Consider the following 67,683-nt stretch of genomic DNA (forward strand, 5'->3'; position numbering starts at 1 on the left):
CTGGGGAGCAGTTGGTAAATGGACCACCAACCCCGATCGGCCCCCGAATGCGATTTCACGTTGGCTGCCCAATGAACGGCCAGGCAGCGTGAAACACGCGCTGAAAAGCTCAGCGCTGCCGGGGTGGGGGTGGGAGGAGGGCGGGAGGAGGGCGGGAGGAGGGTGGGGGATGACATTTCTGTGGGTGTGGGCGAGCACTGGGAGAAAGCTTCCTGAAGGCAGAGAGTTTCCTCGGGGAACTGCAGACCCGAAAACCATCAAATAAAGGATTTAAAAGCTGAAAAAAATGTCCACGAATCACAATCACCTGAAAATGTAACTGATAAAAATGCTGCCCATAAATTTTTATTTTTATTTTATTTAATAATGGAAATTTCATCCCTCCCTTGGATGAGGTTTGATGAAAAATGCAGCGTCCGCCCGGCTGATTCGCCCGTCCACCAACTGTGAGGCTGGACGGGCCACGAAATATCGGAGACAATTGCGTTGTTAGTGAGGACGGCCGACCCCCCACTTCAGCCTGATGGTGGGGTCCTGAGGGAAAAATCCTGCCCTGAATGTGTGTGTGAGTGTCTGTGTGAGAGAGTGTGTACGTATTTATCAGAGTGTGTGTGTGTGAGTCTGTGTGTGTGTGTGTGAGTGTATGTTTGTGTGTGTGTGAGTCTGTGTGTGTGTGTGTGAGTGTGTGTGTCTGTATGTGTGTGTGTGAGAGTGTTTGTGTCTGTATGTGTGTGTATGAGACAGAGTGTATGTGTCTGTGTGTGTGTGTGTGTGGATGAGTGTGAGTGTTTGTGTGAGAGTGTGTGTGCAAGAGTGAGTGTGTGTGAGTGTGTGTGTGTGTGCGCATGTGCGTCTGCGTGTGTGTGTGTGAGTCTGACCGTGTATGAGGGTATGTCTGTCTGTGTGTGTATGTGTGAGAGAGAGTGTATGTGTGTGTGTGAGTGTTTGTGTGAGAGTGTGTGTGCGAGAGTGAGTGTGTGTGAGTGTGTGTGTGTGCGCGTGTGTGCATGTGCGTATGTGTGTGAGAGTGTGAGCGTGTATGAGGGTATGTCTGTCTGTGTGTGTGTGAGTGTGTGCGTGAGTGTGTGTGTGTCTGTTTGAGTGTGTGTGTCTGTGCGAGTGTGTGTGTGTATGTGATTGTGTGAGAGAGTGTGTGTGTGTGCGAGTGTGTGTGTCTATGTGTGAGTGTGTATGTGTGTGTGTCTGTGAGACTATTTGTGTATGTGTGAGAGTGTGTGGGTGCGCGTGTGTGTGTGTGAGTGAGTAAGTGAGTCTCTGTGCATGTGTGAGTGTATTAGTGTGTGTATGCGTGTATGCGTGTGTGAGTGTGAGCATGTATGAGGGGGTGTTTGTGTGTGTGTGTGAGTGGGTTTGAGTGTGTATGTTTGACTGTGTTTCCGTGCGCGTGTGTGTTTGATTGTGTGTGCGTGCACATGTTTGTGTGTATATGGGAGTTTGACTGTGCATATGAGCATGTGTGTGTGTGTGAGAGACAGTGTGTGTGCATGTGTGTGTTTGAGTGTGTGTGTGCATCTGTGTTTGAGTGTGAGTGTGTTTGAATGTGAGAGTGTGTGTGCGTGTGTGTTTGAATATGTGTGTGAGCAAGTGTGTGTGAGAGATTGCATGTGTTTGAGTGCCAGCATTATATATGTATGCATTTCAGTGTGAGTGTGTGTGTTTGAGTGTGTGTTTGAGTATGTGTGTTTTTGTGTGAGTGTGTTTGAGTGTGAGCATGTTTGAATGTGAATGTATGTGTGAATGTATGTTTGAGTGTGAGTGTATGTTTGAGTGTGAGTGTGTTTGAGTGTGAGTGTATGTTTGAGTGTGAGCGTGTTTGAGTGTGAGTGTATGTTTGAGTGTGAGTGTGTGAATGCAAGTTTGAGTTTAGGTAGCTGGAATTTAAAGAAAACTGAAGAGAAAGCATTCTTTTTATAAGCTACGGCCTCTCTGTTTATTCCCTCAACAGCAAATTTTCATTTTCTCCTGGTAGTTTGACAAATGGATGAAAACATTGATTGGACTCCATCTACTGTAACTTTATGTAATGACATGAAATAATCTGAAACATGATGTGAATCGCAGCATGAATCACTCCCTACCCTAAGGGTAAGGGGGGAAATTGGGAGCGAAGATTGTCAGGAGGGTGAATTTTAGTTCCTGTAAATGTTGCTTTTATGTCTGATGAGTCTTTACCAAAGTTTCAATTTTAAAAATGAGAATTCTTACCTTTGGCATCATCCCCACGGTGTGAATTCTTTGTCAGATTTCGATTTGATTTCACTTTAACTGGTTTTGCAAAGAAAATAGAATGTGCTTTCTGGCTGTTGTTCTTTCTTTGCTTCCCCCTCACCGTCTGTGGTGACACTAGGACTTGAGTTGTTTCTGCATCTCCTGTAGACTGGACTCTCCTCTTATCTGACTGGAAATTTATTGGGATCTTCATTTACATTGTATTTACAACACTCCTCCCTCTTCACTTTTGTTTTATTCAATCACGGGATGTGGGCATCGTTGGCTGGGCCCAGCATTTATTGCCTGTCCCTAATTGCTCTTGAGAAGGTGGTGGTGAGCTGCCTTCTTGAACCGCTGCGGTCCATGTGGTGTAGGTACACCCACAGTGCTGTTAGGGAGAGATCTCACCCAATCTTTCTATTATTTTCTCCCTTGTGTATATATATCTCGCTTCATCTTAAATGAATCTTCGTTGCTGAAGATTTCACTACAGAGTGGAATAAGGTCTTGTTAGGCCCCACTGAGGAAGGTCATGAAATCTGGCCCTGTCCTCAAATATCCAAATATGTGCTCTTTAAGGAGTCATTATAGCCCCTACAGAGGCAAATGTGATTGATTATTTTTCCCTATTTTAGCCCAGTGATACTGAGATTCACTGGGACAGCCATCCCGTTGTCCTAGAGAGCAGGAATCCTCTGGCATTCTCTGTTGAGTTCCATACTGGGGAAGGGTACATTCATCAACCAATCCATTGAGAAAACTCACTCATAACTATTGGATATAAGTAGAAAATGAAGGTGTGAGGACATTCTCAGGGTAGCACAGGGTAAATGTAATAAAATCACAAAGCCATCTTTTATTATAAACCTTTACATGTACGTTCTTGTTTTTCTGAATAATTCCAATTTTATTTTTGAAATGAGCTCACTGGCCCCCTCTAGTGATCGTCCAAGGAGTAGTTTACTCTCCTGTACTGTGATTACATCACATGATAAATACTGCTCAATAAAATGGATTTGGTAGTAATCAGATTCTCAGTGGAAGGAGATGCCTGCTGGAAGATCAGCATCCTTCATTGTAAAGGGTGAGGGGATGGAGAGTTTTATTCAGCCAAGCCTGGGTGATAATTACCTTAGCAGGTGAAGGCAAGAGCGCAGAATCACTGACTCCATCTTGGGATAGGATATACTGTTCCACGATAGAAGTGAACAATTGAAAATAATTAGTAGCACATGTACTTGATTATGTAAGTCTTTCATTTTTACATAATTTAATTTAAAATTTAAAAAAACCAGTGTCAATCTCAATAGAAGTTGTAAGATATCTAACCATTTCCATACTCATTCCCGAGCTTTCAAAACGTATTTTTTAATCACGTAATTACCACAGAAAAGAATTTAAGGTTCACGGATGAAAATCAGCTGCTTGGGTGAGATATTGGAGGCATCAGTCGATCAATGTCTGATCAGCAGCAATTACTGCTATGTGGAGCAATACAATGGCGACAGAAGGGAAGCATAAACTGGGAATTTATAAAAGCAGCATTCGGATTACATTGTACTATAATGATCTCTGAGTTATGGCTGTGTGTTTGTGGATATGTCTTGTACAATGTATCTGTGTGCTTGACGTTCGAATGATAATATGTTATGTAAATACTGATGCTTTGTGCTGAAGGTAATTAGAAAATGGTGAAGTTGATGTTTTGACAATGACAGAATTAAAAGTGTTTGTTCAATATTTGATGTGTGCTCTGCTAAATAACCAGGACTATAACTATCTCTACAGAACTATTCCACTCAACTAACATTAAATGGACAAGGTCTGTACACGTAACTGGGAAATTTTCTGATCAATGTGTGTAAATGCTGGGCTGAATTTGATTCCGTTGGCTGTGTTATAAAAAGCCTTTGTTTATCAATTTTTGCTTGAATTGAACCTATGGACCCACCCCTGTCACATCCACTGAGCAACACTGTTATTTGTAAGAGCCGCTAAGAAAGGGACACAGCCTGCAACAACATGGTAACTACCAAAACCATCAGCTGGCCCAGGGCTCCAAGAGGAAGGTGGGGCTTTTAGCAGATAAACCCATCGTCATATTTATATTTTAAAATAAGTTAACTTAGATACGACGCCCCCATCACAAGCAGAATTCAGTGCCTGTGTTTCGAGCCTGGGAGGAGTTTGAATGAACTCGATATAAAGCTCCATTTGTCACCACAAATAATGAAAAACTTCGCCATCAGTCAACGGCTGACTTCGAAAAAGGTTGCCAGGTTTTTGGCTTTGTTAAAAGAGCAAACAGACCATTTTTCATCCAAATGCATAAATCAATTTACTAAAAATAACACCCACAGGAGATTCTAGCTCTAAATTACAATATTTCTTCCAATTTGCTACAAGATGCACAGGATTATTCCGGTCACAGTGCTCACATTGACACTAACTTGTTGGCCCTAATGAGCAGGAGCTGTCACCCTGGAATTACAATGACTTTGTTACTGGTCTTGCTGTGTCCCAGAGATCAGCTCTGCTTTTTCACTTAGACCTACTTAGGAGATGATTTACCTCTTTGCTGTGATTCTTGTGTCTGATCATTTGTTGACTTCTGAAAAAAGAATATTCGTAAAACAATTATTTTCCAATTTTCCCCATATAAAGGCTTAATTTAAAAAATCATTAAAAATCATTAAAATGCCATGTGCCTGCTTTCTGAAGCTTACTTGCATATTCATATTTGCAGATACGGTAAAACAGTTTTCATCTTTGCCATTGTATATTGCATTAAAGGTATGCGGCAGAGAATTCCATTTACCTGTATTCAATACTGCCATTTAATACAGAAAACAATCTCAAGGCAGTTCAGAAGAAACAAGGAACAGGTGGAAACACTTTGAGAGATTGAGGAGGGGTGACCAAAAACTTGGTTGAGGAGATGGTTTGAGAATGTTTTTAAAGGGCTGAGGGAGAGGTTAGGGCTGACATCTTGGTACAGAGAGTTCTGAAAAGTGAGGCTGAGACAGCGAAGAGTTCTATGACCAATTGCTGCTTAGGGTTTGAGACCTGTTGCAGAAATCCCAAGCAACTTGTCTTAATTATCCACACAGTGAGAGTGACAAGGAGCAGGGCTGTTATTAAACTTTTCCCCTTATATATGAGCTCTGAGGCTGTTTGTAGCACAGCATCACTGCCCTGACTGAGATCATCTAAACTCAGCCCAGACTAACAAGGAAACTCTTTCGAGTTATCAACAGTCACAGATTGCAACTCTTTCGAGTACAATCACAGTTCTTGGTTTCCGGGAGTGGGACATGAACCCACAACCCTCTGATTCAAAGGCGAGGGTGCTATGAACTGAGCCACACTGAATTAAGTAGGTCTGCCACAGACCAATGGTTTCACAGATTGAGTTCTTAGAGAAACCAACACCAAGGTTATTTGTGAGGTCTGTGATGGTTGTGATCTCAGAGAGTGTTTTCTCTAATTCGCACAATATGATTGTGACCACCTCTCTTCATATCAAAACATGTTGTGAACCTGGAATAGTTTCCAGTTTATGAACTGTTTGTATTTGTTTCTCTCTCAGTTACCTGCATTTATGGAGCAGAAAAGCTGTATGACAATGGTGTAGTCAGACACAACTTGAAGTGGTGTATCACTTTGACTCAAGCAGCCCATTGTTACACACTGTACACACTGTCCACGGTGTACACACTGTACACACTGTACACGGTGTTGTTTCCCATTGGAGAGGCAGTCTGGAACTACAGAGGTAGTGACACAGCTGCTACAGCCATGGCCCCAAAATCCTAGTCAGTACATTGGCGAGGGATTCACAGAAACTAAACACCTATTCACTGAGGGCTGGGAAAAGAGGAGTATTGTTTCCGGGCTGCTCCTGATGTTTACTAGAAGCTGACACAGAGTATCACTGACAGAAATGGAAGAGCAGAACTTTTCCTGCTGGACTTCCTTAGCTAAGGGATATCAGGGAAAGAAAATACTAAGAACACACTTAGCTACAAGTAAACTCAAGTCAGCTAATGGTGTCTTCATGTTCAATCATTGTTCATGGTCACTGCTTAGCTTATAGCTTCCAGTCATAGGAATCACTCATACTTCACTCATGTCAGTAAGGCCCATTTCAGTTCATTTCCTTTTGCTTCCTGTGTTTCCATTAGATGAGAAGATTGATATCCCCTATGACTATTATACTGTATGTGGTTGAGATTGTGGAATGTCACAATGTTCTAGCATTTCCATAAGGTGGGATAGGTTCAAAGATGTAGTCAGTGTGGCATAATGTAAAGCACAGCTCCAGCAGCTGATGTGTTCAAGGTGTAAACACAAAGGTTTGGTTGAAGCATTATCGATTCATGTAATGTGTAATGTCAGCTCACTCCCTTGATTAGATCAGTCTGGCATCCATTATTCTCTGTTTAGTATCTTAATCTGAACAATGTGATCTGATAGCAGTCCAACACAGGACTGTGGGAATGCAGAGCTTTGTGTGAGCTATGAGAATATAATTTACTTTACAGTCTCAGGAATTATGAGGAAAAACAGATATTCATCCATTTAACAACGTAAGTGGAATTTCAGGCCTAATTAGTCCTTTCAGTGCGATTCTCATCCAAGTGAGAGGGTATTAAGTGGTCGAGTAATATGACAGAACAATACAATTCCCAAGGTTAAAACTGAAATTACCTGCAAGCATTTTGTGATGACATTTTGCAAACGAGAAGTTCAAGGTAAGGAAGGTTTTTGAACTTTTCAGATCCAACAGCTACATAGTACTGTCCACTTCCTAACTGAGCGCCATTGTTTATTAACTGTCCATCCATTGTGCAAAGTCTGAAGAAAATAAGTCACTCTTCATTGAGTCTGAAATGTACCTGAATGATTTATCACTAAAATATATTTTTCAAAACTTAATAATGGGCAATAATGCAGAAGAATATTTAAAGTATTATTAGTCATTCCAATGTTTATTTGAACAAGTTTAAGTGGTTTCAAGGGTTTGTGATTTCTGTTATTGATATTTTACAGGGTCTGGATGATTGCCAATTTTATTGCCTTGTAATGAAATTACATTTTTTAGCTTAGTGGAAAGTAATGAATGAATGACATTTTTAAAAGTTTTTTTTACACATCCTTCCATCACTATAGGATTCATTGGTCATATGCAGTGTATAGTGGGTCATTGGGCATGGAAGTGGCAGAGCTTGGCAATGGGGGTGTGAGGGGCCATAGGGAATGGGTGGCGTGCCATAGCATAGCATAGGGGGCAGGAGGGGCCATGGGAGATGCGTGGGGAGTCATAGTCTGGCACGGGGCATGAGGTGGCATTGATGGGGCATGGGGAGTGTGTGGGGGTGAGTGGGTGTGAGGGATGAGGATTGGAGGGCCATTGTGTTTTTATTTTAACTGGGATGAAGCCCCACAGCCCTTTAAGCATCTTGCCTCCACCTCCAGCAGCACCTACGGCTGCCTCCCAACTTCTGCCTGGGTTGGCTGGCAAGACCCCACCCCACATCCCTCCTCCACCCCAGCAATGAAGATAGTCCCTTTATGGGCACTTTCTCCTGAGGTGGGCGGACTGAGCTGAGAATTCTCCTGCTACCCACCTCGAGGGTAAAAATTAAGGCCAAAGAACTCTGTCAGACCTGTCGAGGGTACAGTTCTATCACTGTGCTAGTGCCAATGCAAATAATACAGAACAATACTGGACAATATAGAATACAGTTAATTATACTCCATCTTGATATATCAGCGCTTTCACAATATATAGGATTTGGAAGGGTACAGGAAGAAAACAAGGTGACAATCATGTATCATTTTTCAATAGCACCCACCTCCGCACAGCTCCAGTTCGCATGTTTGCTTTCTCAGTTATCATTGCAAGAATCTTATCCCAATTTGTCATCACATGCTTGGGAATAATTAATCGAAAAGGTGGGTTCAGCAGATCCCCATTCCTAAAAATACTAGATAAGCAGAATTTTTGTTTAAAGTAACACAAAATAGGGAAGATGTCTCCTCCATGAAAAGTTTTCTTGTAAATGTTATATATATATATAAAGGCCCATCAGATCACCAGACTCCTATGCCATCCGTCACTCCTCCATCTCATTATTCCACAGGATGGTTGACCAATGTAAAATCCCACCAACAGGGATTAATTTAGGTAACCCTGTCTGTCTCCTCAGCCATTCCTTATAGTGTCAACTCTTCAATTCAGCTGGGTCTTTTCGGGCACTAATGATCCATCGAGATTTAACAAAACAATGGGCAGAATTTTCCATTCTGGAGACTAGGTGCTGTGGTGGGCAGGAAGTTCGGTGTAATTCCCGCTAAACGGTGGGGTGGGTGAACACGCGTGATCTTCTGCTTTTCAGCTCATTAATTATGCATGGACAAGGAGCCGGAAAATTTTGTGGTGGGGGTGGCAGGAAGTCACCTGTCCCGCTGTTACTTCATGGGGTCACAGGTCCTGGCGCCATTTTTAACGGTACCTGGACACAAATTCACTCATTGTAGGACAGAACTCCGCATTACTCCTCCAGAGTGCTCATTGCTGCAGCTCATACTGCAGAAGATGGCAGATGTGAGTGAGCACATCCTGGGACATATGAGGGCACCTCCAGCATTGCCTCTCACTCACCGCTAGATAAGAGGCTGGCCAGTGATACACCCATGGTCGGGCCAATGCTCGCTGTTGCAGTGAACCCTGTTCACCAGCCTCTTGACTGTACAGAGGTCCTGCTGTCTCTTGCTGCCCTTGCTCCTCCTGGCCCTGTGCCAACCAGTGATGGGCCCTCTATCTCCTCATCTGGAAGAGAGTCAGTACCACGCCTGGGTTACCTGCAGCCCGCATCTTCAATGTCTCAGTGGATTTGTGAATGAATTGAAGGGATACATTTAGTGAGCATGTCCTTTACAGGTTTCCCTCCATCTCAAAGCCCACAGGCCAGTGCTAAGCCCTTCACCTGGCCTGTGTCTAGACATGGCACCCCCACCCCACCCCTTCCAAGTGAAGGGCATCCTGGAGGACCAGTGTTTGGGTGTTGCTCCCATTCTTACATGACTGCATATAGAGACATTGCTCTTTGACCAGGGTGATGAAGGCCATGTGCAGGAAGCCTCAAACGGACACTTTTCCGATTGTCTCCTTACCCTCGTGACTCTATAGAGAGACCATTACCCTTGGCAGCATTGAGAGACTAACCACATGATCCCTTCTCAGCCATGACCATTCACCTAGGAGGATGGAGGTTTGGAGTCGCAAATTGGCTGCTGTTCACCAACTGTGCCCCTTGGAGACATCCACCTCCTTCTCTCCCTTCATCCCTGCCTCTGGCTGCAGCCAGCGGCAAATGGCACAGAGTGAACAGCAGCTCCACACCGCGCTGGGACCTCGATGTTATGAGACCTGTGAGTCGGGAACAAACCTGCTGCAGCGCGGTCTTCACCATGGAGAGGAAAACAGAAGTGAGCAATCCAGTTGCCTCATAATTATTAGGTTGTCCCTTTAGTCAGGCACTTGGCTGACCTTAGACTCTACAGACCCGAAAATACCCTCCTCCCACTTCAAGGCGTGTCACCAACTAACTACAAGCTCAAGGTCAACTTGGAAAAATGGTGCATATCACATTTCAAACTCATTCCACCATCTTCTTCCCTCTCTCCGTAACCCACCAACATCCCCCATCACCCTAGATCCAACCAATATCACCATTCCTCCCCCTGTCACACTTGAACCTCCCCCCATTAGCCCGAACCCTATCACAATCCACCTCTACATGCCCTTCCTTCCCTCAGAGCTGACTTCTGTTACCATCCCCATGCCCACCCTGACTCTGCCCCCTTCCATCATCAGAGCTACCTGCCTTGTCCCACTTCATGACCAACCCGATGAGACCTTCACCTACCAGACTCACCCTGGACCTGCCAACCTACCGCATCCCACTACCCCCCCTCTGACTGTGACTACTCCCTCCTATCACCTGTATCCTGAACTCCCCCCCGAGGAGCCCACCAACTGCACCCCCCCCTCTAAGACACCTCTCATCCCCCTACTGGACACTTTCCCCCACACTTCCCTGGATACTCTCCCTACCCTTCCCTAATAGGCCTGACTCCCCTGTCCAGCCTTTGCTCCACCCTTCTGCACTAACCACCCCCACCCCAGCCTTTACCTGCCTCCCTTGTCCAGCCTTGCCGCAGTGTTTGCTAACGGCACTCGAGTGAAGTTATACGAGGTCCCCCAGAAGGCGAGAGCAGCAACTACTGACCTCAAAGTCATGGAAGAGGTGAAACTTGCCAGGTGGGGTGCTGCTTATATAACAGTCATAAAACTGAACATTCTAAATTCTCGCTGGTGGGGAGATTAATTTGGAGGACAAACATAATTCCAGTGAGTAGCCTTTTAATGAGCACGCACGAGATGCTAATACACGTGAATGGAGTTTCCGACATCATCCGTCGGGAAGCTCGACCTGCCTTTAACCCACCTTGAAAGTCAGGAGAACAAAATTCCAACAGTTTACCCCGCCATTGGGAAACAGACTTTTTGCCTCCCGCCATATTAAATGGCCCTTCCCAACTCGATTCCCGCTGCTGGTGGGAGCAGAAAATTCCGCCCAATGATTCTGAGTGTGCTCCAATCTCTTGCGGGCTCGCTGCAGTTCTGGTGTCCACGTTTGATGGCTGTGGTGTTGGATTTTTCTGAGATCAAATCTGTGCTCAGCAGTAATGGAAGAGAGACAGGGGGTTGTGGAGCTACATGGAGTAAGGAAGCTGATTAGGATTGGGAGCTTGTGTGAGAAGTTTGGGGCCTGGAAGGAAGAGAAGAACAGTTTGGCATCGTGTGGACAGGGATTAAGTGGGGGGCGGGGGAGTAGGGGGTGCAGGGTGATCAGGTAGGAAGGATATGAAACCAAGGTAGGGAAGGGCTATAGGTTGGTGGATATATATATTGTTGTTAAAAAAAAGCATAGCAATATCCACACAAACTATGTAAGTATGACCTAAACCCTAAAGGCTGTGGGGATGGGCTAAACTATGGGCAGAATCAAATGTTGCAGGGAATGGACATATGGGGAAAGAGTAGGGGGGAATTATCCATTCTTACAAATTCTAATTTAACCACTGCCTCCATCTCAGTGTCCCATTACTGCACTGGGTCATTCCGCTTTCCTATCATCCTGTTACTGAGCTCTGCCTCTGCTGCACCACCATCACGGCTGCATCTCAAGGCTGTGCTTGAGTCAGTTTTACTATTATGGACAGTGATAATTTATAAAACACAGCAATCACAGACAATGTCAAAACATTGTTTCTCCGAGACAGAGTGCTTGTAAAACTTCAGAGCCTATTCTTCTGATTAGAAAATCATTAGCTAATTTTTTATTTCCCCATTTGGGAATCAAACAAGTCTCTGCTGGATTTAAGTACCATTACACTAGCACAGATTGACTGCAGTAGACAAATGTTTGCTTTTGCAACCTGTTTTCCATGTGCAGAATAGATCTTATCTTTGTGTTCCAGTGTGTGGTAATGCGTGTATCTCCCTGGTATTTTATTTGTTGAGGCAAAGTGAGTAATTAATCCAACTATCAAAGCAACATTTTCTGTTCGTCAACTAAGTTTATTGCTAACCTGTTTAGATCTTTCAGCGGTAAACAATTTACATGCCAGAGATCCATTACAGGAAAATACTGAACTGTTTGTTGACTGCATTAGATAGTCTAAATAGGACAGAGTCACCAGGAAACAGTCGCCCAAAGTTACCTGGTAAGCTTGCTAAACCTGTCATGGGAATTTAAGTTAAAGGCTAGAGATTACAAAGCAAAATCCCATTGTGAATATGAAGACTAAATAAAGTAGAAACAAACATTTGGACATCACAAAAGGCTACTTAACAAGATAAGAGCCTGTGGTGTTGGGGGTAGTATATTAGCATGGATAGAGGCTTGACTAACTAATAGAAGACAGAGAGTTGGGATAAGGGGGGCATTTTCAGGATCCCTGTAACTAGTAGAGTGCCAAGGGGATCGGTGCTGGGGCCTCAATTATTTGCAATGTATATTAATGACTTAGATGAGGGAAGTGAATATACTATCACCATGTGAATGACACAAAAATAGATGGGAAGGCAAGTGGTGAGGATGACACAAAGAGTGCACAGAGGGGTAGAGGCAGGTTAAGTGACTGGGAAAAAACTTGGCAGATGGAATATAATGTGAGATTATGCACTTTGGCAGGAAGAATAGAGAAGCTGAATATTATTTAAATGGAGAAAGACTGCAGAAAGCTGCGGCACAGAGGGATTTTGGGATCCTCGTGCATGAATCACAAAAAGTTAACATACAAGTTCAGCAGGTAATAGGGAAGGCAAATGGAATGTTGGCCTTTATTTCAAAGGGAATGGAGTATAAAAATAGGTAAGTCTTGCTAAAACTATGCAAGGCACTAGTTAGACCACAGCTAGAATACTGTGAACAGTTTTGGTCCCCGTATCTAAGGAAAGATATACTGGCATTGGAGGCAGTCCAGAGAAGTTCACTAGGCTGATCCCGGGTATGGAGGGATTTTCTTATGAGGAGAGGTTGAGTAGGTTGGGCCTGTACTCATTGGAGTTTAGAAGAATGAGCGGCGACCTTATTGAAACATATAAGATTCTTAGGGGGCCTGACTGGGTAGATTTTGAGAGGCTGTTTCCTCTTGTGGGAGAGCCTAGGACCAGAGGGCATAATCTCAGAGTAAGGGGTCACCTATTTAAGACAGAGATGAGGAGGAATTTCTTCTCTCAGAGGGTAGTGAATCTGTGGAATTCTTCACCGCAGAGAGCTGTAGAAGCTGGGTCGTTAAGTATAATCAAGGCTGAAGTAGACAGATTTCTAATCAAAAAGGGAATCAAGGGTTATGGGGAAAAGGCAGGAAAGTGGAGTTGAGGATTATCAGATCAGCCATGATCTCATTGAACGGCGGAGCAGACTCGATGGGCCAAATGGTCTACTTCTCCTACGTCCTTGGTCTTATGGTAACTGCACTTTATGCTGCAATTTCCTGAGTATCTGATTTGCTGCAGTAGGGTCGACAATACTCGTTAAAACAAAGCTGGAATTTTAAAAAATGAATTCTGTGATTGATTGTAGCAAACTTGAAATTCTTTCTCAGCTTTCAATTTGATAATATTTTAGATTCCCAGGAGGAGATGATGGTGTAGCGGTATTGGTTGCTGGACTAGTAATTCAGAGACCCAGGCTAATACTCTGGATACCTGGGTTCGAATCCTGCCATGGCAGATGGTGGAATTTGAATTCAATAAAAATTTGGCATTAAATGTCTAATGATGACCATGAAACCATTGTTGATTGTTGTAAAAACCCATCTGGTTAACTAATGCCCTTTAGTGAAGGAAATCTGCTGTCCTTACCTTGTCTGGCCTATATGTGACTCCAGACCCATAGCAATGTGGTTGCCTCTTGAGTGCCCCCCCCATGAACAAGGGCAATGAGTGATGGGTAATAAATGCTGGCCTAGCTAAATGATGCCCACATCCCATGAATGAATAAAAAAAATGACTGAGACATTAATGATAGAAAATACATTAGATGACTGAGTTCCATCATTAATATTCAAAACTGAGCAAGTCATTCAATCACTAGAAATGGAGGGCAGAGAGGATATGATAGGGGGTGAGGAGGGTGTGGGGGCAGAGGGAAATCTGGCAGAACACTACTTACTAAATTGTTAACATGCATCTAGAATGTGGCAGAAAATGGATGGTAAATGCCTAAAGACCAAGTAACCGATGAGAACAGGTTGTAATACTTACTTAACTATACATGGTATTGGAATGTATTTCCTCCATCGAGCAGAGATGTTTACTCTGTTGGAATAAACAGCCCTCACCTGAAAACAAATTTAATGGGAAAAATATATTTTAATAACTGAATTCAGTTGGTTACATTGGTTCATTTATTGCTGAAATGCGTAAGTGTAAGGTCCAGAGAAATATTGCTGGGCCAGCCAAGGTTGTAAAGATAGAAGAGAAGACAAGGTGAAACAGGGATTAGGTGCATGAAGGCTGGGATTTGTATGGGACGAAGATGGAGAGTGAAAAGCACACAGTTTGCAGCTGTTGGGAAAGAATAGGGCTAATTTATATCACTGTAGTGGCAGGGAATACCAAGGAGAGGAAAAGGGGATGGAGACCAACAACACTAAGAGCACTCATGTCCCTCCTGACCCACAAGGCGCCTTTAAAAACATTAAAAAATGGTCACTCACTGTGTTCCTAAGAGTCATATTTGACCAAAATGTTAACTCTGTTTCTCTCTCCACAGAAACTGCCAGACCCACTGAGGTTTTCCAGCACTTGCTGCCTTCCAGCATCTGCAATATTTTGTTTTAACTTTCTGTTTCTAGGTCACAATCCTGGGTCCCATGTGACGAGGAGACTTGCTGCCTTCAGCAGGTTGGAGATGGTACAGGCCTTAGTCAGGCCTGGGTTAAAATAGCATGAACATCCCATGTGGCATTACCAGGACGTGCCTCTGCTGCTGAAATGAAGCCTGCATTCATCAGGGACATACAGCTCTCCTCTCCCACAACTCAGATCACAGTGAAAGTTCAGTGATCACAGAAAGTCACAGTGTTGTGTGGCACTATCATCATGCATTTCGAACAGATCTAACAACTCAAGACTGGGCATCCATGAGGCGCTGTGGGCCATCAGCAGCTGCAGAATTATACTCAACCACCATCTGTAACCTCATGGCCTGATGTTTCCCCCATTCTACCATTACCATCAAGCCTGGGGATCAACCCTGGTTCAATGAAGAGTGCAGGAGGGCATGACAGAAGCAGCACCAGGCAAACCTAAAAATGAGGTGTCAACCTGGGAAAGCTATAACACAGGATTACTTGTATGCCAAACAGCATAAGCAGCAAGTGATAGACAGGGCTAAGCAATCCCACAACCAACAGATCAGGCCTAAGTTCTGCAATCCTCCCACATCCAGTCGTGAATGGCGGTGGGCAATTAAACAACTCACTGGAGGAGGAGGCTTCTCAGTGATGGGGGAGCCCAGCACATCAGTGCAAAAGATAAGGTTGAAGCATTTGCTACAATCTTCAGCCAGAAGAGCCAAGTAGATGATCCATCTCGGCCTCCTCCGGAGGTCCCCAGCATCTTCAGCCAATTCAATTCACTCCACATGGTATCAAGAAATGACTGAAGGCACTGGATACTGCAAAGGCTATGGGCCCTGACAATATTCGGCAATAGTACTGAAAACTTGCCGCGCTCCTAGCCAAGCTGTTCCAGTACAGCTACAACACTGGCATTTATCCGGCAATGTGGAAAATTGCCCAGGTATGTCCTGTACACAAAGAGCAGGACAAATCCAACCCGGCCAATTACCGTCCCATTAGTCTACTCTCGATCATCAGTAAAGTAATGGAAGGGGTCATCAACAGTGCTATCAAGCAGCACTTGCTTAGCAATAATCTGCTCACTGATGCCCAGTTTGGGTTCTGCCAGGGCCACTCAGCTCCTGACCTCATTACAGCTTTGGTTCAAACAGGGACAAAAGAAGTGAACTCCTGGTGTGAGGGGAGAGTGACTCCCCTTGATATAAGAACATAAGTGCATAAGAAATAGGAACAGGAGTAGACCATTCGGCCCCTCGAGCCTGCTCTGTCATTCAATAAGATCATGGCTGATCTTCTTGTGTTTGGATTTCCATATTCCCATCTGACCTCGATAACCTTTGATTCCCTTGCCTAATAAGAATCTATCTACCTCTGCCTTAAAATAAATTCAATGACCCCGCCTCCACCACCTTCTGAGGCAGAGAATTCCAAAGTTCCACAACCCTCTGAGAGAAAAACATTCTCCTCATCTCTGTCCTAAAAGGGCGACCCCTAATTTTAAAACAGTGCCCCCTAGTTCCGGACTCACCCACAAGCGGAAACATCCTTTCCACATCCACCTTGTCAAGGTCGTTCAGGATCTTGTACACTTCAATCAAGTCACCCCTCACTCTTCTAAACTCCAGTGGAAATAAGCCCAGTCTGTCCAACCTTTCCTCACAAGACAACCCCACTCATTCCAGGTATCAATCTAGTAAACCTCCTCTGAACCGCCTCCAATGCATTTACATCCTTCCTCAAATAAGGAGACCAAAACTGCACACAGTACTCGAGATGCGGTCTCACCAATGCCCTGTATAACTCAAGCATAACATCCTTACTTTTATGTTCAATCCTTCTCATGTACTGGAACACCTAGATCCCTCTGCACCTCCGAATTATTCGGCCGTTCTCCATTTACTCTGCTTTTTTGTTCTTCCACATTTTTCCACATTAAACGCCATTTGCCAGATCTTTGCCCACTCACTCAATCTATCCATATCCATCTGCAACCTCCTCATGTCCTCTTCACAAGATACTTTCCTACCTATCTTGGTGTCATCTGCAAATTGAGCTACCATGTCTTCACTCCCCTCATCTAAGTCATTGATGTAAAACATAAAACGTTGAGGCCCCAGTACAGACCCCTGTGGGACTCTACTCGTCACATCCTATCAGTCCGAAGAAGACCCATTTACGCATACTCTCTGCTTTCTGCCAACTAGCTAATCTTCTATCCATGCTAATATGTTATCCCCTACACCATGCGCTTTTATTTTCCATAATAACCTTTGATGTGGCACCTTATCAAATGCCTTCTGGAAATCCAAGTACAGTACATCTACAGGCTCCCCTTTATCCACTGCGCATGTTACTCTTTCAAAAAACTCCAATAAATTGGTTAAACATGATTTTCCTTTTACAAAACCATGCTGACTCTTCCTGATTCTCCTGAACTCTTCTAAGTGCTCAGCTATAACCTCCTTAATGTTCGATTCTAACAACTTCCCACGACAGACAACAAGTTAGTTTCCTGTTTTCTGCCTCTCTCCCTTCTTGAATAGAGGTGTTATATTTGCTACTTTCCAGTCTGATGGAACCTTTTCAGAATCTAGCAAATTTTGGAAAATTAACACCAATGCATCTACTACCTCATTAGGCACCTCTTTTAAGACCCTAGGATGTGATCCATCGGGACCCAGAGACCTGTCAGCCTGCAGCTCCATCAGTTTGCTCAGTACCAGTTTCCTAGTGATTTCAATTTCACCAAGTTCCTCTCTCCCTTTCACTTCCTGATTTGCAGCTATTACTGGAAAGTTTTTTGTACCCTTTGTAGTTAACACTGATGCAAAATATTTGTTCATTTCTCCAGCCATTTCCTTATTATCTACTATTAACTCCCCACTGTCACCCTCTAGAGGACAAACGCTCACTTTACTTACTCTTTTCCTTTTTAAGTACCTGTAGAAACTCTTGCTATCTGTTTTTACATTTCTAGCTAGCTTCCTTTCATACTCTAATTTCTTTCTCCTGGTTAACCTTTTAGTCATTTTCTGCTTTATATTCTGACCAATCATCTGTCCTGCCACTCATCTTTGCAGAGTTGTGTGCTTTTTCCTTAAGTTTGATGCTTTCCTTAACATCTTTAGTTAATCATGGATGATGGGTCCTCACCTTAGAATTTTTCTTTATAGTAGGAATGTACTTATTCTGAATATTCTGAAATATCCGCTTAAATGTCTGCCACTGCTTCTCTGTTGATCTATCTGCTAGCCTAATTTCCCAGTTCACTTCAGCAACTCAGCTTTCATCCCCACATAGTTGCCGTTATTTAAGTTTAAGATACTAGTTTTAGACGCACTCTTCTCCCTTTCAAACTGGATGTAAAATTCAATCATATTGTAGTCGCTGCTACCTAGGGGCACCTTCACTCTGAGGTCATTAATTCATCCTGTCACATTACACAATATCAAGTCTAATATAACCTGCTCTCTGGTTGGTTCCAGAACATGCTGCTCTAAGAAATTATCTCGAAAGGATTCTAAGAACTCCTCATCCAGGTTACTACTGCCAATCTGATTTTTCCAGTTTATATGTAGATTAAAATCACCCATGATCATTGCCGTCCCTTTATCTCAAGTACACAATATATTCTCTTGAATACTTTGTCCTACACTGTGGTTACTGTTAGGGGGCCTGTAGACCACTCCCACTAATGGCTTTTTCCCCTACCATTCCTCATCTCCACCCAAACCGATTCTACATCCTGATCTCCTGAACCAAGGTCATCTCTAACTATTGCACCAATGCCCTCTTTGATTAACAGTGCTACCCCTCCACCTTTACCTAGCTTCCTATCCTTCTTGAATGTCATGTATTCTTCAATATTAAGGACCCAATCTTTGTCGTCCTGCAGCCACATCTCTGTAATTGCTATCAGATCATATTTATTTACTTCAGTGTGGGCCATCAATTCATTTACTTTGTTATGAATGCTATGTGCATTCAGATAGAGAGCCTTCAGTTTTGTCTTTTTGTTACCTTTGTAACATCTAGTCTTGACTGTTGATGTATTCTTAGGTTTTTTCTCTCTGTCCCTTCCTGCCATTCTCTGACCCCCATTTCTCATATTACTATTTTGCTCTCCCTGCCTTGACTCTACACCTTGAATTGCCACCTCTACCCAAACTTGATCCCTCACCCTTCTTGTTTAGTTTAAAGCCATCTCTACTTCCCCAGTTATGCAATTTGCAAAGACACTCATCCCAGCACAGTTCAGGTGTAGACCGTCCCAAAGGTACAGCCTCCACTTTCCCCAGTACTGATGCCAGTGCCCCACAAACCAAAAGCCACTTCTCCCACACCAGTCTTTGAGCCACACATTTGCCTCTGTACTCATATTTGCCATGCCAATTTGCACATGGCTCAGGTAATAATCCAGAGATTACCTTTGAGATAGCTCCTCATACTGACTTTCCCAGTTCTACCTGTGTCATTGGTACCTACATGGACCAGGACAATTGGATCCTCTCTCTCCCACTACAAGTTCCTCTCCAGTCCTGAGCAGATGTCCCGAACCCTGGCACTGGGCAGGCACCATAGGCGTCTAGACCAAAAACAAAAATAACTGGAAAAACTCAGCAGGTCTGACAGCATCTGTGGAGAGGAAGACAGTTAACATTTCGAGTCCGTATGACTCTTCATCAGAACAGAACAGGCAACATAGGCGTCTAGACTCTCGCTCTTTGCTGAAGAGAATGGTGTCAATCCCTCTCACTATACTATCCCCAACATTCCGTTTTTCTCCCCCCACTTGAACGGCTTCCTGTAACAGTGCCATGCCCAGTCAGCTCATCCATCTTGCAGACCTCGCTTTCATTGACACAGGTTGTGAGCACCTCAAACCTGTTTGACAATTGCCAAATCTGAGGATCCTCCACTACTGTCTGCTCGGTCCCATTACCTGCCTCACTGACAGTCACATCAAGGCTGCATTTGACAGTGTGGCATCAAGGAGCCCTGTCAAAACTGGAGTCAATGAGAATCAGGGGAAAAGTCTCCACTGATTGAAGTCATACCTAGCACAAAGGAAGATGGTTGTGATTGTTGGAGATCAAGCATCTCAGCTCCAGAAGAAGCTCTTGTGTTGGTCATTTAATTCCTTAAATTAATGCAGCGTTTAATGAAGCTCTTTTCTAACAAGTTCTAGTCAGTAGCGCATTCGTTTTTCATGTGACAGTCCATTTCATACTTCCACTTTTCTGCGAGGAATAAAAGCTTCTTTCTAATCTCAATCCTTGCCAGAGGCTTGATAATTTTATTCATATATCCTGTAGCTCAGCGCTGACAGTGCAAGTTAAAAGTAACCTGATTACATCTGTAATGTCGCTTCTACTCAAAATTTTGTAAATCTGAATTTCTTTTCTCATTCTTTCTTCTATGATAAAAATAAATTCAGTTCCGACTCTTTCTTCATAACTCAGAGCCTGAAATTCTGAAATTAGCTCGATCACTGCTCTGAATAATGACCAAAGCTTCAATATACTGCTGAAGTTTTGAAACTGCATACTAAAGCAAAACAACTTATGGGGTTGTGCGAACATCTGAGGCACCCCCCTCACCCCCGCCCCTGCCCCCACCCCTGCCCCTGCCCCCACCCCTGCCCCTGCCCCCGCCCCTGCCCCCGCCCCCCCACTTCCCAAAGTGGCTGGAAAGTCCAGCAAATGTCTGGGGATGGACCTGTCCAACATCCCCACCAACCGCTCCATACCCCAGTTCGCAGAGCTCCGGAAGAGGCTGCATCCATTGGGTCTCTGTGGCAGGATGGCAATCGCATTATTTGCTGAAAGATTTGCTTCTCACCTCCAGTGGAGGTGGGGGGGACCCCAAGTCAGGCCTGAGACCTCAGGTGGCCCCACAGTTACCCCTTGGTGAGTTGCACGTGTTGAGCCCAGGTTTATAGAATCACAGAATTGTTACGGTGTCGAAGGAAGCCATTCGGCCCCACGTTCTCACCGCCTATCTGAGTATTTTAACTTAGTGCCAACCTCCTGCCTTTTCCCTGTAACCCTGCACATTGTTTCTATTTAAATAATCATCCAATGCCCTCTTGAATGCCTCGATTGAACCAGCCTCTACCACACTTCCAGACAGTGCATTCCAAATCCTAACTACTCGCGGTATGAAAAAGTTTTTTCTCACCTCGCATTTACTTCTTTTGCAAAACATTTTAAAACTGTGTCCTCTGGTTCTCAATCCATTTTCAAATGGGAACAGTTTCTCCCTATCTACACTCTCCAGATCCCTTATGATTTTGAACACCTCTATCAAGTCTCCTCTTAGCCTTCTTCTCTCCAAGGAAAACAGTCCCAACTTCTCCAATCTTTCCTCATAATTTAAGTGTCTCGTCCCTGGAACCATTCTCGTAAACCTCTTCTGCACTCTCTCCAATGCGTCCACATTCATCGCATAGTGTGGCACACAGAACTGAACACAATACTCCAGCTGAGGTCTAACCAGTGTCTTATATAAGTTCATCATAACATCCCTGCTCTTGTACTCTATGCCCCTATTAATGAAACTTAGAATACTGTATGCTTTAGAAACAGTTCTCTCTGCCTGTCCAGCCACCTTTAATTACTTATATACATATGCACGCAGGTCTCTCTGCTCCTGCACACCCTTTAAAATAGTATATTTTATGTCTCTCCCTGTCCTTTGTACCAAAGTGTTCCAAGCGTACACTTGATGGTGGCTGTGCCACTACATGAAACCCTGATCATTTCTTAAATCTACATGAAGGAACTTGAGGAAAATTCAGAATTTTTAAAATTGAATGTTTACACTCAAAGATTGCTCACTTGAACATTTCCTCCTTTATAATTATGTGCATTGTTAGCTGCTTGAGAAGTGTTGAAGGCTGTCACATCTGGTGGGTGCAGAAACTGTGGGGACTGTGTTGAATTAACCTGAAAAGCTATGCCACAGAATACTCTACAAGGAGTGAGGATATAATAACAGGGGAACATGAAGAGGAGCTTGCTGACTAAAGGACCTAAGAACCATATTTATAATTCAATTCAAGAAAGCAGAGATTAATTGAGTCACTACTAAAATCAGGAAAATGAAGGAAAATCATTTTAATTATAGTTAACTGAGCAAAATAGTTTGTTGTTTTCGACAATGTGACATGGTTCACATTACGAGGAAACATGTCTGAACATGTTGTAGTTAACAGGATAACAATCAAGTTCAAGATTACTTAAGAGAGCAGTTATATATTTCTCCCAACTTGTGCTAAAGGTGTTTCTGGGTGTTGGGCGAGCATCATTTTTTCATTAGTAAAGACAGTGGGTATTTCTTGCCTCCATCTCCCTGTTTTTCAGTGTAACCAGGGTGATTGTGAGAGACAAATAGTAAAAATAAATTTACTGACATCTTCCCAGCCAAGGCCCAGCCAATGTCATTTTTGAACAGAGGCCAGCTCTCCTGCTGAAACATGAAGGTGTCTGAGGTCTTATCTATGGAATTCAATCTATGGAATTCATTGCCACAGAAGGCTGTGGAGGCCAGGTCATTGAGTGTATTTAAGACCGAGATAGATAGGTTCTTGATTGGTAAGGGGATCAAAGGTTACGGGGAGAAGGCGGGAGAATGGGGTTGAGAAACTTATCAGCCATGATTGAATGGCAGAGCAGACTCGATGGGCCGATTGGCCTCATTTCTGCTCCTATGTCTTATGGTCTTATGATGTACAGCAACAACTTCGTGTATTTATATAGCACCTTTAACATGCTAAAACATCCCAGTGTGCTTCACAGGTGAGGTTTAAAGAGGAATTTCAAGAGCTTGCAGCTGAGGCAGCTGAAGGCACAGCTGCCAATAGTGGAGCGAGGGAAGTCAGGATGGGCAAGAGGCCAGATTCAGAGGAAGGCAGAACTCTCAGAGGGTTTTAGTGCCAGAGAAGTTTGCAGAGAAAGGTAGGGGTGAGGCCATGGAGAGATCTGTAAACAAGGATGGCAATCTTGAGGCATTGCTAGACTAGGAACTAGTCAGTGAGTACATGGGGTGATGGGTGAATGGTATTTGGTGCAAGTTAAGATACAGACAGCAGAGTTTTGGGTAAGATTAAGTTTATGTAGGGTTGAAGATGAAGGGCAACCAGAAGACCACTGGAATACTTAAGTCTGGATCTAGCAAGCGAGTGGATGAAGGTTACCACAAGTAGCCTGCTTTAATTGGAGACAGTAGCCAGGGTGGGTGAATGGAATTTCTGGCTGGGAACTGGAGTTTGTGAAGGATGAATACAGTGGTTTCAATCTTCCCAATGTCACAGCAATTAAAATTTCAGCTCGGTGGGTGGGCACAATCAGCGGGCCCAGGGGGTGGTCAGGAAACGGACCCCCAACCTTGACCGCAATTAACGGCCAGCCGGCGTGAAATGCGCGCTGGAATGTTCAGCGCTGCCGGGGTGGGGGCGGGAGGAGGGTAGGCGATGATATTTCCCTGGGCGAGCGCTGAGAGAAAGCTCCCTGAAGGCAGAGAGCCACCTCAGGGAGCTGCAGACCCAAAAGCCATGAAATGAAGTTTTGAAAATCGGGATAAAAATGTCCAAGTGTCACAATCAGGCACCTGAACATATAAATGATAAAAATGCCGTCCACAGATTTTTATTTTTATTTTATTTAATAATCCTGTCCTTGGATGAGGTTTGATGATAAATGTAAAGGCCGCCTGGCTGATTCACCCGTCCGCCAACCGTAAGATTCGACAGACCACAAAAAATCAGAGTCAGTGGCTCCGGAATTTAACATTCCCACACAACTCTTATCGAAATGTAATCATGAAATTACTGTATTAAGATAATTGTAGAAACACTTGGAAGGTTTGTTTGCAATTTCTTGTTTTTTTATTCATTCGCGGGATGTGGGCATCGCTGGCTGGGCCAGCATTTATTGCCCATCCCTAATTGCCCTTGAGAAGGTGGTGGTGAGTTGCCTTCTTGAACCGCTACAGTCCATGTGGTATAGGTACACCCACAGTGCTGTTAGGAGGTGGGGGAGTTCCAGGATTTTGACAGCAACAGTGAAGGAACGGTGATATATTTCCAGTCAGGATGGTGAGTGGCTTGGAGGGGAAGTTCCAGGTGGTGGTGTTCCCATCTATCTGCTGCCCTTGTCCTTCTAGATGGTAGTGGTCATGGGTTTGGAAGGTGCTGTCTGAGGAGATTTGGTAAGTTCCTGCTGTGCATCTTGTAGATGGTACACACTGCTGCTACTGTGCATCGGTGGTGGAGGGAGTGAATGTTTGTGGATGGGGTGCCAATCAAGCGGGCTGCTTTACCCTGGATGGTGTCAAGTTTCTTGAGTGTTGTTGGAGCTGCACTCATCCAGGCAAATGGGGAGTATTCCATCACACTCCTGACTTGTGCCTTGTAGATGGTGGGTAGGCTTTGGGGAGCCAGGAGGTGAGTTACTCGTTGCAGGATTCCTAGCCTCTGACCTGCTTTTGTAGCCACAGTATTAATATGGCTAGTCCAGTTCAGTTTCTGGTCAAAGGTAACCCCCCAAGATTTTAATAGTGGGGGACTCAGTGATGGTAATGCCATTGAATGTCAAGGTGCAATGGTTAGGTTCTCTCTGATGGAGGTGGTCATTGCCTGGCGCTTGTGTGGTGCAAGTGTTACTTGCCATTTATCAGCCTAAACCTGAATATTGTCCAGGGGCAGGATTTTTGGGTCATCGGGCGTCAGGAAGTGATCCACTGCCCATGATTGGTCCCCAACTAAAGGCCAGCCAGCGCTGCCGGGGTGGGGGTGGGAGGAGGGCGAGCGCTGAAGTCTGCGCGTGGGCGGGTGGGGGGCACGCAATGAAACACCCCTGAAGGCACAGAGCTGCCTCAGGGAGCTGAAGAATTTTCAACCAATGAAAAAGTTTTTAAAATTCCGGAAAAAATGTCCATACAGCGGATTCACTCACCTTAACACGTACATTTGAAAAATTCTGCCCAAGCATTTTTATTTTTTTATTTAATTACCTCATCCCGTGGATGAGGTTTCCCCAAAAATCCAAAGGCCGCCTGGCAGATTTGCCCACCCGCCAACTGTAACGTTGGACAGGCAGCTAAAAATCCAGGTTAATTAATACATTAATGGCTTTAATAGGCATCTTAATTGTCAGTGGGCATGCTGCCAACTCTCGCGCGTGCCCGCTGACTGAGATATCACACAAGTGTGTAATGATGTCAGACGGTCACCCAATGTCATCGCTCCCTATTTCAACTCAAGCGTGTTGGGTGTGTGCCTGCATGCCAAGAGGAAAGTCCTGCCCCAGGTCTGGCTGCAATTGAACATGGGCTGCTTCAGTATCTGAGGAGTCGCGAATGGTGCTGAACATTGTGCAATCATCAGCGAACATCCCCACTTCTGAGCTTATGATGGAAGGAAGATCATTGATGAAGTAGCTGAAGATGGTTGGGCTGAGGACACTACCCTGAGGAACTCCTGCAGTGATGTCCTGGGACTCAGATGACTGACCTCCAACAACCACAACCAGCGGAGAGTTTTCCCCCGATTCCCATTGACTCCAGTTTTGCTAGGGCTCCTTGATGCCACACTCGATCAAATGCTGCCTTGATGTCAAGGGAAGTCACTCTCACTTCACCTCAGGGGCAGAATTTTCTGCCTGTCGGGTGGGCGGGCCCGACCCAATCTCCGGCGGGCAGGGAGCCGATCCCCGCCGGAGAAGCGGGACCTGCTTCCATTATACGTGGGCGGGCCAATTAAGGGCCGCCCAGCGTGACGTCCGGCGGGAAGCGCTATGCACTCCCTGTGCGGGCGGGGAGGGAATTCCTCAAAAGCGAGAGCGTGCTCTTTTGCGAAATGCGCACGACAGAGCACACATCTCCCTGAGGCTAAGTGCAGCCTCAGGGAGATCGCTTACACTTTGAAAAATATTAAAAATAGAAAAAAAAATTCCCTAACGTGTCCCCCTCATGTGACAATGTCACATGAGATGGGACATGTTCTTATTTTACAGAATAACTTTATTAAAATTTTTAAAACCCTGCATGAAACCTCATCCCGCCGCTGGATGAGGTTTCATGTTTTCTCTATTTGCCGCCGGGGCTCCTGGCCGACCCGCCAACCTTAAGGTTGGACGGGCAGGTCCTTTAATTGTTTTAATGATCCTGTCAATGGCCTCAATTGGCCATTGACAGGTCGGCGGGCCCACAGCTGATTTTGCTGCGCCCCCGCCTTCCTAAAAATTTAAATGGGACGGGATGCGTCAGGGGTTCCACCTGACATCATCCCGCCCCCTGCTCGCCGACGGCAAAATTCTGCCCCAGGAGTTCAGCTCTTTTGTCCATGTTTGAACAAGGGCTGCAATGAGGTCAGGAGCTGAGTGGCCCTGGCGGAACCCAAACTGGGCGTCAGTGAGCAGGTTATTGCTAATCAAGTATCACTTGACAGCACTGTTAATGACCCCTTCCATTACTTTACTGATGTTTGAGAGTGGACTGGTGGGGCAGTAATTGGCCGGGTTGGATTTGTCCTGCTTTTTATGTACAGGACATACTGTGGCAATGTTTCACATTGCTGGATAAATGCCAGTGTTATAGCTGGACTGGAACAGCTTGGCTAAGGGTGTGGCAAGTTCTGGAATACAAGTTCTGTGTTGCTTTTTTATCAAACATGCTAATTTATTTAAAATTAATTATTGAATGTCTCTGTAAAAGTAATGCAGAAAGGAAATGAATAAAAATGCATTAAGAATTCAAAACCTATATTTGCACAGTATAATTTCAAGGACTCATCAGTGAACAGGAATATAAATTTACTGAGGTCTGCAAATCACAGTGTCCAATCTCACAAGGAGCGTTCCACCAGATACACACTGCACCAGGAGTAACAATGTGGAACAAAGTGTGCTTCTTAGTGCCTCATTTTAAGACCTTTATCTAAAGACCATAGGAAGGTAATATTCCCACTGCATATTATAATATACTTCATGATATAGGTTCTCTCAATATGCTTCACTACCTAACTTAATCCAGTACTACCAAGTTACGCACCTACAACTTGTCGTCTTTTACAGTAAAAGAGCAGCATCCCCTCAGGACTAAGGATTTTCAGTAATTTTTTTGACCTGGCCAAGCCAATTTCCATGAAATGCATTTCAAATATCTCTCCTACAGATACATCAAGTAATTGATCCTTAGGCTAAACAACATTTCCAACGAAAGTCTGTTCTGTGATACATCCAGATTTTGACACTGACCAAACTATAAAGTGACAATCCATCACAGTTATTTAATCCTAAATATGATGTATGGTGCTGAGTTATCAAATAGAACCAGTTTGAACAGAGGCCAATCACACGGTGGCATAGTCATTACTATTGGAGTTATTAATGGATTAGCACTTTAACTCATTGCTAGGACATCCCTTTATCAACCCTTTTAGCTCAATTACAATAAAAGGCAGGGGAATGAGCTCTAAATGCATTAACTTTTTGACACTAATTCCACCACCAACAATTTCTATGCTTAACTGTATTACCCAATAATATATACAGTTCTCAGCAGAAGGGTTTTTAAGAATGAACACAATATAATAACATTCTGTGTGTTACTTAAAGGAACTCACCATTATGCCAATTTTACTTCTGTTTCCATTAGGTTTTTGGATTCCATTCTGCAAATAGCTAATAAAAGAAAAAGCAGTGGATGAGAGAAGAGACCCGAGAAACCACATTTGACCAAAAAGGAAATGCATTAACAAAGGATTTGTGTGATGCAACATTTAATATTGCCTCTAAATCTGTTCTCAATTTCAAATTAAGTTTCTTCAATATCAGTACGTGAAACAAACTAAATCATGAGAAATAAGAGCAGTAGACCATTCAGCCCATCAAGCCAGATCTGCCATTCAATAAGATTATGGCTGATCTGATTGTGGTCTTAACTCCACTTTCCTCCCTGCCCCACCACCATCCCCTCCAATACCCTTAACTCCTTTGATGAACAAAAATCTATCTAACTCAGCCTTGAAAAGATTCAATGACTCAGTTTCCACTGGTCTCTGGGGAAAGAATTCCAAACATTAGCGACCCTCTAATAGAAGAAATTCCTCCTCATTTCCACCTTAGATGGGAGACCCCTTATTTTGAAACTGCTCCCCCTGGTTCTAGATTCCCCCAGTAGGGGAAACATCCTCTCAGTATCGACCCTGTCAAACCTCCTCAGAATCTTATATGTTTCAATAAGATCACACCTCATTCTTCTAAACGCCATTGTATATAGGCCCAACCTGCCCTCCTTTTGTAAGGAAACCAAAACTGTACATAGTATGCCAGCTGCTACAGAGAGACCCGCCCCTCACTCCCCCACAAAAAAAATCATTTGATTTAATATCATTTTAAGAAGTGATATCACCAGGTAGTGTTCTCTGGTTTTACTAAGTTAAAAACCACTAATGCAGCATTTATTATATTAACAATTGATTACATATTACAAATGTTGTAAATAAAGTATCATAGCTAAAGTTAAATGGAGTGATAATGTTGCTTTGTGAGGCTGACCTTAATTCACTTGTGACTTTAATATCACAATCACTGATTCAGCATTATGATTCTCCGTATCATATATCATTGTCAGCTATGACATGTCTCTATAGCTCTTGTTAAATATTAGTTTAGCAATAAAGCCAACTTCCCCCAAAGTTGAGAAAACAATATCACAACTTGTTGATGTTGTTAAAATGGTGGGTATGGGAAATTGTGATGAAGATTATGAAAGGTCAAAATGAGAGAATGAAAGACTTGCATTTATATAGCACCTTTCACAATCAGGACATCCTAAAGCACCTTACGACCAATTAACCGCCAAAGGATCACCTTACTTTTCCTGTGCATTTGGAACCACTCCCCTGTCTCAAGAGGGTACAAAAGGAATCCTCCAGACTGATGTTGCCTCTATTCCCATTTCCTGAAACTAATTCATAAATATATTATCAGTTGAATGGTTCTTTCAAATACAAAGACTCTAGCTGTCTCAAACGCTCAAGTTGTGAAATCCACAGGATGTATAATCAACCAAACCACTCACCCTATTGGAAGATGAAGAAGCCATTTTGTAGTCTGCTTTTAAAACAAACAGCAAGAAGCTGATCTGCAGACAAAACTCCATTAGAAAGCTAGCAACTAGCTGCAAGTCATCCAAGCAGCCAAGGTAATAAACAGCAATACCTTGAAAGTGGAAGAAGGACATGTTCCAACTTGTTCCAACTTTGCGTTCACCTGAGAAACAACCTCCTGGAAATTTGAATACAAGAAGCCTTGCAGTTTACTAACAATCCACTACTTTACAAGACCTTCACTTCAAAAAAAGCATCAACACATCTAAGAAACTACAGGCCTGCCACAAACGAGACTGAGATAATTATAAATTGTAACCGTTTTTATCTACCTTTATCTGTATCTAATCTTTGTGTATGTCATAGTGTGGGTGAGACGAGTGAGTGAGGCATTGCATTCTAAACATCTGGGACAAGTGTGTGCTAATAAATAACCTTCTTTATTTTAAAATTCACAAATAGATTCCTGCTGGAATTACTTAGTTGGGACAATCACTCTGAGGGTAAGAAAGCCTCCTTACAGACACACAAATTCATGCCCATGTAGGAAACATTAAACGTGGGAGGAAATAGGTGATAGATGCAGTTCTGTGCAGAAAAATGGAATGTAATACATTTTAGAAGTAAGAATTAGAATTTATTAAAGGAACAGAGGGGCAAAACCCAAACAAAACCTGTGTTTCAATTTCTACAGGTATAAAATATAAAAACAAAGAGAGGTAATGTTGAGCTTTTAAAAGAGTCATAACCTGGCTGCAGTTGGAATATGGGGTATTTTTCACAAATAGTTGCAGTAAGGATGTAAAAACATTGGAAAAGATCATAAGAAAAGGTAACGATAGATTTTTTTCCACAGGTTAGGAAGGTGATCGCAAGTAGTCACAAATTTAATATCATCATAAAAAGAATTAAAGTAAATTTAGAAAAATATTCTTTACATAAAATGAGTCTAGCATGTGGAATTCACTGCCATAAATCATTGCTCAAAGTGTTTGCTAGTAGAATTAGATATAAACAAGAATAAAATAATGAATCAAAATGCCATAAATATCTTAATTCAAAATACTTTAAAACTCTTTGAGTTAGACAAACAAAATATTTTCAGTTTATTTTAATGTGATCATTTTAAAATTGTGCCCTCACAAAACTGTCATAAAAACCAGTGGGAACAATGACTGATACCAATTTGGGGCTGGGGTGGGTGAGGGGGAGGCAAGAGGTCAAAATTGGCCAAGAATGCCTGCAAGGCCAGGAACATGGAGGCCCTGCCGATCTTAACATTCTCATTAAAATATTTTACAGCTACCCTGCCCAGCAGCCGGCCAAATTGACAGCTCAGCTGGTGGACAAGGGGAGGCTAGTAGCAGGAGGCCACATCTGGGGACCCAACGGGACAATTGGAGGGGCTGTGGGGAGGTTGGATAGCTCGGTGGAGGTCAGCAATCAGGGTTGGAGATGCTGAAAGCATTCTTGAAAGGCCTGAGGGGAGGACTCTTGCACTCTTTATGATCAATCAAGAATCTATCTAACTCAGCCTTAAAAATATTCAATGATTCAGCCTTCACTGCTCTCTGGGGAAGAGAATTTCACAGAACAATGACTCTCTGAGAGAAGAAAAAATCTCTTCATCTCCATCTTAAATGGGAGACTCCTTGTTTTTAAACAGTGTTCCCTGGTTCTAGTGTCTCCCACATGGGGAAACATCCTCCCAGCATTCACCCTGTCAATTCCCCTCAGGATCTTATATGTAGCTGTATATACAGGTTACATATAGCTATAGCTGACTTGACTCATCTGAGTTTCAGCTAGCTTATTAGCAGGGCTCTCATTGCAGCTTGTAAATGGAGTGTGGCTTTGACAGAGCGAGTAGCTGGGTGTTTTGTGAGTGAGGGAGTTCGCTGAAGAGGGGAAGGAGGTGTTCTTTTCTTTTTCTACCTTTTTAAGCCTCCAGTATTCTTACTTCAGTATAGAGGAAGAAGCTGATTGGTGAGTAACTGGTAAGCTATTCTATTTATTCTCCTTATAATAAATAATTTGTGAAGTTAAGGTATGGCAGGACAGCTCGGCCAAGTAGAATGTACATCCTGTGACATGTGGGAAATCATGAATACACCATGTGTCCTAGACAAATACATCTGCAGGAAGCATCACCAGCAACAGAAGCTTGAGCCCTGGGTTTCAGAACTCAATCAATGGCTGGAGTCACTATTGTGCATCCACGAGGCAGAGGGCTATGGGTAGTACGTTTAGGAAGGTGGTCACCTTGCAGGTGAGGAGTATGAGGCATGGAGGGCATGAGTGCCCTCCAGGCAGTCTGAAAGAACCAGGCAGATACTGCAGGAGTCCCTGAGTCGATCTTGCTTGATAACCGGTTTTCATTTTAGATAGTGGTGAGGGTGATGGTTCCTCGGAGGAGTGCAGCCAGAGCCAAGTCTATGGCACCACAGGTGTCTGAGCTGCACAGGAGTTGAGGAAGAAGAGTGAAAGAGCAATAGTGATAGGGGAGTCATTAGTTAGGGGAACAGACAGGTGATCCTGTGGCCACAGATGTGACTCTGGGATGGTATGTTGCCTCTCTCGTGCCAGGGTCAAGGATGTCACAGGACAGCTTCAGGATATTCTTCTGGGGAAGAGTGAACAGCCAGAGGTCATGGTCCACATAGTACCAATGATGTAGGTAGGAAAAGGGATGAGGTGCTGAAAGCATATCTTAGGGAGTTAGGGAGGAGATTGAAAAGCAGGACCTCTAAAGTAGTAATCGCAGGGTTACTCCCAGTGCCACGTGCTAGTGAGCATAGGATTAGGAGGATTATCACATCCTTTATAATAGATTCTAACAGCATAAGATTAGGAGGATTGAGTTACTAAACATGTGGCTTGAGAACTGGTGTAGGAGGGAAGACATCAGATTTCTGAGGCATTGGAACTAGTTCAGGGACAAGTGGACCTGTACAAGCTGGATGGGCTGCACTTTAGCAGGACTGGGACTAACGTCTTTGGAAGGGAGATTTGCTAGCATTGTTGGGGTGGGTTTAAACTAGATTGTCAGGGGAATGGGAACCTGAGAAGGAGATCAGTTTGGAGGGAAGCAAAACTGGTAACAGGAAGTAGAAAATTGTAGGTGAAATTAGAAGGCAGACAAAGCGAAGGGAAACATCAAATAGGATCAGAATGCAGAATAATGTTAAAAAGATAAAGTGAAGGGCACCCTATCTGAATTCATGCAGCATTCACAACAAGGTAGATGATTTGCAGTGACTAATAGGGGTAGCTGGTTATGATTTAATTTCCGCTACGGAGATGTGGGAACTGAATATTCAAAGATATTTGTCATTTAGGAAGGATAGACAAAAGGAAAAGGATGTGGAGTGGCGCTGCTAAAAAATGATAAGATCAGTACATTAGTGAGAGAAGATCTTTGATTGAAGGATCAAGGTGTAGAAGCAGTTGTAGAATCAGTTTGGGTGAAGCTACGAAACAGCAAGGAGCAGCAAATATTGGTGGGAATTGTTGATAGGCCCCCAAACTGTAGCAGTAACGATGGGCACAGTATAAATCAGGAAATTAGAGCTGTATGTAACATGAGTAATACAGCTTCCGGAACAGCTTGTTGAAGAGCCAACTGGAGGTCCGGCTATTTTTGGTTTAGTATTATTTAACGAGAAAGGGCTAATTAATATCCAGGCTGTAAAGGAATCTTTAGGAAATAGCGTAAAATTCTATCATATTATGGTCACTAAGTTTGAAAATGATATAGTTCATTCTGAAACTAGGGTCTTAAATCTGAACAAAGGAAACTGTGAAGATCTGAGGTGCAAGTTGGCTATGCTGGATTAGGAAACTACACTAAAAAATTTGATGGTAGACAGACAATAGCTAGTATTTAAAGAAGTATGACATAGTCTACAACAAACATACATTCTTCAAAGACACAAAAACCCAACAGGAAAGGTGAATCAAACATAGCTAACAGAAGAAATTAAAGATTGCATTAAGTCAAAGGAAGCAGCTTATAAGGTTGCCAGAAAAAGTAGTAAGCCTGAGGGTTGTGGGAAATATGGAATCCAGCAAAGGAGGACCAGGAAAGCGATAAAGAAAGGGAAAAGAGAATATGAATGCAAGCCAGGAGGAAACACAAAGGCGGACTTGTACAAGCTTCCTTAGGTATGTGAAAAGTAAAAGATTAGCAAAGACAAATGTGGGCCCATAACAGGCGGAGACAGGGGAATTTCTAATGGAGAATAGAGAAATGGGAAATGGTAGAGAAACTAAATAATTACTTTGTGTCTGTCTTCACGGAGGAAGATACAGAAAATCTCCCAGAAATACTAGTGAACCAAGGGGCTTGTGAAAGAAATTAGTATTATTGAAGAGGTAGTACTCAAAAAATTAATTGGATTGAAGGTCGATCAATCCCCTGGACCTGATGAGCTACATTCCAGAGTGTTTAAAGGGATAGTGGATACATATCATTCAGGATTATATAGATTCTGGAAAGGTTCCTGCAGACTGGAAAGGAGCAAATGTAGCCTACTATTTAAGAAGGGAGGGAGAGAGAAAACAGAGAACTACAGACTTCTTATTTTGACATCAGTAGGAGGGAAAATGTTATAATCTAATGTAAAGAATTTGATAACTAGACACTTGGAAAATAATAATATGATTGGGCAGAGTCAACATGGATTTATGAAGGGGAAATCATGTTTGACAAACCTGTTGAAGTTTTTTGAGGATGTTACTTTTAGCATAGATAAAGGAGACCCAGTAGATGTGGTGGATTTGGATTTTCAGAAGGTTTCTGATAAGGTCTCAAACAGGAAGTTAGTAAACAGAATTAGAGCACATGGGATTAGGGGTAATATACTGGTATGAATTGAGATTGGTTAACAGACAGAAAACAGAGAGTAGGAATAAATGGGTCATTCTCAGCGTGACAGGCTGTTACTAGTAGGGTACCACAAGGATCAGTGCTGGGGGCCACAGCTGTTCATGGTCTATATAAATGATCTGGATGTGGGGTCCAAATTTAATATCTCCAAATTTGTTGATGACACAAAGCTAGCTGGGAATGTAAGTTGTGAGGGGGTGGGGAGGTGCAAGGAGGCTTCAAGGGGACTTGGACAGACTAAGCAAATGGCAAGAACAAAGCAGATGGAATATAATGTAAGTGTGAAGTTATCCACTTTGGTAGAAAAAACAGAAAGGCAGAATTTACTTTCCTACCTGTCTTTCTGTTTCTGGGTCGTCAACAAATTTAGCAACCATACCTTCCGTCCCCACATCCAAGTTATTTTTATATTGTTAGGAAACCCAAAAATACCTAAGTTGGGAGTTTGGTGTTCAGGAGCTACAGTTCCCAGGGGGCCTTGGGCTTCCTGCACATGCATTGGCCGGGAAAGGGCCGGACATACGCAGTTCATTTCTTGTACGTCTCCAGGCCGGGAACCGGCTCCATGCACATGCACAATAGATAAAGAAGAAAAGTGAAATGGAGGTCAGGTGACCTGAAGAGGAACGCCATTCGAGAGAAGGCGTCCCAGGGAGCAGGACATGAGGAGGGGAATAGGGAGAGGTCCCAAACAAAGAAGAAGATCCCAAATCAGGGAGTGGGACAGAAACAGGGCTCAGAAGAAGGTCCCAAGGGAAGGACAAGGACAGAGATCAGAAACAGATCCTGCTAAGTAAAGTTGAGAGAAAGGAGCAGAGCAATAGGTTCTGAATTAGAGAGAGAGAGCAGCAGGGAGCAGACTTGAAGAAAAGTGGGCTTGAGAGAATCCCTGAAGATCTGAGCAGGCAGCCAAAGATTGGTGACTTCTTGCTCCGGGTCCTAAAGGCACAGGTACCCTTTTGGAGCAGTGGTGTTCCGCTTGACACAGCCAAAGATCTGAAAGTGCGCTTAGGAAGGTGAAGCTTTAGTGCGCGGAGATCCAGGGGAAAGGAATCTCAGCAGACGAGATTAAAACCCTGAGGTGGATTCTCGTTGAAGCTGTCTGAGTGGGAGTGACATTTGGAGAGAATTCCAAGGCGAGTTCTTCAAATGTGGAGATTGGAAACCCTCCTGAGAAAGGCAGAGTTTTAGTGAGCCCAGTTGGCTCTCAGTGTGACAATCGTCTCTGGGCGGGTTGTTGAGAAAGACATAGGATCTGCTTTGGTCACATCTGTTATTTACTTTAGAGTGTGGTGTGTCTGACCACAGTTCACCAGTTGGTTCACATATGCCGCATACTTACCCTGAATATTACAGTATAAGATAGATGTGGTAAATTGTTTTATCTTTCTGAATTTGTATGTGTCTGTAAATATATAGCTGGGGTGAGGGAATAGTGAATATTTGAATCATTTCATTGTGTTTGTATTGAGATCTTTCCAACCTTTTTGTCTGGTGTAATATAATTCATTTTTCTTGTTTAATAAATATTTTATTCCTTGTGTTAAATGTTCATCACAGACTCCTGTGAATTTGTTCAGTAACTTATCTCCACAGTTTCTAAAAAAAAAGTTAGGATCAAGCCAGCTTTCACTGAGGGACCTAACCTTTCCAGTAATAACATCAGCTGGGATCGTAACAATATGGATGGTAAATAGTTGAGGCCCCAAAACTGATCCCTGTGGAACTCCACTGGTTACATATCGCCAATCCAAAAATGACCCATTTATCTCTACTTTCTGCTTCCTGTTAGCCGACCAATCCTCTATCCATGATAATATGTTACCCCATGAGCTCTTATAGTGTGTAATAACCTTTGATGTGGTACCTTATCAAACACTTTTTGGAAATTTAAGTACACCACAATTATAGGCTCTCCTTTATCCACGTTACTTGCTACTTCCTCAAAAAGCTTGAATAAATTAGTCAAACAAGATTTCCCTTTCACAAAACCATGTTGACTCTTCCTGAGTGCATTAAGGTTTAATAAGTTGCCTGCTATAGCCTCCATAATAATAGATTCCAGCATTTTCACTATGACAAATGTTAAACTAACTAACCTGTAGTTACCCGCTTTCTGTCTCCCCCCTTTCTTGAAAAGAGTTATATTCACTAATTTCCAATATGATGGGACCTTTCCAGAATCTAAGGAATTTTGGAAAATTAAACCAATGCATCTACTATCTCCGCAGCTGCTTCCTTTAGGACGCTAGGATGAAGTCCATCAGATCTTGCTGACTTATCAGCCTTTAACCCTAATAGTTTTCTCAAATGCCCTGTCCCTGGTGATTGTAATTGTTTTAAGTTCCTTCCTCGCTTTCACTTTTTGATTTACAAGTAGTTCTGGGTTGTTATTTGTGTCTTCTACAGTGAAGACAAACACACAGGGCTGAATTTTCATCCTCGAGCCAAGTAGTGGGAGTCGGGAAAATTCCTGATTCATCCCGCCCACCTCAGAAACAGTGCCCGCAAGGATGGAACCTTTCATTGTGGGGGGGGTGGTGGGTGTGCACTGGAGTCAGGCCAGTTGACCTGGGAAAAGGTTTGGAGGCAGCCCCTGTGTTGAGGCAGGCTGTTTAAAAGACCCACCTCTGTGCTGTGGGACTTTGTCCCTGTCAAAATAAAAACAGAAAGGTCCTCACCCTCAGCCCTCACCCTCCCATACCCTCTCCCCCTGAGACACTCACCATGCCTCATCCATGCCACCTCATGCCCCCCACCCACCCTCTATGGCCCCTGATTCCTCCATGCCAAGGTATGCCCCTCCATCTACCTCCTATGGTCCCTCATGTACCCTATGACAAGCTATGTCACTCCACCCACCCCCATGGCCCCTTATGCCCTCTGCCAATCTGTGGCACTTCCATGCCAATTGACCCAGTATACAATTACACAATATAGAACCAATAAACCCTATAGTGACAATGGTATATATTTTTTAAAAGCTTTTTAAAATATCATTCATTCATAACTTTCCACTATGTTAAAAAATGTTATTTTACTATAGGGCAATAAAAGTGTCAACCAAATCGACCTTTTAAAATTCCAATAGCTGAAATTGCAAGCATTTGAAACATTTTAAACTTGTTTAAATAAGCATTGCGCAATTGACAGCAGAGATCAGAGAGCCATGTTTTCCATCAAGCAACGTTTGCCCTGGATCTCAGGTGTTTCGACAGACTAATAGATTTCTGGGCTCTCAGCCAAGCCTCATTATGTATTCTTGGCTGACAGCCCAGATATCCATCACAGTACTAAAACACTTGAGACCCAGAGACAACATTGTTTGATTGACAGCTCTGGTTCTTTGATCTCTGCTGTCAATTTTAAATCATTCTATTATTTGTGCATGTCAGCTTGATAACATTCTTTCTTCTAAGCCGATTTTATGGGGTCAAGTCACAGTCCATGAAAAGAGTGCACAATGTACATCTGAGAAAGTTCTGCATCACCAGAGTTGTTTACTGGCTGTCCACTCACATGGTCCAGGGGTGGAGATGAATGATCCCACTGTGCTATTTAAATAAGAATAAAGAATTCTCCCCGAGTCTTAGCCGACATTTCTCCTTCAACTAACGTGAGCAAAAACAGATTAACTGGTCATTTATCCAATTCACTATTTGTGGTATCTTACTTGGTTGTCATGTTTGGCTATTTAAAAACTGACTACAATCCTGAGAATATATGATGTTATATAAACATATTTATACCTAAATCATTTGACACAAATTATGTAAACTTCTGCCACTCAAAGAAAAAACTTTGCCAGGCAGTTTAATGAAGACCGATTAACCTTTGTATTATGGTTGTGATTTGAGAGATATAATGGGCAGAATTTTGCCCTTGGATGGTGTGCGGGCCCCACCGGCTCGACGGCGGGTGGACAGCCGACTCCCGCCACCGAAACAGGGCCCGCCGCCATTTTGAGTGGGCGGGCCAATTAAGGCCTACCCAGCGGGCTGCCCGATGAGAAGCGCCAAGCGCTATGCGCTTCTTGTGCGGTTGGGGGGGGGGATGGGGAGGGAATCCCCAGCTGTCAAAGTGCGCTTTTTCACACATGCGCGCAAAACAGCGCACTGCTCCCTGAGGCAAAGTCCTGTCTCAGGGAGATTCATGACAGGTAAGAAAAGTCAAAAAATAGAAAAATTAATAAATCATTAACATGTCCCCCTCATGTGACAATGTCACACGAGATGGGACATGTTAATAGAAAATGACATAAACTTTATTAGACTTTTTAAAAACGGACACGAAACCTCATCCCGCCAGGGCTCCTGACCTGCCCACCAACCTTAAGGTTGGACAGGCAGGGTCTTTAATTATCTTAATTACTCTGTCAATGGCCTCAATTGGCCACTGACAGGTTGGCGGGTGGACAGCTGATTTCGCTGTCCGCCCGCCTTCCTGAAAATTTAAAGGGACCGGGATGATGTTGGGGGTTCCTCCCGACGTCATCCTGCATCACTTTCCCGTCGGCGAGCAGGCCCCGCCCCCAAATCGCCGAGGGGAAAATTCAGGCCAATGCTTCTGTCTGATCTCATTGTCATGCACAGTGAAAGCTGTTGTAACTGTGAAACTTTAACAAGTGTAAGCTGAAGCACAGAATCTAGTTCCCACTGCGCAATTTCCCTTTTATTTAACTATCAAAATGCAGCACAGCTACATCTGAGCAAAAAAAATTTCCATCTTTTCTCGCATGTTTCAAAACAAAGATTTGTGCTCCATTAGTCCATGATTTTCCTCGATTAACAACTTGGTTAACAAGTTTCCTTGCACAATTGAGAAGTAGTCTGTGCAAGGTACAGGTACCTGGTCAATTCACTAATTCATAGTCAATTGATTGTTACATCAATGAATGAACAGTTATTCTGTTATCAACAAGGTTCTTTCTAACATTGGTCAGGTTTCCTCTTTTCTGGTTTAGAACAATGGTGATGGTCCAAGCAGAAAGCTTTTGCCATTCCAGTTGCAATTTACAATTTTGTAGTTGGGGTTTAAGATCCTGTTTAATCTATTTGAACTATTACATGGGATATTGTATTAACTTTAATTTTTTAACTAAATTTACCTTTAAGCGGCGTGATACCATGGGGCAGAATCTTCTGTTTGGCGTGCGGGGCTGGGCCCGTGTAAAACGATGCGCGTTGACGTCAGGCGTGCGTCCTGACATCTCCGCGCGTCATTCCAATCTTTAGTTTGACGGGCACGCAGCTGACTCTAGTGCGTGCCCGCTGAACTGTCAAAGGCCTATTAAGACCATTAATAAACTAATTAAAGTAATTGTCAGGGCTGCCCATGTGACCTTAAGCTTGGCGGGGGGCAGGCGGAGAGCCCAGGCGGCCTTTACATTTTTCATGAAGCCTTATCCACGGGCGGGATGAGGTTTCATGAAGAGTTTATTACATTAATAAAAATTTTTTTGAACATTTGATAAACATGTCCCAGCTCATGAGGGGACACGTGTAAATGATTCTTAACTTTTTTTTATTTTCAGCTGTCAAATTCAACTTAATCATCTTGTGCGCGCATGCGCGAAAGAGCGCAGGTCCCAACTCTCCCTCCTCCCGCCGACTGCACAGGGGGCGCTGAGCGCTACCGGGCACGTGTCACGCTGGGTGGGCCTTAATTGGCCCGCCCATGTAAAATGGCAGCGTGCAGCCGATCGGGGGGGGTGGTGATTGGCTCCACGCCCACCCACGTCCGCTCCCAACCGACCCACCCGACGGGGAGAAAATTCTCCCCCATGACTTAAAAACCAAAACTGTCATTGGCTGTTGATCCTTATTTTATCCGTATTATTTTTCTGCAGTGTAACTACAGGATTAAATACATTCACAGCCTGGCCTGTGTAATCGTGCTCATTAAGTGTCACTTCATAAACAACTATTATTCTAGCTGATTATTAGAGGTTGAAAATTCCAAATCCTTTGTTAACTTTTACCATGTCTGGTTTTATAACCAAGCTTTGGTTATAAAGGTCAAGATTCTGATGGAATAACTGAGGTCAGCATTAAAATGGCATAAACTTCAATGAGGTGTGTGAACTTTAAGTGCTGGTAACCGAACTTTGCCAAGTAGAATTCCTACTTTACCACATTTTTAGAAATAATAACACGAAGCTGCTTTAGGTAGTTGTGGTTAGTTGGGTTCCTTGAACTAAACCATAATCTATCATACAAATTGAATATTCCGAATTCCTCTCTTCAAAAACAGTTATAATTAATTACAGTTTACTTTCTGGAACACTGATTGTTGCTGTGTAAATTTGTTTGATCTGTGATCCTCCAGGTCTTCAGAACTCTCCTGATTGATAGCAGGTACCACACAGGTTCAACTAAAAATTTAACTGTTAACAAACTGCATTCTCACCTCTGAGTTGGGTGACACTGCAACTGCAGAGGCTGCACTGCAACATCCTAAACAGCTGGCAGAATGAAAGATGGCGCAGGTTCCATCAAACTCAGCCATTAGGAAAAGGCTAAACAGTCACCAAATTCAGGGCGGGGTGGGTGGGAGGGGGTGTTGTGGGGGGGTTAGTGGTTCGTGGGTTCATCCTGGCTGGAAAGCAGGGTGCAAGGGGCAAACTCCAAGAGCAACAGCAAGTGCAGAGAACTCTCAGGAAGCATCGATAGATGGAGATGAAATAGGGATTGCTGCTCAGGAGAGGGGTGGCAACAGTTTGGGAGGGGGAGCGAGCGAGAGGCTGCGGGGAGAAAGGGGCATTGATGGAAAGGACAGGTCTTTGAACTGCAGGCAGCAAGGCGCAAACCAGTACTGGCACCAATCAATGGGCACACACCAACGACATCAGCAGCAGACGCATTGCGAGCCAAAGGTACACCTGTAAAGACCCCTGGCCAATTGGCATCAGGAGTTACAGTGTTTCACCTCAATTTAGGGACAGGACAAACTAGTGAAATACAATAAAATCTCTCTCTGTTTCCCAATATGCTCAAGAATGGTTGGCGCCAGATAATGAAAAATGCCAGTTAATGGGGGGTTACATTACTCTGGTCACAAGGCATAGCGCTGCTCTGTCTTTGAGGGGTCGAGGAAGAGCAGCTGTGCAGTCAAGGGCCCAAGCACATCAGGGCAGCACAGTAAAACCACCACAACAGAGGAAGCAGACACCACTCTGAGTGGTATATCTTTGTTCAGGTAGTACTAACAAAACAAACCCAATCATTTAATAATTTCAATGTAAAGCCTAAAAACAACTTTTGCAGATTTACAATCTATTGTTATTATTATTAGTTATCAAAAAAAGAATTTGGAACACTGAAAGTGAGCGGCATATAAAAAAAATAATTAAGCTGTCAGAGAATTCTGGTTAGCAGAGTGCTGGGTAACACAAATTGAAATTACTTTTAACTAGAAACAACATGAAAATAAAATATTGATTTATTTTACTATTATTGATCAAAAAGTAATTGCCTAACAAATAAATGGTTTGTTATAATAGGTGTTTTTAAATACTTGTTAACGCTCCTGACTTATTATGAAGTATAACAAAAATAGACCAAAGGAAAAAGATTAAATTGACAACAATGAGATTTCAAAAGGTGTTTGATAAAGTTCCAAATGTGAGGCTTTTAAAGAGAATGTTGACATATATGGAACTAAGGATAGATTTTCTAATCGGACTGAATATTATCTTGGCAATAGAGAGCAGGAGGAAATATGCAAGACTCTACCTGGGTGGCAACTAATGAGTGAAACTCAACAAGAATCTGTTCTGTGTCTCTTTGCTATTTACACTGTCCATAAATGATATGCCAGAGGAAACTTTTAATGATGATATATTACAAAGTTTTCAGATAGCACTACAGCTTGTGGTTAGGTGAATACAATGAAGAAGATTGATAACATTTAAAGGAACCTAGACAAACTTAGCAGATGGATTAAGGAACAGAAGATGAATTTAAATTTGAATGATATAAAGTAATACACATTGAAACAGGAAACAAATCAAGTAGGCACATTATATGTGTGTCAGTTGTCAAGAAAAATAAAATGTATGGATGTGATTATCTGTATTCTTTGAATAACCAGTGGTCAATATTGGGAAGACTGAAGCCATTGTCTTTGATCCCCTCTCCAAACCACATTCCCTTGCTACTGATTCCATCATTCTCCTTGGCAACTGTCTGAGACTAAATGAGACTGTTCACAATTGGTGTGATATTTGAACTTGAGATGACCTTCCGCCCTCATACCTGTGCAATTACAAAGACCATCTATTTCCACCTCAATAACATCGCCCAACTTTACCCCAGCCTCGATTGATCTGCTGCTGAAACACTCACTCATGTCAATGTTACCTTGAGACTTGACTATTCCAATGCAGTCCTAGTTGACCTTCTACATTCTACCCTCCATAAACATCAGATCATCCAAAATTTTGCTGCCTGTGTCCTTACTCACACCAAATCCTGTTCACCTATCACCCCTGTGCTCATTGACCTACACTGGCTTATGGTAAAGCTGTGCCTTGGTTTTAAAATTCTCATCCACATTTTCAAATTCCTCCATGACTTCATCCCACCCTATTTCTGTAATCTCTTCCAGACCCAGACTGGTGGCAGCCTTCCACCTCATAAGATGATGGTTTGAATCTTGGTGGTCAAGTCCATGTTAAGTCTGGCCTGCTAAGACTCAGGAGTCGCACTTTGACATGGCAGTCTCTGCTGTGTTTGCTGAAGAGGAAGACAGTGGGCGGAGAAGATGCATCATTCGTTAGCCTCTGTTTTCTCTGGGCCCTCTTCTCGGCCAGATGAGCTTTCTGTTTCCGCTCACCTCTTCTAACACCCTTCCAAACAGTCAGCCTCCAGAGGTCACGACCATTAGCAGCTGTCTCCCAGTTATCAATGTCAATGTTCATCATCTTCATATCTCGCTTGCAGGTGTCCTTGTAGCAGAGGTATGGATGCCAAGGGGGTTGTGACCCAGTAGCCAATTCACTGTGCAGAAGGTCTTTGGTTACACTGTTGTCATCCATCCAATGAACATGGCTGAGCCAGTGCAGAAATTGTTGGCTTAGCAATGAGTGTATGCTGATGGAATTAGCATATTCCAGGGCCTCTGAGTTGGTGAGCTTGTCCTGCAAAGGGATGTCGAGGATATATTTTTTTTATTCTTTCAAGTCATGTGAGCTTCGCTGGCTGGGCCAGCATTTATTGCCCATCCCTATTTACCCTTGAGAAGGTGGTGTTGAGCTGCCTTCTGTAACCTCTGCAGTCCACCCACAGTGCTGTTAGGAAGGAAGTTCCAGGATTTTGATGCAGTGACAGTGAAGGAACGGCGATATATTTCCAAGTCAGGATGGTGAGTGACTTGGAGGGGAAATTCCAGGTGGTGGTGTTCCCATCTATCTGCTGCCCTTGTCCTTCTAGGTGGTAGTGGTCGTGGGTTTGGAAGGTGCTGTCCATGGAGCCTTGGTGAATTCTTGCACTGCATCTGGTAGATGGTGCACACTGCTGCTACTGTGCGTCAGTGGTGGAGGGAGTGAATGTTTGTGGATGTGGTGCCACATCCTGGATGCCCTGGACAGTGTCAAGCTTCTTAAGTGTTGTGGGAGCTGCACTCATCCAGACAAGTGGGGAGTATTCCCTCACACTCCTGACTTGTGCCTTGAAGAAGGTGGACAGGCTTTGGGGAGTCAGGAGGTGAGTTACTCATCACAGGCTTCCCAGTCTCTGACCTGCTGTTGTAAGCACAGTACTTATATGGCACGCCCAGCTCAGTTTCTGGTCAATGGTAACCCCCAGGATGTTGATAGTGGGGGATTCAATGATGGTAATGCCATTGAACGTCAAGGGGCGACAGTTAGATACTCTCTTGTTGGAGATGGTCATTGCCTGACACTTGTGTGGCGTGAATGTTACTTGCCACTTGTCAGCCCAAGGCTGGATATTGTCCAGGACTTGCTGCATTTAGTCATGGACTGCTTCAGTATCTGAGGAGTTGCGAATGGTGCTGAACATTGTGCAATCATCAGCGAACATCCTCACTTCCGACCTTATGATGGAAGGAAGGTCATTGATGAAGCAGCTGAAGATGGTTGGGCCGAGGACACTAACCTGAGGAACTCCTGCAGTGATACATCTGAGACAGCAAAGGTGGAAACTGTTCAGCCTTTTCTCCCTCCAAGCAGACGTTGTCCTGGTCTCCCCACTGTAGAGGAGTGTGCTGAGGACACAGGCTTGGTGGGCTCACAATTCGGTGTTCTCATTCAGGTTGCTGTTGTTCCACACTCTTACTCAGCTTGGACAGAACAGCTGCAGCTTTTAGAGTGTGTGACTTGACTGATGAAGTGACAGATTGCTGGTGATTGAGGAGCCTAGATATGTGAAGCTCTCAACAATATCCAGCACCACATTGTCAATGCTGATAGATGGAGGTTTGGCAACATCCTGGACCATGACATTTATCTTCCTGATGTTGATGGTTAAACCAAACTCTTTACAGGAGTGAGAGAATCTGTCCATTTGTCTCTGAAGGTGCTCCTCAGTATGGAATGTTAGTGCAGCATTGTCAGTGTAGAGCAACTCTCTGATGAGGACTTGGTGCACCTTTGCCTAGGATATCAGACTGGCAAGACTGAACAGCTTTCTGTCAGTGGACATCCTCTGTAGGCAACCTGAAGGCATATGACAGCAGCAAAGAGAAGAATATGCCAAAGAGAGTCTGTGCCAGAACACAACCCTGTTTGACCTCAATACGGATGTAAAAGAGTTCGATGTTGCCCCATCATAGCTGACCTTCCCCATCACGTTGTCATGGAAAGAGCAGCTTCAGTGGGCGGCCAACTTTCTCCAGCAGCTTAAATAAACCTCCTCTGCTCACATGGTCGAATGCCTTGGTGAGATCAATGAAGGCGATACATAGTGGTCTTCTTTGTTCACAGCATTTCTCCTGCAGCTGCTGGACTGAGAAGATCATGTCAGTTGTAGATCTCCCAGTTAGAACATAAGAACATAAGAACTAGGAGCAGGAGTAGGCAATTCAGCCCCTCGAGCCTGCCCCGCCATTCATTACGATCATGGCTAATCTCATTTCGGCCTCAACTCCAATTTCCCGCCCTCTCCCCACAACCTTTCAACCTGTTACTAATTAAAAATCTGTCTATCTCCTCCTTAAATTTATTCAGCGTCCCGGCATCCACTGCACTCTGAGGTAGTGAATTCCACAGATTCACGACCCTTTGAGAAAAGTAATTCCTCCTCATCTCTGATTTAAATCTACCACCCCTTAGCCTAAAACTCTGGCCTCTCGTTCTAGAATGCCCCACAAGGGGAAACATCCGCTCCACGTCTACTTTGTCTATCCCCTTTAGCATCTTATATACCTCAATTAGGTCTCCTCTCATCCTTCTAAACTGCTCAATCTCTCCTCATAAGACAAGCCCCGCATCTCTGGAATCAATCTAGTGAACCTCCTCTGAACCGCCTCCACTGCAATTACATCCTTCCTCAAGTAAGGGGACCAAAACTGTGCACAGTACTCCAGGTGCAGTCTCACCAATGCCTTGTACAGCTCCAACAACACTTCCCTATTTTTATACTCTATTCCTTTAGCAATAAATGCCAAAATTCCATTTGCCTTCCTTATTCCCTGCTGTACCTGCATACTAGCTTTCAGTGATTCATGCACGAGGACACACAGATCCCTCTGCACTGAAGCATTCTGAAGTTTCTCTCCATTTAAATAATAAGTCGCCTTTTTATTCTCCGACCAAAATGGATAACCTCATACTTATCCACGTTAAACTCCATCTGCCACATTTTGGCCCATTCACCTAACCTGTCCATATCCATTTGTAAATTTCTTATTTCTTCATTGCAGCTTATTTTCCCATCTATTTTGGTGTCATCTGCAAATTTAGCTATAGTACCTTCTATCCCTGAATCCAAGTCATTAATATAGATTGTAAATAGTTGGGGCCCAAGGACCGAACCCTGTGGCACCCCACTAGTTACAGCTTGCCATCCAGAGAAAGACCCATTTATCCCAACTCTCTGCTTTCTGTTGGTTGGCCAATCCTATATCCAAGCTAATATATTACCCCTGAAACCAGACCGGGACTCGGGACAGCTGCATTCGGCTGTGATCTGCAGTCTGACAAGGGCAACACGGGTAAATATTTTCCCCGCGATGCTGAGCTGGGAGATGCCTTGATAGTTGTTGCAGTTGCTGTGGTCGCCCTTGCTCTTGTACAGAGCCACCATCTTTACATCACGCACATCTTGGGCCACTGCCCCCCTCCCTCCAGCCGAGACAGAGATAAGGTTGTGCAGATGCTGCAAGAGTTGCTGGTTTCCAGTGCTTGGGGAGTTCAGGCACCATAAAAACCCACAACCCTCGGAGATATTTTCATTCTTCTAATTCTGGACTCTTGAGCATTCCCAATTATAATCACTCTACCATCGGTGGCTGAGCCTTCAGCTACTTAGGCCAAAGCTCTGGAATACTGCCCCTAAACCTCTCCACCTCTGTATCTCTCTCTCTTCTAAGACATTCCTTAAAACCCATCCCTTTGACCAAGCTTTTGGTTATCTGCCCTAATATCACCTTATGTGGTTCAGTGTCTAATTTTGCTTTATACTGCTTCTGCAACTTGGGATGTTTTATTACATTAAAGGTGCTATATAAATATAGATTGTTTTTGAACATTCCCACTAATTATCGTGACAATGATATCTATTGAAAGCAATTGAACTGGCAGTCCTGGTAATTCGACTTGGTTCTAAATAAACCTGGTAAATCACTTCTCTCAAATCTGGAACACGGTGTTTACATGTATTGGTACTGGTTTCGCTGACGGCACACATTGTGCCGGTTACTATATAAAAGGCCCAGGTCTTTTCTGACAGTCACTTCTCATTCCTCTTTTCATCTTTTTGTGTATTTATTTATTTTTTTATGCAGTATTTTGGTAGGAAAAAAACAAACTTGTTATGGACTTGATCTTTCAGACAGGTTTCTCATACGAAACAGTGAACTTTATTTGCAAGGCTTCAGCAGCAGTTACATACTTCCATCAAGATCCACAACTAGACACAAACTCCACCCCTAAGGTTCCCCGCACTTAGGGCTGATTCGTTCACACTGTCACTTGATAGTACATGATACAATAAGTCTTAAAGCTACAGTCACTACATTCCTTAAAGCTACAGTTACTACAAAACTGTACACTAAGAAAACATGGAATAGGATGAAAATTAATACAATACAGCCTGGGAGAGTGGCAAGAGGTGATTGGCTCTTTGCACTGTTTGCTGGAAAATCACCAGAGCTTTCATTATATGCACACATTTATGTGTATGTAGTGTAAGGGCCTGGCACAGAAAGGGTTAATATGGGGCTGGGTACAGTACTGCCCACACTGTGAACACATGACCCAAGTCTAGAGGGCAGTCATGTACTGGACAGAGCTGTGTGTAGGGGGAAGTATGGAGACAGCTCCCAGCTTAGTCAATCTATGGAATTCTTTACTGCAGAGGGCTGTAGCGGCTGGGTCATTAAGCATATTCAAAGTTGAGGTAGACAGATTTTTGATCAGTAAGGGAATCAAGGAGTATGGGGAAAAGGCAGGAAAGTGGAGTCAAGGATGATCAGATCAGCCATGATCTCATTGAATGGCAGAGCAGACTCGGTGGGCCGAATGGCCTACTTCTGCTCCTACAACTTATGGTCTTAGACATTATACAGTATATATGTACATAGTTATGTATAGTTAATAAACACTTACTATTAAATTATACAAGATTCATAACCTCTTCATAAGACCTACACACATCTTACAGCATATTGACATATACATGCATCTACATACATATACATTTATAACTTCCTTACAAATAGAGAACCCAGAAAATCTTCCTCAGCATATAAAATAAAACATTTTCTTCATTTCTAGTCACCCTTCATAAATAAAATTCAGGACCTCAGTGGTGAAGGAACAGCACTTACTCACTCACAACTGCCTGCAGGCTGTGCGGCAGCCTGGCAGTGAAGATTTCCTCTAATTCAGCATCTCTTTCAGTCCTCTGCCCCCTACAGGGAACCTGTCATGACTGTGAACGGGGCAAGCAATAGTGAGGCTCATATTCAATCAATTGAATAATCGTTGCTGAGACGTATAGCGCAGGATTTTCCTGATGGGCTTTGGGACCCTGACTTCAGGGTTAAATGGGGGTCAGAACCCAACCCCGTGGGTTTGATTTTCAGGCCCCACTGTGGTTGGAACCGGAGGCAGGCGAATGCTAAAATTAGCATCATCAGCCCGTGTGCCAGCTCCTTGACTCCAACCCGCTCTTGGCCCATTCTCGTGGAAGCCGGATGGGGGTGGGGGCACACGTAGAGGGTAGCAAACCCAGGACATTTAAAGGAGAGCAACTGGGATTTTCCAGTTGCTTCCCAGGTCCCCCAGACCACGGGGCCAGTAACCTAGACAGGCCCTCCTCACCTGCCTAGGTGCTGCAGCACACAAAAGCTGCACTATAAAGAGGCTTCCCAACCGATATCACCCCCTCACAAGGTGGTGTGGCAGCAAAAACCATTCCTTAATTTAAATTTTAAGAAGCTGGTGAGAGGACACGTCCATCTCGAGGCACCCTCTCTCTCTCTTACCGGAAAAGACAGCCTGCTGCCCATTCCTTACAAGCTGAAAGGGTAACAGGTTCATTTGAGGCCTCCATAAATCCATAAGACCATAAGACATAGGAGCAGAAAATAGGCCATTCGGCCCATCGAGTCTGCTCCGCCATTCAATCATGGCTGATAAGTTTCTCAACCCCATTCTCCCGCCTTCTCCCCATAACCTTTGATCCCCTTACCAATCAAGAACCTATCTATCTCGGTCTTAAATACATTCAATGACCTGGCCTCCATAGCCTTCTGTGGCAATGAATTCCATAGATTCACCACTCTCTGGCTAAAGAAGTTTCTCTTCATCTCTGTTCTAAAAGATCTTCCCTTTACTCTGAGGCTGTGCCCTCGGGTCCTAGTCTCTCCTACTAATGGAAACATCTTGTAAATGTGGTCTGACCAGAGCCTTATAAAGCCTCAGCAGCACATCCCTGCTTTTATATTCTAGTCCTTTCGAAAAAGGGTGGTCATCCCTGCCTTTTTTTTTGTGAGTCACCCCAGGCCTAGGTAAGGTTCCCATGCTCAGGGTTATGAGTCATGGCCAACAGCGGAGCTAGCGAATTTACAGTGATGATGGTGGAAGAGCTGGAACCTCTAGGGAAAACGACTGCTTCCAGGTGGAGAACCCCTCAGGATGAGGACTTGTGTTTCCTTTAAGTGTACATGAGGATTTCAATGAGAAACTAACTCATTTCCCGAGTCATATTGCAGATTGAAATTGAAAATAGGAAGCAACTCTGAGCAACTGAAAAGGAAAGTATGAGAGCACGAGGTGTGATGAAATGTTCACAGTCTGTGCCCTTAGGCCTACCTGTCCTTAGACAGATCACTACTGGTGCTTTGAGACCCGCCCGCCTTCCCTAATTGGCCAAGTCAAGGAAAATCACAAAGCGTGACTGTTTCCCTGTTGTGAACAGTCTCTTGAAGCTTGAGGGCTAATCAGAGGCCTTCCAGCATGGAAGCAGCAGCAGGCTGCCTTTTCAGATAAGAGACAGAGAGAGGGTACCTCAAGATGGCCTCCAATAGGCAGCCTGTAGCTGTGATTGCAACTGAAGCCAGGCAGGCAGAGAGGGCCTCAAAGTCCATGTGGAGTGCTGGCCATCCCAGGTCTGCCATCAGGAGGTCACCTCAAGGCAGCTTCACTGTTCCCTGATGCCCCCAGAGTCTGACTGGAAAATCCCATTCGCTGCTGATAATAGGCCTAACAAGCTGAATGGCGAGGAGATAGCTCTGCCCCCATACGGCCCTCACCCCTGACTCTCTCCACCACCCCCCAATCCTGCCTCCTGCCGCTGAGAAAGAGGCTTGGGGTGGGGGGGAGGTGCATAAGCTTTAGCGCCTGACCACCTACATACTCAATCACATCGGCAGCTAACAACCCTGCCTGCAGAGTCCAAACCAGGAATTAGAAAACAGGAAATATAAATTATATTTAAGGATTGGGAAATGTAGGGGGGATTTTAAAGAAGAGAGAAAAAGACAGAAAAGTTAAAAAGAAATTTAGATTGAACCTGCAACGATCTGGCTAATTTACAGCTAGAATTTAAAGGAATTTCAGTGAATTGGGTTAAAGTGATTATATCCTTGTCTTTCATAGACTGTCACATGGATTTCAAATGAACACTTAAGATCAAATTATGTCTAATATCTTTTTACTTATGCTGAAAAAAACCAGAAGTTTCTCAAACTGTGAAAAGACCACAGGAACTTTAGTTCATGGACAGGTTGAGACTGAATAGCATAAATGTACTTACTCTATTTTTTTAAACCTTTCAAATCCTGCGGCCACATAATGGCATCCATTCTGTAGGTCATTTAATTGAAGGACCCGGTGTCCCCCACTCGGTGTGTAAATATTTCTCACAGCCACAGGAGCATTGATGTTGTTTGTTACTTCATTTAAAAAAGATTCAAAAGTTAGAATCTGCCTCTGGTTGACCACAAGCTTTCTTCCAGTAAAGAAAGGATCTCCATTCTTAAAGACTACCACATTCTTTGCCTGGGGGACAAGAGAAATACCCGTTGAGGCCATTTTCCTTCAGGCCAGCTTTTCTCCCCTTTATTGCATACTTCAATCACTACTAAAGTTATTGAGTGCCGTGAGTGACTGTGCTATGCAAAGCTACCTTGGTTTCCATGGTGCTGTTTTCATCAATGGTTGCTTTGTGTGTTGTGCTGCCAGTAGAACCTAACTCAAATCAATAAGATAAATTTACACCTATTGTTTGGTTGCAAGCTCCTAAATCAAAGAGTGTTGCTGTTCTGAACCATTCCCAAGCAGGGTTATTAAATGGGGGTTGGAATTCTGCCCCAACACATGTCCAAACTGAGTACATTGTCTTTCAATTTCTATGCAGGGCTGCTTAGTTTCAGTGTGTAGGCAAGTATTACACAAGCGCTATGTTTTAATTTTGTGCAGAAATGCACAAGAGAACCCACATCAGGAATTTATATCAGATCATCATAAGGCAATGATCTGACATTCTGCTAATGGCATCCATCTAGTGGTCTAGTATCCTCAGGTGATCTGAGAAAGAGGTGAAGCTTTGTTGTTGCAGGCTTCCAAGATGATAGTTGCCATGGAGATATGGGGTCGTTAGTGATCAAACCAAACAAATTATCTCATGGCAGTTCTGTTTGGTTGAGTGTCTGATTAGGGAGTGTCTCTTCAGTTTTACTCAAAGCTTTTGCTTTGGGGAAAATAAGTGTGATACACATTGAAATTTAGCCAAATCACTCTCTTTGGAATATTCACAGAATGTAACAGCTCCAGATCTTACATTCTGCTGGCATTGTGTTGTTTGGTTCATATAAAAAAATAAATCAGCGAAAGACTACATGGGGCATATTTGTACAAAAAGATTACTGTCAGAAATTTTCAATTTGTCTGATAACACACTGATTTTGATTCCCACTACAAAATGTAATTCATCTAAAATTTGAAGGGATCTTTAGAACCTGTGTTCTGATTAATAGATTGCACTGTTGTACCACAGCAGCTCTTGTATTTATTTCAGAAATATATTCATGTATTCTCAGCCAATTGGATTACAGAATTTAAATGTTTTACTTCCTTTTTTTTAGCTGAAATATCATGTCCTTTTAAGGTGATGGAAATTGTTGCAAGGGAGTGAAAGGTCATGATAACAATCTGCCCAGTGGGAGTAGAGTTGGATGCCATTTTGCAATTCATTTGATTTCTGCTCTGTTTCAAGTGTAAAGCTGAGCACCTGCATCTGCTGGACAGGTCTTGGTACAACTATCCCTTGTCAGCGAAATCTCTTCCTTCGGTAAAGTATAATAATGCTTGAATGTGGAGTAAAGCTCCCTCCCCCCAATAATATACATTCGCCCCATCCGGGGTCATTTTAACTTATAAAACTTTGGGCAAAGTTACACCTTGGAGCAGCAATTGGCGGAATCTAAATTCAGAATGCCAAAATTAATTTCAATTAAGACTTTTACAGTGAACAGATTGAAGATATTGGGCTGGATCCAAGTCCATGCCCAGAGGTGAAAGTCTATAAGCCATCAAGTGCTCTTGTTTCCAAGCTTTTTTTGCAGTAATATTTTATTTTACTAGTATTAGTATCATAGATAAGTATACCTATTGCACTTCACTATTAATTCTCCACATTAACATAGAAACTTTTCAAATATAAGCTTTGACAGAGCTTATTCTGGCCACTCAGAAATTTTGCAATATTTTTACAGATAAACCAACAAGGGCTCAGATAATAATTCTGTGTGCATTTTCCCTTATATATAAGTTCACTTTATATAAGTTCACTTATATAAAGTCAGCAGAAACAGGCTGAAAAGCTCCTCGAGCCAGCAATGTTCAGTCATTCTCCTGCAGTCTATTAGGTTCCCTCTATACCTCACTCTGAACAGTCAATTGTTCTTTCAGTTTAATTGTTATTTTTGTAGACAAACAAAATAACATCAAAGTGGATGACTGTGCTATCTCAGTGCGCTACCTGGTGTGGCAACATATTTCCATATGCATTTCAGTTTCATATTCTTCCTCCTGTAAAATAACCTCGAGATATTTTTCTGTGAGAAAGACATCAAACTAATACAGGTTGTTGTGCTAGTGAATCATAAACACCAGGAAGGTCTGGGTTGGATTATTTTGCAGAGTTGACAGATTTCAATAATGGAGCACTAAATTTCAAGCCAATCATGGAAATTTCAGCTTCTACTAGGGGTATTCAGAGGGGCGATATCAGATTGGCCACCCATGTTACATTATGTTCAATTTCCTTTCCATTGAGGTCAACACAAAGGAAGATTCGGCAGGATGTTTCACAGTTGGTCAATTGATAATGCCCATCGTCCGTTGTCTCTGTGCTTGGCCCATTCCTGATAGCTATTCAGCCACCCCTGCCTGGAAAGTAAACTGTACCAGGTGAATACAATATCTGACCAGAATGTGAGCGACCCCATGGTTCAATAGCCTGCTGACTCTCAATGTCCAGATTTCCAATTAGCCTTTTGAGTGAGGCACTCGAGAGTTGATTGTACTGGTGCAACCATCATGAATAAAGGGAAGAAAAGAAGAAAGAACAAAAGTTGGGGGTGGGGTGGTGGGCTGGAATGAGAAATGATGGCACTTTGGTACTTTGGTGATATTCATAAGCTATTTATAAAATAAAGACTTTTGTTTATATTATTCCTTCTTTCCCAACTTCATGCTTAGCCCAAATTCTATTAGTGTCATTCATTTATCAACCTGTTTTTGTCTGCTTTGCTTATCAAACATGGACACATTATTTTCAGAACAGCATAGCTGCAGCTACCTGTACATTTTGTATGAAAATTAACCTGATTGACTGTAAAGATGCATCAGAAAAGGTAGGGTAGGTGTGTCAGAGCCTTTCACAACCAGTGTACGACACTATTGTGCTGGTTCATGTTTTGGGGAAAAACATGTATCTTATCTTGGGGTGATGGTCCCTTTAAGAAGTAGGTTTTTCTAGGATCTGATTTCTGAGTGAGAGAGAGAGAGAATGTCGAATGGGGAGCTTGCAACCTTAGGACAGTTGGGGACATTTGAAGGGACAGCCTTGCTGGAAGTAAAAAGAAGACCCCCAAGAAATCTCAGTCCATTGACACAATTCTCAGACCAAGTGGTTAATCTTCCAATTTTTGATAAGTAACTGACCTGAGGGTTTTGGCATGTAAGTAAAATGGGTGGAGGTGGAAAGTGGAGTTAATATGAATATAAGTAATTGTGTTCAGTGTATTTATATTATCTTTAAAGTAACTGACTTTTTAAGGTAATGTGTAGTTATTATAGTTCATGTCCTTTGATTTTTATGTTATGAAATTCTTTTGTTTAAACTGTGAACATTGTGGCTTCATTCGTTTAGTAAATACCTGGGTTTTCAAATTCTAAACGAAAACTAAAAACATTACTGTCTCTACTGAAATCATAACGCTATGAAAAAAGATTTCACAAGAGATTTAAAAAAAACTGCTTTGATATTTGTCAAAAATTAATAGTTTAGAAATAAGAATTTTGCAGATGTGTACCTCTAACAAACAATAATCAGAGAATATGATGAACTTTTAATTTCCACCACTCCTTAAAGCAGACTGCAAGTAAAAGCTTGACTATTACAGCGGAATATCTTGTTGGAGATTTCCAATTTGTAAATTGCTGTAAGATTTAACACACCACGGTGTTTCTAACACTTTCCGTGTCACAGATGAATGTAGAAGCTTTTCATTTGTTTTCCCTGTGGAAAGAAATAGAAAAATATAAAATATCAAATGATGCAACTATAGATTTATTTGCTACCATATTCTAGGCCATTTCGTAGTTTCAAAAGGATCGATCTCTGATCCTTCTGTCTGTTTTTATAATGACAGTTATCAAATGGATTACTGATCCTTTTGTCTGCTTTTATAATGACAGTTATCAAATGGATTACTGATCCTTTTGTCTGCTTTTATAATGACAGTTATCAAATGGATTACTACTATCAAATGTGATTTTGTTTAAAAAAAATAAATTGTTTAAAGAGTACTGCAACTTTTCCAGAGATTATTGTAGGCTACACATAACAATGTAAAGGAATACGACAATGAAACAGAATACGGCAATGCTAACAGCAGTCTCTTCTTTATTAAACATTATAATGCTATTGCCTTCTCTTTCATAAAGCTCTTTATCAAAATGCTACATGTGCACTTAATTATAAGCTGACCTCCTGTGCCATTGTCACATGGTAGTGCCGCTCAGCTGCAGTGCTTAGTGAAGGAAATTAAACTTTTTATTTAAATTTTTGCATTGTTTCATTTTATGAATATTCTGATTGGTTGAATCTCTTTCATTCATATTCATCAGAGACAACAGAGTAAAGGTTGAACTATTTAATCATCATTTGAATAAACACAAAGCCTAAGCAAAAAAGTTTTGCATTAAACATGATCAGGAAGAATTTCCCCTTGAGCTACACAGGGGAGTTTTCTGCTGTAGCTTGGATGGGTTAGTGGTAGAACATTGGGCATCCTATTATATATCTGTCCTTTTCTAGCCCAGGAGCAATTTTCTGGTGTAATTTCCAGTGATGTGAAAGGATGTGTTATGCCCAGGAAAGGCGTATCCTATTAATAACTTCAAACATGGACTGTGTTCCTGTGGGAGCTTCTAGAACTGTCTTTTCTCTTTTAAAATGGACTCTCAGAAGGTAGCCAAGATGGTTACCGAGGGGTGAAGTGACCTTTGCTTATTCAACACAGCTTCTGGAAAGTTCTGGGGCCTTCTCCTGGAATGAGCATACCTAGACAGCACCCCTTTGTGGAATTCACACCTGAGAGCTGATGAGACCAGTTATCTAAAAGTTAGAGTCATAGACATCTACAGCACAGAAAAAGGCCCTTCGGCCCATTGAGTCTGCGCCAGTCAAACAAATACCTAACTATTCTAATCTCATTTTCTAGCACTAGGCCCATAACCTTGTATGCCATGGCATCGCAAGTGCACATCCAAATACTTCTTAAATGTTATGAGGGTTTATGCCTCTACCACCCTTTCAGGCAGTGAGTTCCAGTTCCCATCACCCTCTGGGTTAAAAAAAATTCTTCCTCACATCCCCTCTAAACCTCCTGCCCCTTACCTTAAATCTATGCCCCCTGGTTACTGATCCCTCCACCAAGGGGAAAAGTTCCTTCCTGTCTACCCTATATATACGCCGCTCATAATTTTATACACCTCAATCATGTCCCCCCTCAATCTCCTCTGCTCCAGGGAAAATAACCCCAGTATATCCAATCTCTCCTCATAACGAAAACTCTCCAGCCCAGGCAACATCCTGGTAAATCTCCTCTGCAATCTCTCTAGTGCAATCACATCCTTCCTATAATGCGGATTCCAGAACTGCACGCAATACTCTAGCAGTGGCCCAACCAGCATTTTATACAGTTCCAGCATAACCTCCCTGCTCTTATATTTTATGCCTCGGCTAATAAAGGCAAGTATCCTATATGCTTTCTTAACCACCTTATCTACCTGTCCCGCTACCTTAAGGGACCGGTGGACATGCACACCAAGGTCCCTCTGATCCTCGGTACTTCCCAGGGTCCTACCATTCATTGTGTACTCCCGTGCCTTGTTTGTCCTGCCCAAGTGCATCACCTCACACTTATCAGGAATATCAGTTAACGTTTCGAGTCCGAATGACTCTTCATCAGACCTGGTTCAGCCCATCTGACCAGCCAGTCTATATCCTCCTGTAATCTAAGGCTATCCTCCTCACTATTTACCACCCCATCAATTTTTGTGTCATCCATGAACTTACTGATCAACCCTCCTACATTCAAGTCTAAATCGTTTACATATACCACAATTAGCACTGTACCCTGTGGAATTTCACTGGACACAGGCAACCAGTCACAAAAACACCCCTCGACCATCACCCTCTGCTTCCTGCCACTCAGCCAATTCTGGATCCAATCTGCCAAATTGCCTTGGATCCCAAGAGTTCTTACCCTCGTTATCAGTCTCCCATAGCCTTGCTGAAGTCCAAGTAGACTACGTCAAATGCATTGCTCTCATCTACACACCTGGTCACCTCTTCGAAAAATTCAATCAAATTGGTCAGACATGACCTCCCCTTAACAAAACCATGCTGACTGTCCTTGATTAATCCCTGCCTCTCCAAGTGTAGGTTAATTCTGTCCCTCAGAACTGCTTCCAATAGTTTCCCCACCACTGAGGTTAGACTGAATGGCCTGTAGTTCCCTGGTTTATCCCTTCCTCCCTTCTTGAATAACGGTACCACATTGGCTGTCCTCCAGTCCTCTGGCACCTCTCCTGTGACCAGAGAGGTATTGAAAATTATTGCCAGTGCCCCTGCTATCTCCTCCTTTGCCTCACTCAACAGCCTGGGATACATTTCATCCAGGCCTGGAGATTTATCTACTTTTAAGCCTGCCAGACCACTTAGAACCTCCCCCCTTTCTATGCTCATTTCATTAATTATATCTCAGTCCTTCTGCCTGATTTCCATACCCACGTTGTCCCTCTCACTTGTGAACACCGACACAAAGTATTCATTTAGAACCCTACCTACGTCTTCCAGCTCCACACAAATATTACCACTATGGTCCTTAATGGGCCCTACTCTTTCCCTAGTTATGCTTTTAGTCTTAATGTACTTGTAAAATAACTTTGGATTTTCCTTTATTTTACCTACCAATGTTTTTTCATGCCCCCTTTTTGCTCTCCTAATCTCCTTTTTAAGTTCCCCCCTACACATTCTATACTCCTCTAGGGCTTCCGCTGTTTTGAGCCTTCGGTATCTGCCATAAGCCTTCCTTTTTCTCTTTATCCAATCCTGTATATCCCTCGACATCCAGGATTCCCTGGATTTGTTGGTCCCACTCTTTGTCTTTACTGGAATATGGTCACCCTATACTCTCCCTATTTTCTTCTTGAATGAGTCCCACTGCTCTGACACAGATTTACCTAAAAGTAGCTGCTCCCAGTCCACTCTGGCCAAATCATATCTGATCTTATTAAAATCGGCCTTCCCCCAATTTAGAATTCTGATTTCTGGTTCATCTTTGCCCTCTTCCTTAACAACCTTGAATCTAACGGAGTTATGATCACTATCTGCAAAATGCTCCCCCACTGATACTTCTACCACTTGCCTGGCTTCATTCCCTAAAATTAAGTCCAGGACCTTCCTCTCTCTTGTAGGACCTTCCAATGTATTGGCTTAAAAAGCTCTCCAGGATGCATTTTAAGAATTCCGTTCCTTTTAAACCTATCACACTACGACTAACCCAGTTAATGTTGGGGAAGTTGAAATCCCCCACTATTACTACCCTATTATTTTTATACTTCTCTGAAATTTGCCTACGTATCTGCTCTTCTATTTCTCTCTGACTGTTTGGGGGCTTATAGTGCACTCCCAGCAATGTGATTGCTCCTTTTTTGTTTTTAAGTTCTACCCATATGGCTTCATTTGAGGAGCCTTCTAAGATACCATCCCTCCTTACTGCTGTAATTGATTCCTTGATCAATATCGTGATACCCCCTCCTCTGTTACCTCCTTCCCTGTCTCAACTGAAGACCCTATATCCTGCCAATCCTGCCGCTCTCTCAACTATGTCTCTGTGACAGCAATGACATTATACTTCCATGTGTTAATTTGTGCCCTCAACTCATCTGCCTTATTTGTCAGACTCCTTGCATTAAAATAAATACCATCCAACCTTGCCAACCTCCCTTGTGCCTTAACTGGCCTATAATTTCTATGCCTTCCAGACTCATTTGCTCTCTCTTCTAATTTTGGCTGTGCATCTCCCCCTGCTGAACCTCCCATCAGGATCCCATCCCCCTGCCAAGTTAGTTTAAACCTTCCCAAACAGCACTAGCAAACCTCCCTGCAAGGGTGTTGGTCCCATTCCAGTTCAGGTGCAACCCATCCACCTTGTACAGGTCCCACCGCTCCCAGAAACGGTCCCAATGTCCCAGAAATCTAAAGCCCTCCCTCCTGCACTGTCTCTCCAGCCACGCATTCACCTGGACTAACCTCCTATTTCGATAGTCACTAGCACGTGGCACCGGAAGTAATCCAGAGATTACTTCCCTTGAGGTCCTGTTTTTTAATCTGCATCCTACCTCCCTAAATTCTTCTTGCAGGACCTCATCCCTCTTTCCATCTATGTCGTTGGTACCAATATGTACCAGGATCTCTGTTTGCTCTCCCTCTTTAGAATGCCCTGCAGCCGTTCAGTGACATCCTTGACCCTGGCACCAGGGAGGCAACATACCATCCTGGAGTCACATCTACGGCCGCAGAAACGGCTGTCTGTTCCCCTTACTATCGAGTCTCCTAACACTATTTCTCTTCCCCTCTTTTTCCTCCCCCCCCGCCCCGTGCAGCTGAGCCACTCTCAGTGCCATGAGCGTGGCTGCACTCCCCAGAGGAACCGTCACTCTCACCATTTTCCAACACAGAAAAACAGTTCTCGAGAAAGGTGCATCCTGGGGATTTCCTGACTACCTTCCTGGCACTTCCTGCACATGTGGTCGGTCAGAGTGCAAGGAGTATCTAGGACTTCCCACATGTTGCAGGCGGTACATAATGCAGGGCTGAGTTGCCCTGCCATGCCTCTATTTGAAAAAAAAACCCTTACTTTAAGTTAAATACAGTAAAAAAAAATTAAATTATTTATATACTTTAAATGAAAACTAGTACTCTTACCTCTCCTTAGCTTAACCTATTTTAAACTGGAGAAAAACACTTACTTGCTACTCACCAATCAGCTCTCACCTTTGTGCTGACATCACTTTTTGAAGCTTCCCCGCACTTGCGCTGGTTCTGATCTCTCCGCCTCTCCCTTGCTCTGTCTTGTGCTATCACTCTTGTTATTTTCAACAAGCACTGACTGCAGGACACTCTTCCCAGACTGCTTCACAGCAATGCTGACTGCAGGACACTCTTCCCAGACTGCTTCACAGCAATGCTGACTGCAGGACACTCTTCCCAGACTGCTTCATAGCAATGCTGACTGCAGGACACTCTTCCCAGACTGCTTCACAGCAATGCTGACTGCAGGGCACTCTTACCAGACTGCTTCATAGCAATGCTGACTGCAGGACACTCTTCCCAGACTGCTTCATAGCAATGCTGACTGCAGGACACTCTTCCCAGACTGCTTCACAGCAATGCTGACTGCAGGACACTCTTCCCAGACTGCTTCACCGCGATGCTGACTGCAGGACACTCTTCCCAGGCTGAAGTTAAGTGTGAAAGACCACCATTTGCCTCCTATCACGTAGTGCTGGCTTTGGACTTCCAAACCATTCTGGTTGGACAATACCAGTATTGGTCATGTGACCGAAACTAGCTTGAATTCATGAGTTTTATGTAAAGACCCAGACAGAGCCCTGGGTAGTCTGCTGAAGACTCTGAAAGAGACAGCAGTTGCAGAAAAGGCAGTGCCACCTTTGCCTTTTAAGAACCCGGAGGCTGTAGGGTATTTAAAAAGCCTCTCAGCATGATTCCTAATTCTGAGTCCACCTGTAAAGAAATTAGACCTCCAGATGCGAAAGTTTATCATGAAAGTATAATTTACATAATATTTTTCTGGTTTATTGTAAAGTAGGTTTATGGGGGTAAGTATAGTTGGGTCTGTCTGTTTGTGATTTAATGACATTTGGAGTCAAGTAGACTGCAATCTTTAACACATCAAAAGAAGCTAGGTTCTTGACATGCTAATGAGTAAAGATAGATACTGGCTTAGCAAGTGAAGGGAATTTGCATTTTTAGGTAGATGAACAGAGATTTGGATTTCAAAGGGATTTTAGTCTGTTTACAACTAGTCAGACAAGCAAGGCTAAAGAATGTGTTTATTTTTCCCAAAGGATACTGACAAATAGTAGCAACATGAAAGTTTTGATATTGTGAGGCAGATACAGTTTCAAAGACATATGGGGCAGAATTTTCCGGTCGGCGTGCAGGGTTGGGCCCGACACGCCGATGCATTAAAATGACGCCTGATGACATCAGGCGCATGTCCCAATGTCATCGCACACCACCATAATATTTCATTCAGCGGGCGTGCGCTGGAGTCAGCTGTGTGCCCACCAAAATGTTAAGGGCCTATTAAGGCCGTTAAGAAATTAATTAAACTAATTAAGAACACTGCCCATCCAACCTTAAAGTTGGCGGCAGGCAAAGAGCCCAAGTGGACTTCACATTTTTCAGGAAACCTCCTCCACGGGCGGGATGAGGTTTCCTGAAGCTTTTATAAAATAAATAAATAAATTTTCCCACCTTTACAAACAAATTTGTTTAAACAAATTTTCACATTGTTTATTGAACTGTTTCATTATCCATTCAATCTCCCCGAGGCAGCTCTGTGCCTCAGGGAGATTGCTGCAGTCTTACGCACGCATGCGCGAAAGATCGCAAGCCCCGACTCTCCCTCCTCCCCCCGCCCGCACAGGTAGCGCTGAACGTTACCTGCCGTATCTTATGCTGGGCAGGCCTTAATTGCCCCGCCCATGTAAAATGGTGACATGCAGTCGATCGCAGGTGGTGATTGGCTCCATGCCCGCCCCCTCTCCCTCCCGCCGAACCCGCCCACCATAGGAAAAATCCAGGCTATGAAAAAATAGAATTTACATATTAAAAAGAGAGAAACGTATATGAAGGAAAATGAGGCTATGTGTCAGGAGAAAGCCCTGTGAGATCTAACAGAAGTGTGTGAAATAGCCTTAATGAAGCCTCCAGTATCAATGGATAAGTCTGCTGTCTACCGAAACTGAAGCTGGAGAAAAACCATTTGGAATTCCACTGTCCCGGATCTTGTTTTAATTTGCTGGGTCTGTTTAAAAGCTAAAATCTATTTTTGGAACATTGCCTTAAAGGGGGTATAACTGGGAGTTAGGTTAATTAGGAATTTTAGGAATTATGATAGTAGAAATTGTAGTCTTATGTATGTGATTGACATCTTTTATTTTGTTAATAAATATTTTAATTGATGTTTTTAAAACCTCGAAAAGTCTTGGTGGACTTATTACTTCTGAATTCAGTGCACGCAGCTTGAAATAAATACAAATCACAAAATCAGTGTGATAGCGCAACTAAGTTTCCCTTGTGGATTTGGTCCACCTGGCACACATCATCTGCCACATCATAACAAGGTACAAGTGCCTAAATTCATGACCTGCTGAACAATCATCTTTTTGAGGAAATCCTACAATAGTTCTGATATCCAACTCCAGCTATCTGAACACGTCCAAACTATAGCTCAAGAGTGGAAAAGACTCCCTGCTTCACCAGGTCTGCAAAGACTGTTTTCCTACAATGAGCTAGACAAGTGAATTATGGACTATTCTTTTGTTTACTGTTTGTAAAAATTCTCCATTCTCTTTAATTGTATTTTCACTCGTGTGCATGCGTGTGAGTGCTGAGTGATTGATGAGGAGTTTAGACTCGGGGCAAGCGTGTGAATAAATAACCTTCTTTATTTTTAAACCATCAAAAACCTGCTGGAGGTCTTTGAAATTGACCACACTCTAGAGGGGGCTTAGAAACACACATATCTATCTTTCCCAAACACCAATACTGATTGTGGACAGTAAGGAAAGGGAGCTTGGGGATTCAGTTTATTTCTACTCCCCTGTCCTTAACAGGTGGCAATACTTCGGGGGCGTTGCATGTCACAACCTCCTTCATTGTCAACATTGCTACACTGGACACCAGTATCACCAGCATGTTGCTGTTCCAACATTTGCTGGGGCAGTTATTATATGGATAAACAGATATTAACAGGGGTGAAACAAGCTTTGCTACATAGTTATCTTTTTATTAATAACCTTGGTCAATTGCTAAATTAAAACTGTGAATACAGTATATTAATAAAAAATGTACTATTTATGTCAGAACATGAGTCAAAAATTGGACTGAAATTATTTTACTGAACAACCCCTTTTCAGGGCTACTTGTGTACCAAACAGCAGAAGCAGCTTGTGATAGACAGTTCTAAGTGATCCCACAACCAATGGATCAGGTCTAACATCTGCAGTCCTGCCAAATCCAGTCACGAATGGTGGTGGACAATTAAATAACTCACTGGAGGAGGAGGCTCCACAAATACCCCATCCTCAATGATGCAGGAGCCCAGCACATCAGTGCAAAAGATAAGGCTGCAGTATTTGCAACAATCTTCAGCCAGAAGTGCCGAGTGGATGACCCATCTCGGCCTCCTCCGGAGGTCCCCAGCGTCACAGATGCCAGTCTTCAGCTAATTCAATTCACTCCACATGATATAGAGAAATGGCTGAGGGCACTTAATGCTGCAAAAGCTTTGGGCCCTGACAATATTCCAGCAATACTTATTGAAGATTCATGCTCCAGAGCTTGCCATGCCCTTAGCCAAGCTGTTCCTCTAGAGCTACAACATTGGCATCTACCCGTCAATATGGAAAATTGCCCAGGTATGTCCTGTACACAAAAAGCAGGATAAATCCAACCCTGTGAATTATTGCCCATCAGTCTACTCTCGATCATCAGTAAAGTGATGGAAGGGGTCATCAGCAGTGCTATCAAGTGGCACTTGCTTAGAAATAACCTACTCACTGACGCACAGTTTGGGTTCTGCCAGGGCCACTCAGCTTCTGACCTCATTACAGCCTTGGTCCAAACATGGACAAAAGAGCTGAACTCCAGAGGTGAGGAGAGAGTGACTGCCCTTCAAGACAGCATTTGACTGAGTGTGGCATCAAGGAGCCCTAGCAAAACTGGAGTTAATGGAAATGGCACTGCAGGAATTCACCAAGGCTCCTTTGACTGCACCTTCCAAACCCACAACCACTACCATCTAGGAGGACAAGGGCAGCAGATACATGGGAACACCACCATCTGGAAGTTTGCCTCCAAGCCACACACCATCCTGGCTTGGAAATATATCCCCGTTCCTTCACTGTCGCTGGGTCAAAGTCCTGGAACTCCCTCCCTAACAGCGCTGTGGGTGTACCTACACCACAGAGACTACAGTAGATCAAGAAGGCAGCTCACCACCACCTTCTCAAGGGGCAATTAGAGATGGCCAATAAATGCTGGCCTAGCTAAGGATGCCCAAATGTCATGAAAGAATTTTTTAAAAATTGTGTTGTTTCCAAGTTTCTGAGCAAAAACATTTGTGATTCTGCAATTTGTTCATTATTGTCAATTCTATAGAAATCCAAACCTAAGGATAATCAAGAATTAATTGTCAAACAAGCTATTCTCTCTTATCAGGCCATAACTGTAGCTGCGGTAACTCTTTACCTGGATACATGTCGCTTTGCTTATAATTGAAGTGGTATTGTTTCGCTGGACACTCCAGTATTCTCTTTGCAACGCTGGTCTTCCTCAGCTGGGGAAATGGTGAACCAAAATATGAATAATAGACTACAAGCTACGACTTAACTGCTTCTGCTTGTCGTCTAATAGCTGATCTTTTTTTTTTCTTCCTAACCACCTCTGCTACCCTCCACCATTCCAATTTTGGAATAATCTAATTTATTATCCTATGCCTGCTTCCTGCTCATTCGTGTATTTCTAATCTCCTCGTGTATGATTTTTTTGCTGTTTACAGAGAATGAAACTTGAGACATATGGGTGAATTTTGACAATGATATGCGAATGTATACAAGGGTAATTCCTGAAGTTCCGATTGACAAAATGTGCACTAGATGCAAGGCTTAATCGTAATTCTCCCATGGAACTGCTCATGATGGGTGAGAAAAGATTGTTTTGTAAATATGAGAAGGTGACAACATGCAAAATACAATAGGAGCGATTTTGAATTTGTGTGCACATTGGGGTGTCTCCATCACCCACACAGCTCTAGCCAATTCATGGCAACGTTCATGAAAATTGGCTCTCATGACCTTTTCCGACTCAGTGTGGGGTCAGGACCTGGAAATTATCCTGTCTTCTGGGTCTTGGCCCCAGACCAAAAATCCAGCCCAGGTTCTTTACTGTGACATTTGACCCCGGTTTGCATATACAGGTCAAGTATCCTTTATCCGAAACCCTTGCGGCCAATTGCATTTTGGCTTTTCAGGTAATTTTGGTTTTTGGATACCGCATATAAACTTACATTACAATAATCTAAGGCTAGGCTAGCTATAGTCCAAAGTAAACAAAATGGCTCGAAAAGTAAGATGTATCACTGAATAATAAATACAGGGTACCTGTAATAAGTTTCTATTTGACATGTCCACCAGAAAACTTGCAAGGTAAATAGTGCAGAAAAACAACTAGACTTCTTGTGCTAAAGGTCAATGAGGTTGAAAAAAAGTGCAATTTTTGGATTTACAGATAAAGGATACTCTTTCATCTACATTGAAGGTTGTCTAAAATTAGAGTAGATGGCTAAGCCTACAACTCAATCCTCCACATGATTTTGGCCCTGCTCCCATCATATTTTTTAGACATAAATAATGTGGCCATTAGATGACAATCACCCAATGCATGTTATTCTGGTAACTGGTAGATATTCAACCTCTAATTAATGTTAAGTTTGGATGGGTTCATTCAAAGGTTAATAGCTATTCTAGCCGGAGATCAGAAATTTGGCTTTGTAGGTGGGGATGTCAATTCAGGGTTTGCAGATAGTTTGGCTCCAGGACTTTCTATTTCTATGTATATAAAAATATTTGACACAGGAATCCTCTGAAGTATGACGGACAGCAGAGTAGGCATTCATAATGTGTTATTTTAACAAAAATACTTGTATATTACATTTCACATGATCAAAATTGCAATTAGTTACTGTGCATTTTTAAAACTTGGAAGCATAAATATGTACAACACACAGCTGTGGGTGCTGACTGATAAACGCTTGTTGATTTCCTGCTGTACCTGGTTGGCTGCATTCATTAGACTGGACTGTTTCAGAAACAGTGCGCAATAATACAGGGGGGCTGCTACAGGGGGACGGAGGGCATGAATGTAGGGGCTTTAGGGATTCGTTATCAGAGTGTTCTTCAGGTGGCTGGCAATCTTTCACAGTTGATTTGGAATACAGCTGCAGGAGAGACAATGAGGAAAGCATTAACACGATGCAGTAGCCCAGCAAGGTAGAGAAGTGGCAAACAGGCAACGACCCTGGCAGAGGCCTTAAGACAACTAATGATTAAGATTCGAAATGTCTTAATCAAAATCAAAATGCTGATGTTCAATTTCCGTTCTAATCAAATTAAATTGAATTCATCTTGTCACTACTTTTCTGTAAATTCGAATATTACACCATCTATTTCAGCACCATGTTCATGGTAAAAGCAGTCTACTTTGTGAGTATGTGTACTTGTAGCATGTTAAAGCATATTTATGAATTCATCAAAAACCTTAGCATGACACTAAGTTTTTACTATGTTTTTTACAAAGTACTTACATTGATTATACTCTTAATCACTTAACATCATGTATCAAACAAACTTTATGCTACAAGATAACATTTGCTCACATTTGGATTTCTGATTTTATTTGTTTTTTGTGTCAGATTAATAATATTTCTCACCAGAGGGGCATTCTGTGAAATGAAATATATATATCATTGTTATAATAAAACATTGTCATGAAAATAAAATAATTTTTATAAGGTTATTGGGATTTATTGTGAAGTAGGAACAGGGGTCTGGATAGTGTTTGTGTGTGCCTGTGTGTGTGTGTGTGTGTGTGGGGTGGGGTGGGGGACTTAATTGAATTAAAGACAGCTGGTCTGAAGGCTTTGATGTATCAGAAGAGAAGCTGGGTTTGAAATGCTAAATAATTAAACTTGGCTGAGGTTTTAGAATGTGAGGTGTAAAAGGAAAATTTGCATTTTGAGAAAATCAGAGTAATCATGAATTTTAAAGAGAGGGTGAAATGTTACACTTAGCCAAAAGAAGCCAAACAGTGTGTTTATTTTTTCCAAAGCTTACTGATAAAATTGGTACTATGAAAGATTTTTATTATTAGAAAGGTAAAGTCCAAAGGCAAGGAAAGAAGGAATTCTAAGATCTAACAAGTGTGAAAAGCCTCCAAGCTCTATGTACCCAGCTGCTGCCTGTAGGGACTGAATCTAAGTGAATTCACTGTGAATATCCCTGTCCAGGGTATTGTGTGCTTTGCCTGGGTCAGTTAAAATCTATTTTGTTTTTACTGTCGCCTTAGGGGAGGTGTAACTGCAGTTAGATTAATTAGGGGAACTAGGAATTGTCAGGGTAGTAATTTGTAGACATATGTATGTGCTTAAAATCATTTCTTTTATTAATAAATATTTAATTTAGTTTGGTAAAACACCTCTAAGACTTGGTGGATTTATTACTACTGAATTCAAGGCACACATCGCGAAATAAAAATACAAATTGCAAAACAGTTATGACAGTTGTTTGGAGATTTCCTCTGGGATTTGTGCAGCTGAGCATTTACCATCCGCTCTGCCTTAACAAACATTATGCATTTTCCTTCTCTTCCGTCTATTAGACCTCAAGTGAGGTTGTCTAATGCAAAATTCAGAACCATTATAGCAGTGTGTGAATTACAACAGCAGCCACATAAGCAAGTAGAATCATTGCTACACTGAGTTCAGCAGAAGGTGGGGCATTGATATTAGGAATAACAGCCATGTAAATGAAGCAGCCGTTCCAGGGGATTCAAAGGTCTCTGTGAAGAGTTCCGAAATTCTTCACATACTGCATTATGAAAGACCACAGTCAACTTCAATTCCATCAGCTCAGTGGTTGGTAATCTGCTGACACAGTCACTATGGAAACAAGCTTATTTGAGATTATTCTAAGCTTTTAGTATAAGTGGAAAAGCTCTTATGCCGTCTGACATTTTAACTGTGCCCTTTAGTCTTTGTTATACTACATTAGTTATACAGAGTACATTCTCCAACACTAGGCTGCACCATCAAAACTAGTCACCTCTAAATCTATAGAGAGAAACAGAGTTAATCTTTCAGGTCAATGACCTTTCATTCGAATTGAAATGTGGGCTGGGATTTCCCATCCTTCGTGCCGGATGCGGTGAGCCATTCAAATGTCTGTTGGCTGCGGCAGGACTGATAACGGGAGGGGACGGAAAATCCTGCCCATTACCTCGGTCTCTCTCCACGGATGCTGCCAGACCTGCTGAGTGTTCCTAGCATTTTTTGTTCTGATTTCAGATTTCCAGCATCCACAGTTCTTTGGTTTTGCACCTCTAAACCAAAATGCTTAGGGTGTGTATGAATAGAAGTTTTCATTTCTTGAGTTGCTGACTCTCTAGGACATTTACTATTGCTTATGACAAATTAAGTTTGCTTCTTAATT

General features: G+C 43.0%; 1 protein-coding gene across 1 annotated transcript; it reads right to left on the reverse strand.

Moving 5' to 3' along the window:
* Positions 1-1,884: 1,884 nt before the first annotated feature.
* Positions 1,885-50,400, reverse strand: dcdc2b (doublecortin domain containing 2B). The gene is made up of 10 exons (XM_078566359.1): positions 50,123-50,400; positions 27,305-27,362; positions 18,700-18,710; positions 14,078-14,131; positions 8,091-8,222; positions 6,943-7,089; positions 4,804-4,843; positions 3,364-3,420; positions 2,227-2,419; positions 1,885-1,892 (listed from the first exon to the last, which is right to left on the reverse strand). Exons 1-10 carry the CDS (start codon positions 50,398-50,400, stop codon positions 1,885-1,887), a joined length of 978 nt encoding a protein of 325 aa, XP_078422485.1.
* Between the last annotated feature and the right edge of the window lie 17,283 nt (positions 50,401-67,683).

This window comes from Cetorhinus maximus, chromosome 21 (assembly GCF_964194155.1).
Source record: "Cetorhinus maximus chromosome 21, sCetMax3.hap1.1, whole genome shotgun sequence".
Taxonomy (NCBI): Eukaryota; Metazoa; Chordata; class Chondrichthyes; order Lamniformes; family Cetorhinidae; genus Cetorhinus; species Cetorhinus maximus.

Coding starts and splice junctions, on each gene's coding strand:
- dcdc2b (XM_078566359.1), bottom strand. CDS start 50,400: ATGGCCTCAACGGGTATTTCTCTTGTCCCCCAGGCAAAGAATGTGGTA. Junction 4,844..6,942: donor TCATCACAAAATGCTTGCAG/GTAATTTCAGTT, acceptor TTCTTTTTTCAG/AAGTCAACAAATGATCAGAC. Junction 3,421..4,803: donor ACAAGAATCACAGCAAAGAG/GTAAATCATCTC, acceptor ATCGTGGAACAG/TATATCCTATCCCAAGATGG.